The sequence below is a fragment of the Magnolia sinica genome, chromosome 18 (genome assembly GCF_029962835.1).
Source record: "Magnolia sinica isolate HGM2019 chromosome 18, MsV1, whole genome shotgun sequence".
In the NCBI taxonomy this organism is placed as follows: domain Eukaryota; kingdom Viridiplantae; phylum Streptophyta; class Magnoliopsida; order Magnoliales; family Magnoliaceae; genus Magnolia; species Magnolia sinica.
Genome location: NC_080590.1, coordinates 9639997 through 9712085, shown reverse-complemented (window position 1 = coordinate 9712085; position 72089 = coordinate 9639997). Strand labels below are relative to the sequence as shown.

At 42.4% G+C, this 72089-nt stretch overlaps 2 protein-coding genes across 10 annotated transcripts in view; one reads left to right on the top strand and one right to left on the bottom strand.

The window, feature by feature from the left end:
* LOC131232529 (COP9 signalosome complex subunit 7) overlaps window positions 1-15331 on the bottom strand; it is a 20242-nt gene extending 4911 nt beyond the window's left edge. Inside the window, exons 1-3 of one of the 3 annotated variants that reach the window (XM_058228828.1) lie at window positions 14988-15331; window positions 7998-8073; window positions 6230-6318 (exon numbers count right to left, since the gene is read on the bottom strand). In XM_058228828.1, coding sequence (XP_058084811.1) covers window positions 6230-6318; window positions 7998-8073; window positions 14988-15146 — 324 coding nt within the window. In that variant the 5' untranslated portion in view covers window positions 15147-15331. The remainder of the gene's footprint in view (window positions 1-6229; window positions 6319-7997; window positions 8074-14987) is intronic. The other 2 variants (XM_058228827.1, XM_058228826.1) reach the window with 2 other exon arrangements.
* Window positions 15332-42332: 27001 nt separating this feature from the next.
* LOC131233931 (leucine carboxyl methyltransferase 1 homolog) lies at window positions 42333-67457 on the top strand. Of its 7 annotated transcripts, none has more exons than XM_058230798.1 (13): window positions 42336-42529; window positions 52178-52266; window positions 52375-52514; window positions 53607-53654; window positions 55463-55541; window positions 60061-60163; window positions 61756-61822; window positions 62011-62058; window positions 63244-63327; window positions 64013-64077; window positions 65840-65891; window positions 66587-66625; window positions 66707-67457. In XM_058230798.1, the coding sequence occupies exons 1-13, from the start codon at window positions 42450-42452 to the stop codon at window positions 66791-66793; spliced, it is 981 nt and encodes a 326-aa protein (XP_058086781.1). In that variant the 5' UTR covers window positions 42336-42449; the 3' UTR covers window positions 66794-67457. The 7 variants fall into 7 exon arrangements, with proteins under 7 accessions (XP_058086785.1, XP_058086782.1, XP_058086781.1 ...); XM_058230797.1 differs by having other exon boundaries at window positions 42340-42529; window positions 61756-61876; XM_058230800.1 differs by having other exon boundaries at window positions 42383-42529; window positions 52194-52266; window positions 61756-61876.
* Window positions 67458-72089: the final 4632 nt, after the last annotated feature.

Below are 72089 nucleotides of genomic sequence, written 5' to 3'. Positions count from 1 at the left end.
GGTAATCTACGTTTTAGCAAATACGGAAACATCATAAAATTGTAATAAAACAAAAGCTAATCTTTCTAGTTTGTTATACGATCTCCTTTTGATTCATTGCACTCTGGTCTGATCGAAATTGGAATATTCAAGCACGAGATGTTTTGTTATATGGTCTCCTATTGATTTTGTGATATACGCAAGACGGGTGTCGAGAGACGATTTTCGTGGAGAGCATTTGGAAGACTCTAGAGATGATCGAAGTGATCATCAGAGAGACGAAGGGAGGGATCTCTCCCACGAAGGATTCAATGAGCATCAGAAGCATGTTTCTAGGGTATTGAGACAAGATGTTTCGAGTGACTTCCCTCGGGATGTCTCTAGAGGCAAAGGCTAGAGGATCAGCTCAAAATCCCTCAAGAGAACGTAGCCGAGATGGTGAGAGGGATCAAATCAGATCTGATGGACAATCATTGTGGAAGATACTCCTCCAGACGAAGATTATCCCTATCTGGGAGGGGGGTCAAAGGGGGAGATAGAAAGGCACATGTAGCTCTGTGAAGCAAGCTACGTTGGGGCTAGGCAAGTAAGGTATCTCTCCAAGGGTAAGGGAAAAGTGGTCGATGGATGGCATGACTAGCAAAAGCATCACAACCTAAGAAGATACACATGATGGGCCATCATTTGATTGAATGGGGAATCCATCAAAAAGTCAACAAATGTATTTGTTAATGGAACAAACAACGGATACCGGTTAGATTGATGGAAAGGATGAACACTAAGGTATTCAAAACATTGGTGATGGCATTAACGGTCAATTGCAGCCCTATAACGATGAAAATCTTTTTTGAAGGAAGAAAATGTATTGACCCCATAACATACTGTTACGGGCCCATATCGGCCCGTTATTGCAGGCAAATGGCATTGCAACCCTGTAGCGCATAACAGTTCCCACCGTGTTACAGTTACATAATGGCTGTAACATAACCTCTCCTTTTTTTTTGAAAAGTAACAGTCACTTTCATTAAAAACAGAAAATTACAAAAAGGAGACAGACCGCTGAGATAGCAGGAATTAGTCTCCCTCTAAGAACAGATTACAATCTGAAGGATGGAAAATAAAAGCAGCCCATTCGGTGATGTAATAATGAATTCTAGACACTATGGACCCCACCGAATTCAAAATTCCCTTGAAGACGCTCTCATTTCTTTCTTTCCACACCGCACACCAGACAGCCAGGAGGGTCATTCTCCAAAAGATAGTTTTTTGTTTACCAATGGAGACTCCGTGCCAAGCTTTTAACCTCTTTTGAATGCCATGATGGACGCATTAGTTCCATCCCAATAGCAATAAAAGTATGTAGATCAGAAGCTTGTAACGAGAGAAACGATGCAATGAAATCAAAAAACCAATCAAGCACGAGGAAAGAAGAATTGCCAATTCTGCATGTAAAGCAAGCAACTCTATGAACACAGATTTTATTGAAAAGAAATTTTTTAAAAAAAGAAAAAATAAATAAAGAGGATACAACCAAGCTGAAAACATCCAGAACATGGCCTACAATTTTATTTATTTTATTTTTTGAAGAATGAAACAGGGCCTATCAGAAACCCAAAAACTAAAAATAGAAGGCAATCTTTGCCTCTTATCAGAGACCAGTAGGGCCATAGCCCCTCGATTCACTCCTTAGCTTAGTGCATCTGCCCTGAAATTTCCCAATCAAAGGATGTGAGAGAAGGAAGCCATGAGATTGGAACTGAGCTCGACAACTTCATCTAATGCATTTTCTAACTCCAAAGGTGCATGGACTGACTTGATCCATTTGATCGAACTTCTGGAGTCACCTTCAAATTTCAATACCTGTCTGGTTGAAAATTTGAAAAACCACCGATCTTAGGCCTCGAAGCAGAAAGGCAGCCTCAGCCAGATTATTGTCCCTAACACCCAGAGGGACTGAGTATTCCACCACTGACGTCCCGTCATTATTGCCACACATGTTTCCAATTCCCGCAGGCTCTGGGTTGCCGAGAGAGCAACCATCAAAGTTAAGCTTAAAATGACCTCGCAGGGAAGGAACCCATTTTACCAACTTTTAGGAGCGAACTGCAACCCTGAATCACCTCATCACACTTTCAAAGGAATAAGAAAACAGGGAAACCCTTCAACCGATTGTCTTGCTGACCCCATTCTATCACTGCATCAAAAATCTTTGAACAAACTGCTGGAACAGCCCGCTCCTTGCCTCTAAAAATGTGTGCATTCCCCTCTAGCCAAAAGTTCCACATAGTATCCCCAACAACTAGAGACTAGATCATATGTCCTATCATTCCCCAAGCACAGCACTACCAGCAGCTAATAACTGCTCCACAGACTCCAGAATGACCCAATGAATCTGAATTTTGGAGAAGATTTCCTGCCATTAGCTGCTGCTAATCTACACTGCAGTAAGATGTGTAGCACTCTCTCCTCAGCAGTGCAGCACAATATAGATCTGTTTGCCAACATAATTCCTCTCCTTTGCAAGTGATTCACCATGAAAACCTTATATAAGCAGACAACCCCAAGTAAATGCAACTAGCAAGCAGTTCTACTATTGAAGAAGAGATGCAAATCCTCCTATAGCACATGAACTGCAAAGAAGCAAATGTGAAAGTGGCATGCTCTACCAATCCAGCCAGTGAAAAAAGTTTATGTCAGGCATGTTTGCCTCCATCAGCTCATGTCAAGGCCAGCGAAGAAGCGAGACAAAAAAGGATGCCTGTGATGGATTGATACCAGTTATCAACTTGATGATGAGTTTTTTAAAAGCAAGAGGAAAAATGCAAGAACAATCGCAAGAAACGTGCCATGAAGATGTGGGCCCCAAAAAACCGGTTTGCAGGTGCTACAGCTAACTCAGTGGGCCCCATACATGGAGTTGTGTTTATAGTTTTTTTAAAGGAGATAGAGACCCCATGTGTGGTTATCACTTGATCCTTTTGGAGTCTTTATTGCATAAAGACTTTGAAACATTCATAATAGGATCATGTGTCATTTAAGTCATTAGTAGTTTTATACATTGGAAAATTTGTATTTAAGGGAATTAATATTATCCCAAAGGGGAGGCAAATGGATCAATGGAAAAAAAAAAAAAAAAAATGGAAGAACCCAAAAACCCTCTGGCAACGTGGTAGAGATCACAACCCACTCTCTTCTACATAATGGAACCAAAGAAAACCCCATTATCTGATTTTTTTTATTCCACCGTGTCATCAGCTATTACAAGGTCTTTTATATAGACTATGACCACCACAATATACGCTTGAATCCCATCACCACCATATACGCTTCATGTAAATTAGCCATAACTCAAACAACAACGGAATTGCATGATCATGAGCTCCTTGAAAACTAACTCAATAAGGCACCCATTTCGTGAAATTCTAACATCGTTTGATGCACAAAAAATGACCCACAATTGAAGTGACAAAAATACAAATGGGATATTTGCTTAACTAGCCCTAATGCTAACAACTAACTGAAAGACTTGTAATATGGTTTAGAATGCACGTCCATCATGGGGACATCGCACGCGGGTACGCCACCTCCTACGCACGTATGTACGAAGGAGGGCCCCACCGTCGATCTGACTCAATGACGACGTCCAGGGAGGGCCTCCTGATGCAGGACAATTAACCACTTACTCTAAAAGCTCGAACTGTTAGAGTATGGCGAATTAATCCCTTTATCTCATAGCCTAAGCACCACATCTCATGAGTTAGGACCTCGTGGGCCCCAAATCACATGGGCCACCCACCCCAAGTGTGTCCCCGAATCTCACGGGCTACCCCACTCGAGCCCAGTGTGAAATGGGCATTAATCACTCCTGGTAAGGAGTCTCGAACACGAGACCTCCCTCGTGGGCCCCAAATCGCATGGGTCACCCACCCCGAGTGTGCCCCTGCATTCAACAGGCGACCCCAATTGAGCCCAGTATGAAAATGTTCCTGCATCAATCACCCCCGATGAGGAATCTCGAACACGAGACCTCTCGCTCTGATACCAATTTGATGCAGGACAATTAACCACTTGCTCTAAAAGCTCGAACTGTTAGAGTATGGCGAATTAATCCCTTTATCTCATAGCCCAGGCCCCACATCTCATGGGTTAGGACCTCGGCCGAACCCCCTTCGTGGGCCCCAAATCACATGGGTCGTCCACCTCGAGTGTGTCCTGCATCCCACGGGCTACCCCACTCGAGCCCGGTGTGAAATGCGCATTAATCACCCTGGTAAGGAGTCTCAAACACGAAATCTCCCTCGTAGGCCCCAAATCACATGGGTCACCCACCCCGAGTGTGCCCCTGCATCCAACAGGCGACCCCACTTGAGCCCAGTGTGAAAATGCTCCTGCATTACCTCCTAGTTAGAAAACAATGTTTTGATTCAAAAGAGTGGGCCCGACAATCAAGAAAAGCCCACCATGGGATCTCATGATCGCGGCCCACTAGTCGGATTGATTTCATATTTTAAGTTTTGCTTATTGTTATTATTTAGAACATCATAAACGCTTTAGATTTTTTTGTTTGGTTTTTATTTTAGTTTACTTCATCGCCAAGTAATAGGTTGCACCCATGGCGCAAGTTTTGGGGTATAGGGTTTTCCTACAAACAGGCACCCCTTGTAGTTCTTTTGATTCATTGAAGCTTAATAAAAATTCATGTTTTATTTTTCTGTTCTCTTCGTGAGTTGTGGGAGAATTCAAGTGGGTGCAAAGCCCTCCATTTTCGAAGGGCTAACTATCGTGGTGCGAAGCCACATCTATCCTCATCCATCCCTACCCTCTCTCATCCATACCTCTCATATTCTGTCATCATCATTGCTTTGAATTTTTTAACTTTTGCAGTCATTCGTCCCCCTACACTCAGTTTCCAAAATCTAGACCTGTAGGAGGGCTGAAACTTCGACGGAGCACCACATCGCGACCGTACGCCGGATCGTCGTCAAACTTGGAGGGATTAGAGGCTTCCCTTGGCCGACTAAGGCCTAAGTGTCAATTTGGGAAGGCGGGCTTCCATCACACGTGCGGCCAGCCCACCTGCACACGTGCGTCAACCTCGGGTCACCGTCTGCACCCGGAAGCTTTCTCTGGGTCAGGTTTTCCCCTTGTTTTCCTCTTTTCATTCCTATTTCATAAACCCTAACCCTAGCTAGCATTAACCCTAATTTATTTGCCCCCTTTTCTCATCTTAGGGTTCCTTGAATTGAACTTGAGGAATCCCTTGGATTAGGGGCTGATTACTATGTATGTGTGGATGATTATTTCTTATCTTTGAGTATCGTTTGGTTCATAATTTTTATTGATTCAACCCTAACATGTGTAGGCTTGGACCCGCATAGATTCCCCTTAATTGAATGGTTTGGACTTTCATGTGGGATATGGAATTTGTGTAATTGTTTCTGAACTAACGTGATCTTAAGCCTGAAATCTCGCACATCATATTTGAATTTCATGTCCTGCATCAGTCCAAACCATTGATCTTCCACCAAAACCAATCCCGGCCATCAAAGTGGTCCAGATCCTTGATTAGGACACTTAAATGGGTCTAATCTCTGATCCAGTAGGTTCCGTGTCTTGGTTGCATCAGGAATCTTAATAGGATGTTCGGTGTCATTATGCCATTAGTGTTTTACTTATTTGGGGAAGAATTTAGAATCTTTTTAGTTGTTTTTATATACCTTTTTCGATTTGAAAATCATATGTCAATCTTTAGGATATAATTTAGATATAAAAATAATAATGTCCATATCTGCAACATCTCTTTGGATCTTCTTTTTAGTCTCAGTCTATATAAGACTTCTAATGCCACATGTATGAATAGAGTTGACGAATATAAATGGGAATAAAATAGTGAGTTTGGGGAGAGAATTTTCCCATACAGAGCGAGAATTTTTGTGGTTTGTGAAAAATACATTCTTCCTCTCCCTTTTTCTTCTTCCACGTCCATCATACGTTAACATGTCAAGTGGATGCTTTGGTGCAGCCAACCTAACTAACAACCTGGCAGTTTAATGTCACCGTGATTCAGATGCAATTGCACTTATGTCATGCTCCGAAGTTGCCAACATCATTCTCATGAATTTGTGAGACAGTTCGTGGGAAATGTCAATATCTTGAAAAATAAGGGGTTTCCATAGTTGACACGCGCACGCACGCACACACACACACACACACACAAAAAGGCATCTTGAACGGGTAGATTAATTTGTACCTTGTTTGTCTCAGCCAGTGTGAGTACACTAAGTTGCTTTAACTTGCGGACTTGATCAGGTACCAGAGATGGAAAACAGCCTCCATTACCTATAAGGGAGAAATGAAGCAAATTTCAGAATTTTCTAAGAGAGACCAGAAGAGCATTCCTTAGTGCGTTTTCCATGGACAAGTTGAAATTTTGTCTATTGTAAAGGTAAAATTGTCGTAATAAAAGTTGACATGTTCCCAACAGCCCAAAAGGACAGTCCCATCAGCTAAGACTGATAAGTGAAATGACAAACAAATTTACGCATTTTGGGGGGGGGGGGGGTGGTGGTGAATGTTTCCTTCTTCTTTTTCTTATTTTATATCTGATTTCACTCCTAAAGCTTCTTTTCTAATAACATGTTTTGGTACTTTGCCTCCATCTATACCTTCTGTTGATCGTAAAATTCCAACTGTAGGTGTGTGTGGGTTGTGTGTGAAAATGAATGTTTCCTTCTTCTTTTTCTTATTTTATATCCGATTTCACTCCTAAAGCTTCTTTTCTAATAAAATGCTTTGGTACTTTGCCTCCATCTATACCTTCTGTTGATCGTAAAATTCCAACGTAGGTGAGCAATCATCATATTTGGGTTGTAAAATAAAGCCTTCTCCCTCAATATTTGCATGGAAATTACACATCCATTAAAAAATGTGGAAGTTTTTGCATCTTAAGTGGTAGGGGTTCTGATTCTATTGGTGACCTTTATGCTTTATGGTTTCAGTTATGTTTTATTTTGAGCATTTCATACGGTTCATGAGAAATCCTTGACTATAATAACATAAACATAGAAATAATGCAAGACAAGGAACAGGAAATGCGGGTAGCATGCCTTCTTAGTGCGTTTTTTTTTTTTTTTTAATTTGATTTATTTGCATATCAAATATCTGATTTCTCTAAATACAGATTATTACAGCGCAGTGATGAAAACGAAGGAAAGGGGGTTTGCAAAGAGGAAATGAATGTGCGGTGGTAAAATCCATTATCCCATACGCTTCAATTCCAATAACTATGCATGACTAATTTTTTGGTACCAAAAAATTAGTGCTCTCCAACCATTGATGCTTATTATCTAGAAGAGCCCCACGCATTGCGCAACTAAAATATTATGAGAGCAGGCCTTGTTTTGTGATGGTTCCTCATTGTTGCTTTCTCATGCATTGGCCATTTAGCTTTCTATCTTTATCTTTTTTCTTTTTTGATTAAAATAAATTAATTAATTAATTCCTCCCAGATTTTCTTTTTCGAAAATAAATTCGTTTATTTGTATATCTTCTTTTTGAAAGATAAATCGGTATATCTTTATTTGTATATCACATTTCGCCAAATACAGATTATTACAGTGCGGTGATGAAAACAGAGGAAAGGGGGTTTGCAAAGAGGAAATGAATGTGGGTTGGTGAAATTCATGATCTGTTTCAATTCCAATACCTATGCATGACTAGTTCTTTGGTGGATAAAAAGAATGATCTCCAACCATGGACACTTGTTATCAAAGAAGAGCTCAATGCCTTGCACAAATAAAATATTATGAGATACTAGATTTAGAGTACTGAAGTATATTTAACAATTGCTTCAGGATGGTGGAAGGCCCATAGAAATTAGTATTACTGTTAGTCCCTTGACAGGTGAATTAAAAAGATCAATGAACAATCATGGATCTAATATACACTAAAAAACCATCTGTTTGACAAACAACGGGAAACTTTTAACTTGTACAAGGATAAAGGTGTCCAATGCTTACTCTTGTAGTCACTCCATGTGCCATGAGCAAACAAGCGAAGCACATCAAGAAATATGGAATACTCAGTGCCTTGAAGCTGCATTTGAGAGACACAGACAATTAAAAAACAAAACAACACAAGGAGGTTTAGAGAATGCTAAACTCAGTTTCCAGTACCAATACAATAAAGCAAATAAGGCATGAGAAAAGCTAAAAGAGACAATGAAGAGGACAGGGAATCAACTTCTTCTATTAACGGAGCAGCTCAGTTTTGTTAGACCGCTTCATTGATATCACTTCCATCAGGGATCAAGTGCATCTATAAAAACAGTCTAGAGAAAGAGCTAAGCATGGTGGTACATGGGAAATCCCTTTAAGCCTCCGCAACACATCAGAGAGAGATAGAGAAGTATAAAAGATACATAAGCAGACATGAACTATAAATCTTATATGCTTCACACAACATTCAAGAACAACAACAGGTTAAAGAAAAAAAAAAAAAACGGAACAAAACAAAACTTATAAGATTATGTGATTGTGTACAGGAGACTATTTAACACTAACTCTCCACCCGAAAAATTCAACGCCATCCATTACTTCAGTGTCATGGTCGTTGTCGTCAAAGACTTGTCCCAACCACTTGGGGTCAGCTTTATTAATCCTATTTCACAAATCAATCCTGTCTAAGGCACTATCCTCGGTTAAGTGAGAAGCCTTCATATCCCTTATCACCACTTCAATCAAAGTCCTTTTGGGTCTTCCTCTCATCCGTTTTTCAGGCCCTTCAAAACCCTAATCAATATTCCCTTTAGGGTGGCAATAGGTGGGCAGCCCGGCCCTGAAGAGTTAGGGATTGGGACCCTAAACTTGGCCCGAGAGCTGGGCTCAAGCTAGGCCTGATGCCCAGACCATCTGCACCTGGGCCAATGATGAATGCCCAAATCCAGCCCAATCATCAAGGGGCATTGTTATATAAAAAAGAATTGACAGGTTAAGAACTTGTGAGCGGTTCCCATTCAACATGCACGTGTAGTTTAAAGCATTCTTGGGCATGGGGCCATGTTTCAATGATGATCCATTTAGAAGATAGGACTCATCATGGATGGAAGGGATACCCAAAAATAAAATTAAAAATTTTTAAAAAAAAAAAAAAAAAAGATTATACCATTTCAAACCTTTGATTATTTCATTGTTTTACTTATAGGGCTGGCCCTATAGAGTTAGGACCAAGGCTTAGGGTACTAGCATCAGGCTAGGGCCAACCTAGCCTGGCCCTAGCTTAGCCTATTGCCACCCTTAGTTCAACTCCTTGACTAGAGTTGTTTCTACTCATTATTGCACATGACAAGGGCATCTCAATTTTCCCTCCATCATGTTATCTCTTGTTGGGGGCTACCCCTAGGTAGCTCCAAATGACCTCATTCATAATTCTATACCTCTGTTCAAAATTATCTCAATTCTTAATTCTATCCTGCCTAGTCTTCCGACACATCCACAACATTATCCTCAACTCTACTCATGTTGATTTCTAATAGGCTAACTCTCTAGCCCACATACCATTGCCAGCTGAATAGTTTTCTTATAGAAATTTCCCTCAAGTTTCACAGGTGTGCGAGCTTGCGACAATCACAAAACATTCCAGAACATGGTGTGTCATAAAGGCCGTTACAAGGCCGTAAAAGCCGTTACATAAAGGTAACGGTGGCAACCGTTACGCGTTACAGGGTCGTAATGGTTGTAATAGCGTTATGGAAAAAAATGACCAGTAATTGCCGTTAACGGCACGTTACATCCCCTATTAAAGGTCATAACAGCCCCGTAATTGTCTATTATGGGGCAGATACAGGTTTTCCATACTTTTTAATCAACATTATGGGGCAAATATATGTTTTTCTGGATTTTTTTCAATAAAAAAAAAGAGACCATAACAGCCGTTATGACCCGTATCGTAAAGGTAACAGTGGTGGTCGTTACAGTTACCATTACCGTTACAAAATACCTTGCTCCAGAAGCACATTTTCACTTCACCCACCTAGCTCTAATCAATTGAAAACATCATCACCAATCTCCCTAGCCCTCTGAATAATGAAGCTAAGGTAATGAAAAAGAAATATTACTTCGAGAGATCTCTTGACCATCAATTTCAACAAAGGCATCATCATCTCTAGTATTTGTTCTTTAAAAAGTTGCATATACAATATAATTCTACTGATTGTTAAGCTTCTAGACTCTAAAGTCTTCTACCAAATCTCCAATTTAGCATCTGCTCTTGTCAACTAACGCAATAACACTACATCTGTAAACAACATACACAATGGACCTCGTCCAATCGCCAGCAGCTAATTCATCTATACCAAGTGCAAAAAGGTAAGTGCTTAATACCGACCCCTAAAGAAGAGCCTTTGTTTCTAAGAATTCATCATTCTCACCAAAGGTTATTCTCACTCTTGTAACAACACCATCAACCATGTCTTAATGGTGTCTACATATCCTCTTGACACCTCTTCATTAGAAGCCCAAAATTATATAATTAAGGGCAAAGAAGAACAACGGGTTTCCACAAAATGTTAGATGTTTGAAATTTCTAACATATTTTTTGGGGCTTTGATTGGATACCCCACAAATAGTAATGATTCCTATGAGGATTGGGTTAGGTTACAATATGCATGTGTGTGTAATCCTTTTGGTGAGGATTGGGTTACGCTCATGTGTGTGCGTATGGGTTTTGCTAATGTCCCCACCTTCATGGGGATGTTAGCAACGTCCCCAAACCTTTTTAATTACACAACGAGGTGACCTGTCATCAATCTAAACCATCCATTGATCATACAGCCAGTGTTCTAAATATCGGTATCGCGTTACGTATCGCACCCTTGGGATACGGATACGTATCAATTATCGCATAGGATATATCAGTTGTATCGCGTAATGTATCGTTGTTGTTGGAAACATGGGGAAACATTGGAAACTGGTCAAATTTTTCAATGAAATTTCAGTGATTGTTAAAAAAGACATCAATACACACATACAAATCAAAACATTATTAAAAACAAGTGCACATAATAGGTTTTCTTTGTATGGGGTCTTAATTTATGCATTGTCTAACTGAATTGATGCAAGTATATTCAAAGTCTATTCATATAATTTATAAATGTAAGAAGGCATGTGGAAACACAAGCAATACATTCAAAAGCAAAAGAAGAATCACTAGATTAGGTTACATGCATGTTTGATTTTGATTTTTTCAATTTTCCACAACTCGGTCCTTCTCCACTAAATCTCAAAATCGAAGCTCCCAATCCATGATTTTTCATGCAAAACATGAAAAATCATGGATTTGTAACAAATTGACACCAATTTAACTTGATTTTCAGAAAAATTGATCGAAAATATATAAAAAAATGTGCACCGGATCAAACACGTGAGATATATCCCACTACTCGTGCGTTTCGTATCTCACAGGTGAGATACAAGATATATTGTGGGATATATCGGCCGATATCGTTGATATTTAAAACATTGCATATAGCTAAGAGAAAGCCATGGTAGAGAATCATACCAATCAAATGATCCTCACCTTTTGAATGGGGCCAATTTGTTACAACCATCCACTATTTACAAGCCATAAATCACATTTTTAGAATCGTCAAATCAAAGTGTTACTCTCTTTTTTTCTTGAAAGATAACTTCTTTATTGAAAGGAAAAAAGAAACCATCCCAAAATGGAGCAGAAAGGAATACAAAGACCAAATAAAGGGGGAAATTACAACCCCAAAAGGGTGAGAAGGACACAAGGGTCCAGGACCTAATCAACAATTACAACTTTCATCCTAAGGATAACCCCATCTAACAATTCCACTCTATTTTCAAAAAAACACTTGTTTCTTTCGCCCCATAGGAGGGCCCACAACGTAGCCATTGCCGCCAACCTCCAAACCATCTTTCCTTCTTTACCCACTCATCCTTCATGCCAAGAGGCCAAAAAGGAAGAGATGGATGACAGCAACCAAACATTCAAAGTCAATAGGATGAAATCCCACACTTTTTTGCGAATTGGCAATGTGGCAGCAAACGATCCACCGTCTCTACATCTCTCATGCATAGAATGCATATGTTTGGGAGGACCAAACCTCTCTTCCTAAGATTATCCACAATCAGAGTTCTCTTTCGACTCACTAACCAAACAAACACAAACATCTTCGAAGGAGCAATGTACTTCCAAAAATGAAGATTATGAGTGGGAGAAGGAGAAGTGATGAGTAACCGATGGAAATATCTTACCAAGACTTGTCCTGAGCTATGACATTTCCAAACTTTCTTATCCTCCACAAGATGTACAATATTGACAGACTTCCAACTTGTCAAGCAAGATAATAAAGGCCTCCATCTCCTCATCCGATAGGCCTCTACAACAAGGAGGAGCCCAAACAATCCCTGCTCTAGATGCACATACGTAACGATCTACCGGAATATTCTTATCCGACGCAAGATGGCTAACAAAGGATGATTTAAGCAAGCAATCACCTAGCCATAGGTCCTCCCAAATGTGAATATGATTACCATTACCCACCTTGAAGGAGATACCCTCTTTGAAGTTAGAAGACATTGAGAGAATTGCTTTCCGAAGACCCAACACTTTATAGCAAGACGAACCTTTAATCCAGCAATCACCCGAGGCAGTACCAGACTTGCAGCCATCGCTTTCCTCCATAGCCTTTTTTTTTTTTGAAGCAAACCGCCATAACCACTTCCCAAGAGGCGCATGATTCATAAGATCCAAAACTCACAAACCTGCTCCTTGATGGGGACATCACGCGCACACGCACGCCCCCTACGCATGTACACAAGGAGGGGGAGGGCCCCACCATCGATCTGAATCGATGGCGACGTCCAGGGAGGGCCTCCTAGTTAGAGGACTGCGTTTTGGTTCGTTGGAGTGGACCCGATAGTCATGTGAATCCCACCATGGGTTCTCATGATCGTGGCCCACTATTCTAATTAATCTAATACTTTGGGTTTTGCTTATTATCGTTATTATGAATATCATGGACGGTTTAGATTGTTTTGATTAGTTGCTATTTTTTAATACTCCGTCTCCAAGTAATAGGTTGCACACATGGCGCGAGTTTTGGGGTATGGAGTTTTATTACAAATAGGCACCCCTTATAGTCTTTTTTCTAATGAAAGATTAATAAAATTTTTGTGTTTTCCTACTCCTCTTTGAATTATGAAAACCCAATTGGGTGTGAAACTCTCCCTTCTTCGAAGGGCTGACTACCGTAGTGCGAAACCACACCTATCCCAATTCGCATCCACCTTCTTCCATCCATATTTCTCTTCTCCTACAAGCATTTCATCTGCAAATCCATCAATATTTGCAGGTATTTCTCCACCCATAGCAGATTTCCAGAATCTAGCCCTGCAGGAGGGCTGAAACTTCGGCGAAGCACCACGCACAAACCATGCATCGGATCGAGCTAAGATTTGAGGGTTTTGGAGTCCATCCCTGGCCGACCAGGGCCAAGGTGGCCTTTTTCTGAATAGTGGGCCCCACACACGTGCGGCCTGAATCACACGCACTTGCGTCTGGGCCATTGTTGTCGTCCACACATGCGGTACTTTTCTGGTTCGCCTCTCTCCTCTCCTTCACCCTCTTTCACCCCAAATCCCTAACCCTAACCCTAAATTACTCAAATCCCCAATTCCATGCCCTTTCTTCAACCTTAGGGTTCCCCGTATTGAAATTTGTGAACCCCTTGGATTAGGGAATTATTTTTGTGCATATGTGGATGAATTTACCCTCCTTTGATTCTTATTTGGTCTATAATTTTGATTGATCCGGCCCTAGCATGTGTAGGCCTGGACCCGCATAAGATTCCCCTTGATTGAGTGTTTGAACTTTTGTATGAGATGTGAAATTTTGTATAATTGTTTCTGAACTAGTGTGATCTAAAGACTGAAATCTTGCACATCATACTTGAATTTCATGTCCTGCATCACTCCTCCTTCCGACAAAGGCCTACAAACATCCATTTCAAAAGATGATACTTTTTCCCCCATTCTTTGCCGCGCCAAAGGAAATCGTGTCTCATCTTCTCGAGCCTGGCCAATATCAACTTGGGACATCTAAAAAGCAACATAAAGTATGGGGGCATATTGGAGAAGGCCATTTGTATCAAAGTTAGACGCCCTCCCAAGAAAAGGTGACAACTCTTCCAAGAGTTTTAAAAAAAAAAAAAAAAACGATTATTTCGATGATCGGATCACATAGATGCTTGGCCGGCTTACCAAGACAGAGGGGGTGACCAAGGTAAGTAGAGGGGAAAGACAACCTTTTACAACCAAACACCTCTGCAAACCTCCAATTTGGATAAATGAACCCCAAGCAGCTCACTCCTAGCTAAGATCACCTTTAGGCTTGAAACCACTTCAAAGCATGTAACAACCTTCCTCAAAGTGTTACTCTAGAATCATAAGAAATACAATGTGGGATCCATCTAGTAGATGTTTCAAGATGATAATTGTACCTATTTTTTTCTCTGGTCAATCTTGGCTGCCCATTTTCATGCTATTGATCAGAAGCTTAGTATCACCCAATTAGCATGATTTTTGCACCATGTCTTGCTCCTAGTTTTATGAATGAAAGAACGGTTCGGATTGATTAAAAGGTTTGGGGACGTTGCCAACGACCCATGAAGATGGAAACATTAGCACACGCACGCGCACACACAATGAACTCAAAAGTACAATAGAAGGACACATCGTATGAGCTCAAAAGTACAATAGAAGGATACAAAGGATACATCGTATGCACTAGAATATCTATGAGTTTGATGCCTGTTCTCTTCAGTTTCATTGCAAATCACGTACCATGGTATCTCTACGTTTCACATTAAATGCTTTGAAAAAAAATCCTTTTTTATACATATTCTCTCTTCATAAATAATCAAATATTGTGGATAAAAAGATGGAAAGAGAAAATTCCAACAACAGAAGCGATGGGATTCTAACCTCAGCAACGTTGGGGACTAAGAGGATCTCCGAGAAGGCGAAGAGAGAAGGATGTGATGTCGCCTCGACGATTACATTGGAAAGAGATCCGCCTCTGAGAATCTCGGCTTGCTTGACGAAGTGCTCGATCAGCTCCGCTTGTTTTTGCTCGATGTCCATCGTTCTTAGAGAAAACAGGAGAAGATTTTCCTTTAAAAAAATATGAGATTTTTCAGGCCATGACAGAGGGCGGGGTATTCAAGAAATCCCTGGGGTTTTGAGAGATTGGATTTTGCTTCCTCTACGTCTGCGGTTTTAGCTTTCAGAGTCGACTTTATAGAGGGTTTGGGAGCTTTTGCAATTTGTACCGCCCGGTTTGTTGCTAACTTGCGCCGGCAATCGGTTGAGATTGATGTACGCCTCTACGGAGGAACGCTCGTTCCACACGCTCCTTCGAGCGCACAACAAGAATGGGTGCCGCTTCGGTGGGATCCCTGACCGTGGGGCCCACTGTGATGTATGTACTTATATCCACGCCGTCCATACTTTTTGAAAAATCATTTTAGGCCATGGTTCCAAAAATGAAGTAGATCCAAATTTCAGGTGTACCATAATACAGGTGGCCCCATGAAATTTTTAATGGTGGGGATTCAATCAAGACCTTTTCCTCTAGTATGGTCCACCTAAGATTTGTATCTGCTTCTTTTTTTGGATCATTCCCTGAAATGAGCTGTCAAAATGGATGGACGGCGTAGATATAAGGCACATACATTAAGGTGGGTCCCGCAGTTAGTGATCCACCGACCTTGGGGATCCACGCAAACCGCGATGCACCGTGGTGTGCGTCCAATTATAAAAATCCGGCTGGCCCACTATCAAGGTTAGCCAGACGCGGACATAAAATGTTGGCTGCGTGTTTTATTAACCATGTGTGGCCCACTTGAAAAATGGACCGCACGTTTTTTTTTTTTTTTTTTTTTGACAATAATTATTCTTCCACGTGTGCAACAGCTTAGGCATGTGTAGCGGGATATCCTTGGTAGCGGATTGCGGGTGAACCCGGCACAGAAATATCTCTGTGCCCAGGGCTCTGTGGGGCCTGGAGATGTACAAATCAACTCCGTCCATCTGATTTGAAAGACCACAATGGGAAAGGATTCTCAAAATCAAGGAGATCCAAAACTCATGTGATCCATACCTCACAGAAATAACGGTGATTGAACGCCTGTCAGTGACAGAAGTTTTGTATCAGGATGGTATTTGTACCTACAGTTGATCCGAGTGGTGATAATTTTATGAGCGGTTCGGATGGCATAAAAATATCATGGTCAGCTCCAGGAGAGTTTCAATGGTGGACATTACTTTCTCACTGTTTTGTTGTTGTGGTCTTTCAAAACAGATGGACGGATTAGATTTGTCACAGACATCTGTGGACCTCATACAAACTCAGGTACGGAGATGTGTTCGCTTTCCATTTCACGTAGCCCGACGTCGCCGGAGATATGTGTGCCCACTGTAATGTATTTATCATATCCATGCAGTATGTTAGTTTTTCAGCTCATTCTATGCAACTTCGCGCAGATCCTCTTAGATGAGCACACCGAAGAAAACAGTGAGGATTAAACCCTCACTGTTGGCATTTTATACCCATTATGGTATGGTATACGTAAGCTTTGGACTGCATCATTTTTGGCTCGTTTCCAAAATTGAGCTTGTTGATGAAGATATCCGGTTCGTCGTCCTAGACCTTCGTATACCTGCACAGAGAGAGAACAAAGGAGACCCCGGCTTAAGCAGGAGACCCTCCGATGCCAAAGTCAGGCCTGGATTCTGGGTCTAAGTGTGTTGAGGAATTTTTAGGGAGAATTCTTTTCGTACCTCTCAAGGTGACAGGGGTCCCTCCTTTATAGCTGCTGGGGCATTTAATCGCACGAGGATTCTCTTCCTGATATTGTGCGCGGGATCTTCTCCTGGTATCACGGGGATAGGATCGTGCCCATATCGAGCCTTCATCCGATCCCGTGAGCTTCGGGGTCGGAGATCTTATCCCAAGATATCCGGGATGAGATTTGATCTTGCGATGGTCGATCTGGTAAGGAGGTCCGCCCGCCGCATGCCCGGAATGCTGATGAGTCGTCCGAACCGACTCAACCTTTGTCTCGGTTCGACGCATGCCCGAAACGCTGATGAGTCGTCCGAACCGACTCAACCTGTCTCAGTTTAGCGAATCATGCCTCGGATTTGGCGCATCCTTTGGTGATCCGAGGCATTAAGTCCGAGTCTGCGGACTTGTACTTTTTGTCCTCAACAATAAGCCCCCCTACTCCGTGTGTTTCATATGACACTTAGGAGTAGTGAGTTTTGAGTCCGGGACAGTAGGTAGTCATTTAATGCGTTCCGTGTCGCCTTTGACGGGAAGCGGTTCGGTTCCTGACATCGCATGCGCCGTCAGCCGTCAAATCGCTCATCCCGCCAATGAGGGTTGGACACGTAGCAAGGGCATTATTGTCGTCAGTCGACGAGCGCCACGTGTCGAGCGGGGGAATCGATGCAGGCGTCGAATCATTTTCCCATTAATTACTTCCGCCGTATGGCAATCTTATAAATTGGTGGGGGTCCCGCATTTTGAACTTCTATTGCCATTCTTACTTTTCATTCCCTTTGGAGCTTTCTCAGTCTTTCATCTTCTTCCTTTCCTTTCTCTTAACCGTCAGCGCTTCCTTCCGCCATTTCCGTTTTCCTTTCTCCCTCCGGTGAGTTTCTCCTTCCTCTTTATTAGATAATAATGGCGGATAGGGGTTCTCGAAGTCCCCAGGGGGGAGCTTCCGGAGATGAAGGCGAAGCGCAACGTTTTTGGACTGTTGCAGAATCGCCTTCCTTACTGACGGAGATAGCAGTGGATGCCAACGCTGCTTTTCTATCTGAGAGAATCACTGAAGCTCCGGCGGAGCGCCCTGCTTCCGTTGCTCCTTCTCGTGGTGGGTCGTCTTTATTAACCCGCCCGGGAAGGCCTAACTTTCCTAGGGGCATGGAGGAAGATGATGAGGAAGAAGATGAAATGTTGATTACCGAGGGAACCTCTGATCCAGTTCCTGTCGATGAATCGGCGCACGCCGAGTCAGAAGGAGAAGGATCGGGGGAAGATTTAAGCGGTCCGGTTCCCTCAGTTTTAACTGAGGCGGACTTAGACAGAATCCGAATCGGGTATCACATCCCCGAGTCGGTCATCACCTATCTCCCCCGTCCGAATGACTTGCCGGATCACCTTCCTGCTGGGGCGGTCGCGATTTACCAAGTGTCAATGCAATGCGGCTTGCGTCTGCCCCTTCAGGCCATCGTCCGGGGAGTTTTGTCTCGCATTCAGATTGCCCCGGGGCAGATAGTCCCGAATGGATGGAGGAACTTATTCGGGTGTGCGGTGTTGTGGGCCGAGATGGAACAGCCACCGCTTACAGTGGACGAATTTCTCCACCTGTACCAAGTGCGAGTGAATCCGAACTACCCTGGCTTCTACGTCTTCGCTGCTTGGCGAGGCGGAGGCGGTTCCCTGATAACTGACCCTCCCACTTCCAACAAACATTGGAGAGAGCGTTGATTTTGGGCATGTGGTCGCTGAGAGACGGATGAGTCCGGGCCTTGCGAGGCTCGTGTTCCTCGGACATTTCAGAGAGCAGGTGACTTGGGTCTTCTCTCTCTCGCCCTTTTTCATTTTTTGTAATATTCTGAGTCTGACGGGCTTGTGTCTGGCAGACATTCCGACGAAGCGGCCGAAACTCGGCTCCAGTGCCTCGGCTCGGATCAAAGAGTTGAGGACGTTGGATCCGGCGGATAGGTCTTGGAAGGTGCTTTTACAGCCGGAACGCCTTCACCTTGCAGGTCTAGACTCGGAAGTCACAGGTAATTGAAAATGTATCTTTTGAATTTTCTGAATTTTCCCTGACTTCGTTTTTTTTTTTTTATATAGATCTGCCCAAGGCCCGTCCCAATCTCAGGATTGTTCACGAGCCGGCTCCCTCAGAAATGACTGGAGCTCGTCCTCCCCTTAGGGCAGTCACGAAGTTGAAGGCTCCGCCGCGGTCAGTTCTTCTGTCGGAGCCTCGGCCGCCAAAGAGGCAAAGGGTAGTGCGGAAGGAGAAAGAGCCAGCGAGTTCTTCTGCCCCTTCCGTCGTCGTAATTCCCGACCCGAAAGAAAGGGCGGAGGAGACGACGGTCGCTGCCTCGGAACCTCAGGCGGCACCCTACTCGGTACACGTTGAGACGGATGTTCCGAGACAGGAGGAAGAAACCAGGGCCGCGTCTTCTAGAGGGGAAGGTGAGACAAGGACAGCATCCTCCAGAGGGGAGGAGACGAACCAGGAAGGGCCGTCTGTCCTGCAGCAAGTGGTATCGGGGATGGTTCCCTGGGCCTTAGCCCACGGGGGCGAAAGAGAGTTCGTGAGGCTCTACAACGCTCCGTCATCGCAAACCGTCAGCCATGCAGCAAGGGTGCTTTTTGAACTCGCTCCCTGCTTGATTAAGGCCAGCAAGGAGCTATCCTCGACTCATCGGCTGCAGACTCTTCTGTCGGAAGCCGAAGGGCGACGCGAGGAGGCCGAAATCCAGGTCGGCGTCCTAACAGGCGAGGCGTCCCTTGCACGGAAGGTTGCCGAAGATGCTAGAGCAGAGGCGGCTTCCTCCAGAAGAGCCTTGGATGAAGCGCAAGCAGAGGTTGCTCGGATACTGGCTCTTCTCTCCGAAGCTGAAGAAGAGAACCGGCGAGTTCTCGCAGTTCATGCTTCGTGCGCAGATGACTTAGCTCAGGCTAAGCTTGAGGCGGCGGAGCATATTCAGCAGGCCGACGAGAAGACTCGGGAGGCTGAGAAGGCCAGGGACCAAGCCGTCCAAGCTTTCCTTGAGTCGGCGGAGTTCGAGGACGAGAGGGACCGCTTGTTCCAAAGCGGATATCTGGAATGCGTCAAGGATATAAAGAAATCTTTTCCTGACCTTGACCTTTCAGAAATCGAGGGTGGAGCAGCCTCGGAATCCGAGAACCCGGACGCCGCTGCTGAAGACACTGCGGCTGGGGACGAGGCCGGTGCATGAGGACAGTTACCAGGGCCCTTCGATTTTTTTTATTTTTTATTTTTTTGCTTTAATGTATTCACACGTTGATTTGCATGTGTTTTGATAAATGAAAGAAAAAATGCTTAGCTTTATTCATTTGACTTGGCTTTAATCCTTCTTAGTTCAGAATCTTTAAACATTGAGTGCCGAGCTAAGGATAGTAGACCTTGAGGTGTTCAGCGTTCCAAGGGTGAGGCAATGGTTGTCCGTTTAGGTCTTCTAGCCGATACATTCCTGGTCGGATGGTGCCCGAGACGATATAGGGTCCTTCCCAATTGGGTCCCAGCGTACCCGACCCAAATTCCTTGGTGTTGGAAAATACTTTCCGGAGAACCATATCTCCCATTCGAAACCTTCTATTCTTGACTCGGGTATTGTAGAACCGAGCCACTTGTCGTTGCCGAGCCTCCATGCGCAGCCGCGCCACTTCCTTTTGTTCGTCCAGAAGGTCGAGTCCGAGTGCAAGGAGTTCTTCATTCTCTTCTGCATTGAACGAGGTGATTCGAGCCGAAGGTAATCCGATTTCAACGGGAGTGACGGCTTCCGAGCCATAAGCTAGTGAAAACGGAGTCTCTCCTGTGGCTGTTCGAGCTGTAGTTCGGTAAGCCCAAAGAATTTTCGGGAGCTCTTCGGCCCATGCTCCTTTGGCCCGGCCGAGCTTGGTCCGAAGATGTTGCTTGATAATCTTGTTAACCGCCTCAACTTGTCCGTTGGTTTGAGGATGATAAGGTGAAGAATAAACGTTTCTGATTCCGAGGTTGTCGCACATCTCGCGAAAGCTCCTATTATCAAATTGCCTTCCATTGTCTGTAACAATGGTACGGGGTACTCCGAATCGGCAGATAATGTTTTTCCATACAAACTCGGTGATCTTCTGCTTGGTTATTTTAGCTAATGGTTCTGCCTCGGCCCACTTCGTGAAATAGTCCACTGCTACCACAGCAAACTTGGTCTGACCTTTTCCCATAGGGAGCGGTCCTATGATGTCGACGCCCCACTGTGCGAAAGGCCAAGGACCAGTCATCGGTGTCAGTGCCTCGGGTGCTTGCCTCGGAATTGCCGCGAACCGTTGACATTTGTCGCATTTTTGAACGAGCTTGCGAGCGTCATGTTGGATAGTGGGCCAGTAGTATCCCTGTCGTAGGACCTTGTAGGCGAGAGATCGCCCTCCAGAGTGGTTTCCGCAGATTCCTTCATGGATTTCACGTAATACATAGTTCGCCTCACTGGGTTTGAGGCACCGCAGCAACGGAGCGTAGTAGCCTTTCTTATAAAGGGTTCCGTCGTGTATGGTGTAACGAGAGGCTCGGATCTTAACTCATCGAGCCTCGGTACGATCTTTAGGCAGCTCTCCCTTGTCAAGGTAGTGGCGGATTGGATCGATCCAGGATGGTCCTGAGTCGATTGTGTTGACGGCCTCGCCAATTGGTTCATTTACGCTCGGCTTGTCGACGTATTCCATAGGGACGGACCTGGGTATATCATCTTCATCGGCGGAGGCGAGCTTTACTAATAAATCGGTTTTGCCGTTTTCTGTACGAGGGATCCGAGTGACACGACAGAGCTGAAATCCATTGACAAGTTCTTTCGCTTTCTCCATGTATGCTCTTAATTGGTCTTTCCGTGTTTGATATACACCGGTAACTTGATTAACAACCAACTGAGAGTCGCTGAAGACGCTTAGGTGCGTAACTCCCATACTAGCGGCGAGTCGGAGGCCGAGTAACAATGCTTCGTATTCTGCCGTATTGTTCGACGCTCGGAATCCAAGTCGTAAGGCATACTGTATATAGGTATTATCGGGAGTTTCCAGCACAACCCCAGCCCCACTGGCCTTCGAGTTGGAAGAACCGTCGACATACAGTTTCCATGGAATAGGGCAAGGGGGAGCGGTCGATATCGGAGCTGCACCGTCCTTCGGCGTATCGTTTACTGAGAGTTCGGTTGGAAGCGTCCCTTCGGCGATAAAATCAGCTACGGCTTGCCCTTTGATTGCTGCCTTTGGTCTGTATTGAATATCAAACTCGCTCAGCTCGATAGCCCATTTAGTGAGTCGGCCGGAAGCCTCTGGCTTCTGCAATACCTGGCGAAGCGGAAGATCGGTCATCACGATGATGGTATGGGCATGGAAATACGGCCTGAGTCGGCGAGAGGAAGTTATTAAAGCCAAGGCGACTTTTTCCAAACTTGGGTATCTCGTTTCTACTGGCAGTAACGCTTTGCTGACGTAATAGACCGGCAGTTGCTTTCCTTCAGATTCTCGTATCAAAGCCGAGCTAACCGCTGCCTCGGATACTGCTAGGTAAAGGAGCAGGGACTCCCCTGATTCGGGTTTTGATAAGAGAGGCGGAGAACCGAGATATGACTTTAATTGTTGGAATGCCGCTTCACATTCTTCCGTCCAACTCATTGTTTGCCTTCCTTTCAACTGCTTGAAGAAAGGGAGACATTTATCCGTGGCTCTGGACAGGAAACGATTAAGTGTCGCGACTCGTCCAGTCAACCTCTGGACATCCTTAATGGTCTTAGGGGATTCCATATCAACCAAAGCCTTTATCTTCTCAGGGTTTGCCTCTATCCCTCGCTGACTAACCAAGAAACCGAGGAACTTTCCAGAGCCCAACCCAAAAGCACATTTACTCGGGTTCAACTTCATCCGGAACTTTCGTAGGATGAGAAACATTTCCTCCAAATCATTCACATGATCTGTCGCGTGTATACTTTTTACGAGCATGTCGTCAATGTATACTTCCATGGTTCGGCCTATAAGCCGAGCAAAGATTTTGTTAACTAATCTTTGATAAGTTACGTCGGCATTCTTCAGACCAAATGGCATCACTCGGTAGCAATAAAGGCCCTTGTCGGTGACAAAGGTAGTCTTTGATTTATCGGTTTGATGCATTACAATTTGATTATACCCTGAATAAGCATCCATGAAGCTAAGGAGCTCATGTCCGGCGGTACTGTCTACCAGCTGGTCTATCCTTGGAAGCGGAAAGCTATCCTTCGGGCAGGCTTTATTTAAGTCAGTGTAGTCAATACAGACTCGCCACTTCCCGTTGGATTTCTTTACAAGCACGACATTCACGACCCACTCTGGGTAGTGTATTTCCTCTATGAAATTAGCCTGGAGGAGTTTGTTGACTTCTTTTTCGATGATGGCGTATCTTTCAGGGCCGAGCGGTCGTCGCTTCTGTCGGATCGGTCGATACGACGGATCAACGTTGAGTCGGTGAGTTACCACAGAGGGGTCGATCCCGGGCATATCTTCATGACTCTAGGCAAATACGTCGGCGTACCTACGGAGTAGGGCTATTAGCTTTTCTTTCAAAGGGGACTGCAGAGACGAGCCAATTCGTACCGTCTTAGATCCATCTGTCTCGACCAAGGGGACCGAGACAAGATCTTCGACCGGTTGTCCTCGTTCATAATTCTCGCCCCGAGGGTCCAATGATTCGATCGTTAATATGTTGGTCGGACTTTTGTCGGCGGCTCCTTTTACAGCTATCATGTAACATCGCCTCGCATCTTGCTGGTCTCCTTTGACAATTTCGACTCCCGACTCGGTCGGGAATTTTATTGAAAGATGGTATGTGGATACCACGGCCTGGAGGAGACTCAATGAAGGTCGGCCGAGTATTGCGTTGTATACTGAGGGTTGATCGACGACCAGGAAGTCAACCATCATCGTCGTCTGATGTGGGGCACTACCAGCAGTGAGTGGTAACGAGACAATCCCTTCGGGCAGCACCTGTCCTCCGGAAAAACCGATCAACGGGGTCCGAACTGGGCGTATCATGGACCGTTCGATCCCCATTTTGTCGAACGCCTGAGTAAATAACACGTCTGCAGATGACCCCGTATCGACGAGTATCCGGAATACTTTTCGGTTAGCGATAGTCAGGGTGACAATCAATGCGTCATCGTAGGGGTGATGGATACCTCGGGCATCTTCCTCTGTGAACGAGATGCAATATCTTTCCCTTTTCTTCTCCTTCGGTAACCGATCTATGATCATAACCTCGGACTTAGGCTGACTGAGCTTCCTCGCGTGATTCTTTCGAGCATTGTTTGAGTCGCCCCCACCTTGTGGACCGCCGATAATCGTCCGGATTTCTTCCATTGGCTGACTCTCGGTCGGGCGGGCCTCAGCTGCCCCAGCTCTTACCATATGTTCTCTGAGTCGGCCGTCTTTTATGAGTCGTTCGATCTCTTCCTTTAGGTGACGGCAATCACTTGTGTTATGCCCGTGATCACGGTGATAATGGCAGTATTTATCCTTGTCCCGCCGATTAGGATTACTCCTGAGCTTACTGGGCCAGTTAACAAAGCCTTCATTTTTTATTTCCATCAATACCTCTTCCTGAGTCTTGTTCAGGGGAGTATATGTGGAAAATCTTCGATCCGGCCGTTTGCCTGACCTTCGCTCATCACGCGCTTGGTCATCATTGCGTTTCCTTCCTCCGGCCGAGTCGGCTTCCTTTTTGGCCGACTCTTTGGCCAAAGTTTTAGTTTCGCGCAGGATTCGTGCTTCCTCGGCGTTCGCATACTTATCCGACCGTGCCATAAATTCTGCCAGAATATCGGGCGGAGTTTTGTCTAGAGATACCAAGAATGGCTTATCTCTAACTCCTTGCATGAGCGCATTGAGAGCCGTTTCTTCTGAATGTTTTCGAACCTGAAGGGATTCGAAATTAAAACGCTTGATATAATCTTTCAGTAGCTCTCCCTGCTTTTGAACTATGTTGTTCAGATGTGCAGGGGGCTTCAATTTCTTTTTTCCGCCGATAAAGTTTGTGAGGAAGACGTCACTCAGCTCAACGAATGAGCTGATAGACTTTGGTTTCAACTGTTTGAACCATAGCCGAGTTACATCGGTCAATGTAAGAGAAAAGGCCCGACACATCACTGCATCCGAGGCATCGTGGAGCTCCATATAGGTTCTGAAGCATTCGATGTGCTCCGTCGGGTCGGTCTTGCCGGTGAAAGGAGTGATTTGAGGTAATCGAAACCTCTCGGGCAACCGGGCCTTCAGTACCGAGTCCACAAAGGGGGACGCCTTCGCTTCGGCCCCGGTTGAATATACATTCCGGCCGTGCTTCATGTCCGCCATCTCTTTCGCCATCTCTTCCCGCACTTCTCTTTTAAAATTTTGAATATCGGCTTTCCAAGGTTCACTGTTCTCTGTCGTGCCTTCCATGGATGGGCGATTGCGCCTTCTTCGCTCTATCTCGTGTCGAAGATCAGTCGGGGGTAGGGAAGCGTTGGCTGACTGCTCTGGAGATGGTTCTGATCCGCCTTGGGGTTGGCTCGGCCGGAAAGACTGCGGCGCGGAGCGTTGAGGATCAACCGCCGTAGTTGGTACGTGCGCTGTCTCCCCTTGAGGATGCGGGAGCGGCTGCATCTGTTGCTGATACATTCGTTCCAGCATCTGCTTCATCATATTCATATCAGACCGGATTTCTTGAACCTCCTTGTCCAACCGTCCATCGTCGCGACCCCGCTGATTGTTGCTTGTCCTGGTCGCTCCTCGTTGGCGGTTGTTAGGTGGGTTCTGGGCTGCGGGGACCGCGACTGGACCCACCGGCCCTTCAATCTCATTCAAATCTTCCTCTGGGACCGTCCTTCTAGTCATTACCATTGAAATCAATATAGAGATATGAGATGGCTTTTTTGTACGGTTCCCACAGACGGCGCCAAGCTGTTGATGAAGATATCCGGTTCGTCGTCCTAGACCTTCGTATACCTGCACAGAGAGAGAACAAAGGAGACCCCGGCTTAAGCAGGGGACCCTCCGATGCCAAAGTCAGGCCTGGATTCTGGGTCTAAGTGTGTTGAGGAATTTTTAGGGAGAATTCTTTTCGTACCTCTCAAGGTGACAGGGGTCCCTCCTTTATAGCTGCTGGGGCATTTAATCGCACGAGGATTCTCTTCCTGATATTGTGCGCGGGATCTTCTCCTGGTATCACGGGGATAGGATCGTGCCCATATCGAGCCTTCATCCGATCCCGTGAGCTTCGGGGTCGGAGATCTTATCCCAAGATATCCGGGATGAGATTTGATCTTGCGATGGTCGATCTGGTAAGGAGGTCCGCCCGCCGCATGCCCGGAATGCTGATGAGTCGTCCGAACCGACTCAACCTTTGTCTCGGTTCGACGCATGCCCGAAACGCTGATGAGTCGTCCGAACCGACTCAACCATTGTCTCAGTTTAGCGAATCATGCCTCGGATTTAGCGCATCCTTTGGTGATCCGAGGCATTAAGTCCGAGTCTGCGGACTTGTACTTTTTGTCCCCAACAGAGCTGATGAACGTCATGCATAAAATGCATACTCGTGATGGATCAACTGAGCCTGGGCCACGTCATGAGACAATGGTTCTTCTTTTTTTTTTAAGGCAAGAAAATCTTGCATGTGTGGAGCCGTGTAGCGCTGTTTCGGCGCTTACTGACGGGACCCATGGAGTCAGTGTTCGTCGAGGAGACTGTCTAGAGGCAATGGAATGAACTTTAAAATTGATCGACGCGCGTTAGTCAGTAGCCAAATCGCCGCCGTAGTTACGTCACCAAGCTCTGTGGGTCCCACCATGATGCATGTGTTGTATCCATACCGTCCAACCATTTGTAGAGATTGTTTTATAGAAATAGAAAAAGAATGAGATAAATCTAAAGTTCAAGTGGACCCACCACAGAATAACGTGGGAGCAGTCACACCCACTGTTGAAACATTTATAGACCCACCATAATGTATTTTTGAGATCCAACCTATTCATAAGTTAACATAGAGATAGATGAAGTGAAAACAAAAATATCAGCTTGATTAGAAACTACCACAGCTCCTAAGAAGTTTTGAACGGATGTCATTGTGCCTACTTTTTTCTATGGTGGGGTCCACTTGAACTTTATATCCATCTCATTCCTTTTCTCATGCCATAAAACGATGTCTCCAAATGGATGGATGGTATGGATACAACACATGCATCATGGTGGGGTCCACGGAGCTTGCGACATCACTTACCTTGCCAGTATCTAATTTGCATCCAAACTTGATAGGCTCACCTGTAAACTGACCTCAATCAGGTTAATGATCTTTTGCTCCCATTAGGTTTTAATAATTGTTACGGGGCCCCATGTCACTGATGTTTTATTTAAACCAACATGATTTAAATGATTTTTAAACTCGCAAGTATACGAATCAGATGTAGATACGGTACGTATTACGAGATCGTTCCCACGAGGACTGGTCGTCACAATTCAAATCTATGATTCTCCTTAACTAATCCAACAAATAATGGAATGAATTACTAAGCACAATTTTATGAAAAAAACAATTAATTAAGAACAGGGAAGAAAATTCAATCAGAGAGAGAGCACTAGGACTTTCGAATCCACCCCTAATTATCCTAACCCTTGTTTTGTCTGTTGATTCACCTTGATCTATATTGATACCACATATATAGAGAAAGCACAATCTGTGTCCTTAATCGGGCATACAGACTGTCTAATTCCTTTAAGCAATGCCATGAATGACATATCCCATGTCCTTGGTCGAGTACATGGAATGTACATTCATTAAAGCACCCTGTTTCTTCCTCTATGGGAAACTTGTTCTTGATCAGACACAAGCACCTATAATAAGCATCCAAACAACATCCATATATATACTTTAATCAAGTTCATAGATGGAGAAGTATAGAATTTAAACCCATAATGCCCACTTAGAGAAAGAGACAAATTAATTAATATTCAAAGTAAATCAACCAATACAAGAGCTAATCAAATTAGGGGCTTCATCTCAGCCCTAACTGAGAGATTAGTGACCCATAAAATCCATAAAAAATATTAAATAAAACTCATAAAAAAATGTCAAACCAAACAATCTCTCTCTCTTCTTTCTTCTCTTTCTTCTCTTTCTTCTCTCCCTTGCTTCAGATCTGGAATCCCCTGGTTCTGAATGCCTTTCCCACGTCCAAAACTCCCCTTTTATAGCTGCTGGATGGCTGGGGTCGGTGGCAGAGTCGTAGAAGGACTCGGAGTACAAATTTTCGCAGCCGTGATCGGTGGGCCCCACAGAGGTATTTTCTGGAAAATCCACCCCGTCCATTGGATTCAGAACGAAATTTCAGTCAAGAATGGGTGGATTCGAAGGTCCATTAGCGCGGCCCACAGAAGAAATCTCAAAAAACTCAGTTTTGAACGTCCCGGGGCAGTCTACTTTTGGCCTCTGTACCGCACACGTGTGTACGCATGGGCGAGGAATATCAACATGGTTTTGAAGCTCTCGAAGCCCTCTACACGATGGACGGATCAGATCTTCCGGAAGGTTGACGAGTGGGGCCCACTAATTTCCGCAAAAACTGGCAGCGTCCGTGCGTTTCGCGGATGCCAAACCGACGCTGCGATGATGGTTGGGTCCATTATTGGACTTTTCACAGGAATCCACGCCGTTCATTGGATGCAGGACGGAATTTTGACCGCAAATGGGTGGTTTTGAACTTGCGTGGACGCGGCCCATTGTAGCAATCGTGCTGTTTTCATTCTGGACGTTATGGGGCAGCTTGTTTGTGTCCTCTGTACCGAACACATGTGCACGTATGGGTACAAAATGTAAATGTGGTTTTGTAGTTGTCAAAACCCTCTACACGATGAACGGCTCAGATCAGACGTACATGTTACCGGTGGGGCCCACAGCGGTCCGTAAAAACGGATCTTCCGTCCGTTACGCACGGCACTGAAACGGAAATTTCCGTTTTTGAAAAGGAGTCGGGTCAGCGCTGCTGACCGACTTCGGTGCGTTCGGTGCTCCGATAGTGCACATGTGCACTATGTACATACATTATACATATGGGTCCACTGTGGTGATTTCGAGAAATCCAATCCGTCCATCCTATTGCTCATCTTCTTTAAACCGTCATGACCAAAATTTATGTATATCCAGATATCCAGCGGGCCCCACTTAATGAATTAAGGGGCTGATCTGGTCGTTAGACCACTTCCCGAGATCGTCAATGGCTGAAATTTAATATGTACGGTTAATTTATGGTCCCCATCACGTGTATGAAGTTTCGAGTTGATCGGATGGCGGGAAACATGTGATCTTGCATTCTGGACCCTTTTCAAGCCCCTTTGCCTTGCTTTCCTCAATCCCAAGCGTGTAAAATCTTCACTATTGGTTTTCTGGAGTCCATCCCGTGCTCTGGTAATTTTGGAGCGCCAAATCCATGTTCTTAACATCATCTTTCAGTACACACTCCTGATTTCATCCTGTAATAAAAACACGATTAAAATATGGCATTAAACCTTATCATGTACGTAAAATCAGGCAATTACTGGGGTATGAGATGCAACATTCGACACTCATCAGTCACGCATCGTGTTTGAGCCACATATGGGTCGAAAATTTTAAAAAGACTACGTTAACAACTAGCAGCACTCATGTTGATTTTCCCAACAAGAGCACGTGGCTTGAGACCGAGGAACCTAAGCCTTGCTAGGGTGTTGAGGTAGGGCTTGAAATCTATTGCTTGTGCCCGGGCCAGTGATGAATGACCTGTCTGATTAGCGAGTGGGCTACTATTGTAAAATAAGGGAACTAATCAAAGACATTTTTGTTGTTAGCAGATATCTTAAATCTAAAAAGTTTTGGAAATCCTCGACTGGTCGAAGAAAGTTCAACTCGAAGTTAAGCAACAATGTACTTGGAATTTCTGAGATACTCGACCAGTTGAAGGGGTCTTTCAACTAATTGAAGCTCTGGCTCAACTAGTCGAATGTTACGCAGACTGTGCGCGGACTGCGTAAATTTGAAGCGATTTCCGAACTATTCCAAAGTCGGTACGTAAGTGGGGTTTCATAAACTATAAATAAGAGTTTCTAGGGTTATTCTAAAGTATTATAAGGCTTTCTAGTGATATTATAAGGGTTTCTATAATAGGTTATAGGATTGCAAAGGGTGCAGCAAGGGTGAGATTCGAGGTTGTTCAGATCAGGTAAGTCTTCTCTCTTTATAATTTCTATTTTCATAGTGAAGATCTGTCGCTTTGTATCATGGTTTTTTTCAGAAAATGATTTTTTGCGTTAAATCTTTGTGTTTCTCGTGATTGCTTAGCGCCATTGGATTGTTATCCTATGGAGCAGCACAAATTTATATGATTAGAAATAATGGTATGATTCTGTAGCACAAATCTTAACAAGTGGTATCAAAGCAATCGTCAGGGCACATATTTGAATCTATATGATTAGAAATAATGGAAAGCATTAAGTATGATGTTGAAAAATACTCAGGGAAAAATAACTTCGAGTTATAGAAGATCAACATGATCAGTTCCTTAATCAAGTAAAGTGAAGATAGTGCTCTTGATGAGCGAAAGTCTACTATGACTGATAATGATTGGGATACCCTTAATAAGAATGTCATATTCTTGATTCGTTTATGTCTCACAGATGAGGTTCTCTATAATGTTATGAGAGAAAAAACTGTGGTTAAGCTATGAGCGAAGTTAGAGGATATTTATGCGAAAAAATTATCTGAAAATTACCTACACTTGAAGCATTAGTGGTATAATTTCAAGATGGCAAAGGGTGGAGAAATGAAGGCTCACATCAGCAATTTTAATAAATTATTTTGCAAATTGCTAGATATGGATGAAGTGATGAAAAATGAGGAACAAGCATATATGTTGTTAAATTCTCTTCTGGCATCGTATGAGTCATTCAAGGATACAATGTATACCATGAATAAAATTTTAAATGTCGACACCGTTATCTTAGCCCTTCAAGGGAAGGCCATGAGAAAGCTAAACGGCGAGATGGGGACATTTTTCAATGCACTGTTTACGAGGGATATGAATTTTGAACAAGGTACAGGATCTTCAAGTTCTATATCAAAATCCAAGGCCAAAGGCAAAAATAAGATAAAGTGCTAGAACTGTGGGATGGAAGGACACATGAATAAGGACTGTACACATCTTAAATATAAGATAGAAAATCTAAGGCTTCATACAGGAATGTCAATGCTGTCACGTCAGATGAATCGAGTGGATGTGATGGTGATGTCTTGTCCGTGTCTATGATCAGACGCACATACATGATCGTAGGGGCGAGTGGATTATAGACACGGGCCTTTCACATGACTCATCATCGAAGTTGGTTCACCGGCTATAAGGAGTGCGATGGTGGACAGGTGTTTATGGGTAATGGCATTGCCTGTAATGTTGTAATTGTTAGTATGATGTGCATCAAGATGTTTGATGAGATGGAGCGTACCTTGACTGATGTCGGGCATGTTTTCAATTTTAAGAAGAATCTTATTTCTCTCAGTGTCCTTGAGGTAAATGGATGTAAGTTCACGGGTATTGATGGTCCCCTTAAAGTATCCAAGGGGGCATGGATAATCATGAAAGTGCAATGACTCGGTAATCTTTACAGGTTGATAGGGAGCACTTAACAGGTGAAGCTGCAATGGTTGTAGCGGATTTTACCTCTACACATGTGTAGCATGCTGGCATGGCCACATGAGCGGGCAGGGCAAGAGGGTCGAGACGCGCGGACAGAGATACAGATCAGGTGAAGCAGCCACCTGTGAGAATAATTGTGAGACCCGACCCGAGTTCGCTTGTGTGCATGTGTGTGTGTGAGTATGCATTTTGTTCTTTTTGGTCCCGCGGTCTTACCGGTCAAATTTCGGCAACCCGCGACCTTTGGATCTCGTTTGCGGTCATCCTTGAGTCTGGTCACTTTGACCCGACTCGGAGCGGCCCGAGACCTATGCTATCTCGTTCGTATCGTCGTTGCGATTCTAACGACGCATCTTGTGCATTCATCCGACTTATAGATCAAAAGTTGTGAGCATTTCATCATGTGGCCCACTTTTTGTACAAAAGCATATAGACCACTCTCAGGCACAAGTTCTCATGCACACCACCCACACACACTACAATTCCCATGGAATAAACACTACCCATCCTAAACACTACCCACGCCTAACCTACCCTAGCAAGCATTGTTTGTATCACCATAGGTCATGATTTCTTTCTCTAACCAAGGAGGGAGAGCAATGATGACTCTCCTACAACCTTCACTTCCTCTCTCTCCTCCTTCATTCTCTCATTTTCCTCTTCCATGGTAGAATTTTCAGCCCTCCCTCTCCCAATTTCCAGCAACTTCCCCTTCCTTTCTTCCTCCATCTAGCCACCACAAACTCATCTTGACTATTGAACCTTTAAGCTTGGAGCTTGGAGTACCTAGTGTTGGTGGTAGCTTGAAGATTCAAGGTGGGTGATTATAATTGTTGATTTTCTTTTCTACCCTTTGATCTTATTTTTCTTTCTAGATGGATCATATGTGACCCACCAATCCATGGTGGGGATCCCATTTGATCCCATGGATGTGGTCCTTTGGCCCATCCTACATGCATGTCATGATCCATGATGGGGCCATTCTCCATGGACCCCATCATGATGTATTTAATCATCCACGCCATCTTAAGGTCATCTAGACCCTAAGGATCGTGTTGGGATGGCATCCCAACCATCCATAGCAATTATATATCATGCATGTAGTGATTTTATGTTGCATGTATAATCAATGTAGTTGTATGGGTATGATTCACTCTTGGGAGGGCCCACTAGTGGCGGGGCCCTACCCCCATGGCCAGATTACTCTCTTTCCTTCTTCTCTTTTCTCTGATGTATGGATGATAGTGTGTGTGTGGCCTATTTATAGTAGGCCTTGGATGTCCAAAATAAATAAAAATAAAAATCCAGCAAGGTGGGATGCTCTTATCACCTAACTCCATGATCATCGGACACCTTAATCAATGCATGCAAGTGTCTCAGTTCTAGTATGTGATCTGGACTTATGTGGGGCCCACTGAGGAAGGCCACACACCCTTTTTATGGCTGAGATTATTGATATATAGGCTGATGTGTCCAGCCATGTATTGCTGTCCAAAAACCTAGACTGTTGCATGGATTGTCATGTTTAATCTTTGGCATGGATTTTTGGATCATGATGGTCATTATTTTCTTTATAAGTATGGGGTGTAATGAGAAGGTGCGAACCCCACCATGAGGCGTGATGGGTCATACCTCAGATGGTCCATGATATGGTACCCAAAAAGGAGGCCCATAGGGGTGGGCGGTCCACCTTGTTGGGCTGTCCAACCCACATGTATGGAGGGAAAACATACACTTCAGCTTGGTTTCTCTGAAGGATGGGTCACTTTTATGGATCCCACCTTACTTTATTTTATGAAGAAAATACTAAACCTCCATTTTCCCCCTCTTGGATGAAGGTTGGGCCCACCTTATTGGGTAAACAATGCATGGACAGCAACATCTCTTCCTGGACAGATTGAAATTCCTAATTTAATTAAAATATTTATGAGTATCCAAAAATCATAAAATTTTGCAGAGAGGTGGTTCACTTATGGTAGGACCCACATACAAAATTTTGGGGCCAATAGACACCTGTACACACCATGGTGGTGGCTGGACTGGCCCATTACAATACGGTGCCCAGATCAGTCCGATTTTTAGGACAGATTGATTTCTTTAAATAAATTAAAATATTTATATATGTCTAAAAATTTTAAAATTTTGTGGAGATATGTTCCACCCATTATAGGACCCACTTACCAAATTTCAGGGTCAATGGACCTCTGTGTACACCGTGGCAAGGGCCGGACTGGCCCACCACGTTGGGACTTCCAGGTCAGTCCGATTTTTCGGACAATCTATTTTATTTAAATAAATTAAAATATTTCTAAGTGTCCGAAAACCTTGAAATTTTGTAGGGGTGCAGGTCACCTATGGAAGTATCACTCTGTAAAATTTCAGACCCAAAATACATTTGAGTTGCCCGTGGTATGGCTGGAAGTGGTCTGCTAGGCAGGGACGCCCAGGCTGGGGCATCTAGCCTGCTTCGTGGGCCCACCTTGATGTGTTGAATGTCCCACCACCCATCCATGTAGGGTCCTTAGGGGATCGATCATAATTGCCCCCTTTTTATTTAATTAGAACACATTAGGTGGATTTTTGGGCCAGATACCCCAGGCCCATAGGGCTGCCTACACATGGGACATCCCTGCCTTAGGCTACTGCTGGGCTTGCATTCTAACAGTCTGGCTCATTTCATATATGTATTGTATACCCTCTCTCATCTGGTGGGGCCCATAGGGATGTGTGTGAGCCATCCAGAATTAATTATACTAAGAAATACTTCTAATGCTGAATTCCAACCAACCCAGAAATTTGGGTGGGCTGGAATTTGGCATTGAGCCCAATAACTGTTGCCTATAGATGTTCTTTGGGGCAATATGGCCCACTAGATTTGAGGAGGATTTATGTCAGTATCTTATCATCTTAATTTTATTTTTTTTGGGCTTAATTAGTGTATGGTTAAAGGCCCATCCCTAATAGGATTCTTCTTGGGCTAGTCTCTTAATTAAGTATGGGCCTTATAGCCTTAGTTGTGCTGAAACTTTTGATAGGCCCATTGAACCCTTGGGTCCTATATTTACCATGTCATTGTGATGGGCCTTATGGGCCAAATACTCAAGTAGTTGGGCCCTTGTTTGCCCACTATAATAAATCCATACTTGGGCCGAGATGTGAGGCCCAACTTACATGTGTTAAAAATTTAAGAATTTTTCATATGTTGGGATAATGGGCTGCCCATTAGGCCCACCACAATGAATGAACCTATGACCCTTATGGTTGGGCCCTAACCTTGCTTAAGGGGCCACCAGGTTGCCTTTGTTTTTGGGCTTAGTGTATGACCCACTAGGCCATGGGTTGATTGTGCCTTGGACCTTTCTTTGCATATGTAGTAGGCTACCTTTTGGGACCCAGTTGAGGTTGGATGTCCTCCTTGGTGGCCCTAAGGTAGGCCCATAGAGGCCCTTATAGGTGGTTAAAGGCCCACCTTAGGCCTGGCTAGGACTGTTCCTCCTTAGGATTTTGACTCTCTTAGTTTGTGGGTCATCCCAAAGTACTGGGCTCCCACTAGAGGACCTCTCTTCTTCTTAGAATATCTGTCGATGTGCCTAGATCTTGACCCTCCTTGGGACAGACGATTTCATATTCCTCAGGTAGCACACTTACATCGTTGCAACCCATATGCATCATCTGTATGAATTGATTGCATTGTATAGTGGTCATTCAGGGATGGAGTTTCTCCCCTTTTGCACATTGAGTGCCTGAAACTTGTGCATGATCTGTGTGTGCGACTCATGCATTGGCATCGCATTTCATGAGGATACCGCCCTTCCTTCATCAGGGCCTTGCCTCCACAGGGACATTTGTGGATGACCGCATGTGTGGACACCGGAAATATTAATTGAGCATACTAGGTGCGTAGGATGCCCATGGGTGAGATTCTCAAAACTTCCATGGTACCAACGATCTGCTCCAACGCTGTGACCGGGTGAAATACATGAGCGCACGAGGGCCTTATACCGTTAGGCCGCGACTCCCACTGTCGTGTAGTCGGTTGGATAGGGGTGTGGCCTTATCTGCCTGGTGTGAGGAGGCATTGCTAGGCTGAGTCTGACCAGCTCGTAAATGGGTCCGTTACCTTCAGGCCTTGTTGGTGATTGGTTGTCCACAGGCGGGTAGTGAGGTCTCTTACGCTCGTTTGACTGTGCGGGGTCTGCAGAGCGGCAGTCATTCAGCAGTGTAATGGACCCCGGTGATTTCCTTATGATTGAAAATGTACTTGACTTATGGTTTGGATATGAGCACTGACATTACTTACATCGCATTAGTATTGGCTGTACAAGCCCCCCTTTCATACATTGCCTTGGTATGACACCCATTACTTGTTGCATCGCATTCATGATAAGCCTTGGTAAGACTAGTGATATGTTCATTGATTATGTTTCTCTCCTTATACCTCATACTATTCTTCTGTGCACCATTGTCACACACTTACACCACCCTCTAAGCTTCTATAAGCTTATGCACGATTGATACGTGCAGGAGACTCTAGGCAGGCGTCGTAGCAGCAGAGCGTGGAATAGAGTTGAGCAGTGAGGACTCCAGTGTTGCTGATTGCTCTCTCTTTTCCTTTTATTCTCATGTATGTCCTTTTGGACCTTTTGGATGATTGTAAAAGTTTAAATTTTTAGTGGATTTTGTGATGTGTGCCTTTGTTATTCTCAGATATACTTGCTATGATCTTGGGTATGCTCGCATTGGAAGTGATTATATTGTTATGAAAATCCTCCTTGTACGATCCCAGGATCGAAACCTACCTCAGGAGCCGAGAATGAGATACTACGGAGGCTGTTGCAGCCAGAACCGGCCATCGGGTTCCTTGTAAGTCCGGTTACCGAGTCTGGGGCGTGACAATAATCATGCAGCGTAATCGCAGGATCGACGATGTACATGGTCGACTCATATATCATATATGCTCTTGTTACACACGAGAGAGATCCATCTACTATTCAGATTGCTCTAGGTGAGCATGGTGTTTAAAAATGGAAGGTGACTATGGGTGATGTAATTGACTTATTGTACCAGATTGACACATGGGAGCTGGTGGAGTTTTCAGTGGGCCGAGAAGTGGTTGGATGCGTATGGATCTTCAAGAAGATACAACATAAATACAGAGCGAGGCTGGTAGCGAATGGTTGTGCTTAGAGAGAATGGATCGACTTATCAGAAATATTCGCACCGACGGTATAACATGTATCTATCAGATTCGTGTTAGTGCTAATTGCCTAACACGATCTCGAACTGAAATGATGGATGGGGAGATCGCGCTTCTGCACGGAAAATTGGAAAAACGGTTCTTCATGAAACAACTAGAGCAGTTCGAAGTTAAAGGAGTTGAGAAAAAGTTTGCAAGAGGTCATGATACGACTTGTTGCCTAGGCGGTGGTATAAAGTTTGATTCCTTCATGGTGACTCAGGAATTGTATGTTGATGACATGTAGATCGCCAATCATGTTATGCGTGAAATTAATGTACTAAAGACTTTGTTAATTGGAACATTCGAGATAAAAGGATCAGGGACTGTAAAAGATGGTTCTTGGCATTGATATTCATGAAAACTGGAAGAGGAGCATGCTTTGGTAATCACAGGTAGAATACTTTGAGTACGTATGCGACGGATCAGGCAAAGCTGGTGAGCATTCCCTACGCGACTCACTTCATGTTTTCCTCAGGACATGTCGCAAAACAGATAAGGAAAAACATGATATATCTCATAAGCCTTATTCGAGTGCGGTTGGTAGTACATGCCATGGTCTGTATTAGATCGGTTATTTCACAGGCAGTTAGTGTTGTAAGCAAATACCCAAGCTAGCAACATTGGATGGCGGCGAGATGATTACTTCGATACATACAAGATACAGAAGAATACATCTTACTTTTCTATAAGACAGGAACAAAGGTGGTCGGGCATGTGAGTTTAGATTCGACAGACATGCTCACGAAGATCGTTCATTCAAAAAAGTTCTGGTTATGTGTAACTTCTCTGGGCCTGGCGATGGCGTAAAAGAAGGACGAAGTGTGCACGAGAAGCGTTAATTGAAAGTTATGATGAAATACATAGATAAGAGAATGGGTCAATAAGCTACACGATTAAAGATTGAAGACATGGTGGAGATTGTTGTTAATAGATGTCTTAAATTTGAAAAGTTTTGAAAATCCTCGACTGGTCAAAAAAAGTTCAACTCGAAGTCCAGCAACGATGTACTTGAGATTTCCAGGATGTTCAACCAGTTGAAAGGGTCCTTCGACTAGTCGAAGCTCTGGCTCAACTAGTTAAAAGTTACGCAGATTGTGCATGAACTGCATAAATTTGAGGCGGTTTTCGGACTATTTCAAAGTCGGTACGTAAGTGGGGTTTCATAAACTATAAATAGGAATCCATAGGACTATTATAAAGTATTCAAAGGCTTTCTAAAAATATTCTAAGAGTTTATGGAAGGGGTTTTAGGGTTGCAAAGGGTGTAGCAAGGGTGAGATTCCAGGTTGTTCGAATCAGGTAAGTCCTCTCTCTTTGTAATTTTTATTTTCATAGTGAAAATATGGTGTTTTGTGTGTGGTTTTTTCCCAAAAGGGTTTTCCACGTTAAATCTTCGTGTTTCTTGTGATTGCTTAGCACCATTGGATTGCTATCATAAATCCAAATCTGTGTGATTCCGCAGCACAAATCCCAACAATTTTTTGGCCAGGGCATGACATTGAGGTTGGCCCAAGTGTCGCAGCCAATGAAGATTGCTCCAGTTAGTCAAGTGGACCACCGTTATAATAAAAGAACAATAATCTTACAAAAACCACTTGCTTAATATAAAATTTATACTTTGATACCTTTTTCAGGATTGTTTTAAAAAAGCCACCTCATTAATAAATGCATGGGCTTCTTTGGTGGGCCTTATAGTAATGTTCATGTAAAATCTACCCTGGTTATCAAGTGTGTCATCTCATATTTGGCCAAGGCTCAAAAATCACACCTTATACAGATTCGAATAGACCACATGATTGGAAATAGTGTGCAGGGCAACTATTGCCCTCCAAATTATTTTCCTTGTCATGGCTCATCTGAATCACAAATGGGCCTAACATTTGGTGTGTCATCTAATGGTTGGAGTGAATTTCACATAACCATCACCACAAAGCTCATATAAATCAAGAGTGGACTTCTCTCTATCAAATTGTTTCTCTTGGCGTGGCTCATTAGAATCACATGTCAATATGATATCTTGGCCCTGGACCTAAACTTAAATTACACATCTAATGATCAAAGTGGATTTCACATATAAATCATGGAGTACCCTATAAAAAATAAGTTCCAAAGTCCCTCTCCAAATCATTAAAAGCGTACAAAGGGGGTATTTAAGAAAATTAAATTATATGGGCTCTTGATTTTAACGGGGGACCACTGTGATGTTTCCGGAAGATCCCTCCAAGTGTTATATATTCAGTCCCATATTAGGCCCAGAGACAAACAATTAGGTTGATCCGTGATTTTGGTGGGCCACATCAAATAAAATAGTCGGGACTTGATTATTACAGGGCCCACCATGATAATTATATGAAATCTACACCAACCATACGGCTCCACACAAAAATTTAGGTGCAGGTTCCAAAAATTATACCCATCAATATTTCATGGGCCACACTAATGGAAAATTTTAACAGGGGAGAGTTACCATGTACATTGTTTCCAATCATGTGGTCCACATGAATCGAGAATGGGGCCGATGTTTGGCCCCTTGACCTGAAATGGAGTGATGCACCTGGTGGTCAGGGGCACATGGTGGGTTCCACCCAATTCACCCAATTTATTTTGCCGGCAAGGCAAATGTGACAAAAGGCATGGAATTATAATAAAACAGTTTTGAAAAAGATACTGAACAATAATTCTATATTAATTGGCTTTTGTTTTGTTTTGTTTTTTTTTTAGTTTTTCATAATTCCTTAAAGAACCAACCAATTAAAGATGCCTTTTAGTGCTTCCCATTCAATATAACTGCTAGTTTGAATAGAGTCATTAGATTTTAAGATGCGTTTTATTGATCCAAGCCAGTTATATGATTGCATCGATGAATTATATCAAAAATTCTTAGATCTGAATATTTCGATCCTCCAATCACATGGCTCTTTTACTCACGGCCCTAGCTCGGATGACCAAGGCTTCTAAGGGACAGGTGCTGGAGGACCAATGGTGGCCAGGCCCATTTCTACCTCTAACTCCCAGCACACTTGCAAGCAGGGGAGTTTTGATGGTTTGTGTCATCATATTTGTGCTTGGTCATGTTAAGGAGTTAATCCTGAAAAAGACGAGGAATCTTTATTTTTTAAATAAGCTCATCAATATGCATTACATATATTATCTGTTATATAAAAGATTGACTAGCCCTGCTAGTACCTAGGGCTGTACAAGAACTGAGTTAGATCGGTTAGCTCACTTGACTCGGCTTGAAAAAGCTTGATTTGACTCGGTTTGAAACTGATTTCGAGCCGAGTTGAGCTGATTTCGTAAGCTCAAAAAAATTTCGAACCGAGTTCGAGCTTACCCAAGCTTGACTCAACTCAGATCAAACCTCAACTTGAATCTAACTTGGATCAAGCCAGTTCGGTGACTTAGTTACTTTGATATCGATGTTGCACACCAAGTGTTTGATGAAATAACGAGCAAAGTATTAGCTGGTGGCAAGGAAGGTATGTATATGAAATAAATATAATTTTTTTCTTGATTTTAATATTGCTTACAAGGTGTTTTATGAAATACATGTAAACAGCTGCTGCTGTTTTATGTATAGTAATAAATTGAAAGTGCAATTCACGTGTTTTGAAAATGCCGTATAGGCTTGATCTTGGCTCGATCTCAACTCGAACTAGCCTGAGCTGTTGACCAAACCGAGTTGAGCTGCCAATCAGGCTCAAGGACCGAGCCGAACCGAATTTAAGCTGGGGCCGACTAGTCCTAGATCCGACTTGACCTGGCTTTAACCAGGTGCATGCATCACATGGCCTTGATCCGATCCAACTGGATCTGGTGTTTTAACCGGGTCTAAAATGAGACCTACGCCCAACTCGATTCTCAATGGGTCCAAAAGATGAGACCAAAGCTCGTTAAAACCGGGCTGTTCCACCAGGTACCTGATGGTCTGGGCACCCATTGACAGCCCTATTCAGTGTGGCCCCACATTTGAATGAGCTCCATCTTTTGCATGCGTTCCAGATTTTCTAGTATAATTTCAAGAAGAAAGATTGAAGGTGGGATCCATACATGCCAGCCTAGTATGAAATTTGGGCCATTCTAATAGGGTTCCATCGGGATCATGCCCTGATTCAAACCTGGGCACACCTCCTCGTTATGCAGGCCAAGCATGCACGAGACACTCGCACCCCTCGATTTTTGTGTTGGGTCATGTCCGCGGTGAGCCATGCCAACTTAGAACCAAGTGGCACATGGGTGCCTCGTTGACATGCCTTTGTAGCAAATGACGAACATCAGTGGGCCGCACGTGTAGACTAAAGCTGCACATTCAGCATACGTGGCCCACCTATTCAACGAACCGTTAGGATTTGGGCCACGGCATACTTGGGCGGTGGGGCTCGAATTTCCTGCTGCAAATTTTTTTTTTTTTGTTTTTTTTTTTGCGTGACATCTACTCCATCACTGTGTGACAGCTCATTTTAAGGATGTGAGCGTAAAAAACAGCCGAATTCAAAACTGAGGTGGGCCACACCACAAGTAGCGGTGGGGATAGGAACGCGCACTAGAAAACCTTCCCACGGCCCACCAAAATCTTGGATGAGCAGATATATGGTTTTTCCTTCATCCTGGCAGGACAGTAGGACTCACTTTTCGGTCGTGCAGGAAGGTTTCTTTGGTGGGCGTTCCCATTCCTACAGTTCCTGTGGTGCGTGCCGGGAGTTTTAGATTAGCCTTATCTTTGAACTCACATCCTAACTCGAGCTGCCTGCAGATGCTGCGCGGAGTGAATGTCACACACGCATCATGTTGGCCCCGACACGGCGAGCTCTTTGTGGCTACTGTACGATGAAATTCGTGCCACACCAAATAGACCGTCACACCTAATGGACCATAAGATCTTCCACACACGTGCCCACACCAAATAAACCGTCACACCTAATGGACCATAAGATCTTCCACACACGTGCCACAGTAGTACGTCCTCCGTGGACTTAGATTCAGTAGCGACACCTCAAGTACATAGGTCTCAATATTGGTTAGTCCTATGGGCTCCAACATGATGCATGTATTTTATCCTGCTATCTAATTTTAATACATGAGAGCAAAAATTGAGGCAGTTTCAAAAATCAAGTGCACGACAAGAAAACAATAGTAATTGTAATTGAACAGACATGATTAGGGTCCTTACTCTTACTCCGGTGGTAGACTGTGAGGAGTTTCAACACCTGGTTGAGGGTTCGAGTACCCATAGGTGGTGGAATTCCACCACGGTATTAAAAACTATTCAAAGCTTACAATGTTTATTTGTCATTGTAGAGTAGGTCACACGGGACGGAAGGAAACACAAATATCAGCTTGATCTAAAACTTTTGTGGCCGTAGAAGTTTTTAATAGTGAGTGTTAAATGACCCTGCTTCCATCTAAGATTTGGATTCGCCTCATTTTTTGGCATGATACACTAAAATGAGCTTGGAAAAATGGATGGACGGCATGGATTAAACACAAACATAACGGTGGTGGGCCCACGGCACCGACCGGTACTGGAGCGGTCACAACTGAATCCGAGTCCGTCTGCCACGAAGTGCCTATTTCGCGCGAATATTTCCCCTTTTCCGCCGGCAGGAGAGGCGGTTCCCCCCTCTCTCCACGGCCCATTGAAAGTAGGCATTCGGTCTTCTTTCTCAGAGCTCGAACGAGTCGAAGCCATGTCAAAACTGGCATCCGATTCCCACAGCAGCACAGCAGCCGTTCAGGCTACCAACGATGACGCATCTGCCAGCAAGCTGTTAGTATTCTCAATCCCATCTCCGCATGAAAAAAAATGATCAGATACACCGGCTGTATCACAAGCTACGATACAGTTACTCTTTACCCGCCATCGTGTAACAGATTTACAGTATCCTATCCGTACAAACGTCGGGAGACACCGTGTTAATCATCTGGCAGGAAAATCAGGCCGATCCATTTGTCGAGTGGGCCACGACAGACACTAAGTCATACCATCTGCCGAACCATTGATACTGACTTTCCGTCGCTCTGTGAGCGGAAGATCCTGATTTCCGTACCGCGTGATCATCTTAGCGTGTCCAACAATTTGTACGGATAGGATATCCGCACATGTGATTCGCCGGCTAGAAAGGGATGGCTGTATCATAACTTATCGTCCAGCCCCTGTATATGATCAGTTATTTTCCCATACTACTTCTTCCATTCACTTCTTTCAATTGGATGCTCTTGATTTCAATGTCCGTTCGCGGGATCCTCTTTCATGGTCAAGATCTTTTTATTTCCCAATCTTATTACTACGATTGTTTGTAATCTATCCAGTTCATCTCAATTTATATATTGAAATTGTAACTTCTGGCTTTGTTGATTGAAATTTCATCAATTCATGATCTACCAATTTCGATATACGCAGAGCTTTGGTGTAAATGCTTGTTTCCAGGCTTATGCAATGAACATAGGCATCCTTTTGAGTTTGTTCTTTCATTCATTTTTCAGATGATGGTTGCAACTTGCAAGCAAATTTTTTAATTTTTATTTCTTTTGTGAATATGGGCTTGTAGCAGCCAAACACCACCGCCCTCAATTGGTCGCTGATTCAAGCAAACCAACTGTATCTTGTGTGCAAAACCACCAACTCTGCTAAGAACCGCATGCAACAAAATGGAGGAAAATAAATGGGAGAATTAGATGCACTTATACACAACTACAAACCACAAGATGCAAGATTTACTTGGTTCACCACACCAGGTTACATCCACGGGCGAAGTGGCAAGCAAATGAATGTACTACGTAAATTACAAGTTGGTGTAGAGAAAATAGACACTCACCAATCTGATGAAATACACACTGAATCACCTCCCTGTCCACCTCTATTGCCAACGTAAATGTCAACCATACAATCCCCTCTCATGTGGTTGCTGTTGCCGTTGGAAATCACCCGATTCAACACTGATAAAAATACTTTGGCTTCTATAATTTGAAAGAATGGAAGAGAAAGCTTTGGAGAAATCTCCAACTTGAGAAATCTCACTCTAAAGAAAACCCTTTTTTTTTTGGCTCATTCTACACCTCTTCTTTTCTCTCTTTCCTCATATGAGAAAACCTCTCACTCAAATTCGTTTTTCCTCCTTCAGCCCTATATAACTCGGCCTGTATGACAACAACACATGAGTGAAGTGTCTTAAATCCACTCCCAAAGATGCACACGTGCATAGACTTTTTTACTCCATGACCATATTACTAGTTATAGCACACTAAAAGAAGAGTAAACATGTATCATGATTTGGTACCAGACACTAACATTGCTCATTTCATTTTTCTGGTGCTTTCTTGGATGATTTCTGGGACATGAGATCATATGACTACATGTAGTTTTGCTCAACGAATGCAACAAGCGTAAAATCTTACAAGTTGAAGGAACAATCATAAGCAGGTGGCAATGGACTTTTCAACACTCCTGATAATTGATAAAATAACCAAAGCGGTGGAGGGAGGCTGGTGAGAAATATGTGATCAAGAATAGATGGAGGAATCCCGTAAAGTGGTCAAGGGCAATGGGTTGGGGGCCTTGGGGCATAGAGCTATGACAATGGTGATGTATGTGTGCATACATACATATACATACCTACATACCTACACGCATGTATACATTCATCATCATCATCATATCATTGCCCCATCCATTTGGGGTTGGCTTAGGACTCTTGCTTTACCAATCATTCCCGTATAAGTCCCAAATTTGAGTAACTGAACAAGCTTCGAAATCATATCTACATATATACAAATATTTACAAAAAAAAAGAGATTACATATACACATAAATCCATGTAGGGGAGATTTTTGAAGATGGAACTACTGGGTGCTGTGAAGATATTTGGGTGGGTGAGAAGCATCTCACATCAATGTTTCCTAGGTTATATATGCAGTTGACTCAAAAGGGAAGAATTTTTGTGGTGTGCTTCAAGGTTGTAGGGGAGCAGTTGGCTTAGAAAATTATGTTTACTAGAAACTTGAGGGAGGAAATAGTCCTGTGAGTCACTAATGGGGGTGCTTCAAGAAGCCTATGTATGTATAAATTCTTGAGAAAGGAGTGTGGAAATAGACGTCTTCAAATGCTTTCTTTCATGGAAAAATCATCATCATCATCATCATTATTATTTTCTTATCATTGATTTCTAATGAAAAAGAGGACTTGCTGTCCGCTCTTATAAAGGGTGGAGGCATCTTGTTGGATGGCAATGGCTGGTTAAATTTGTTATCTCAAATCAAGAGGACCTATACTGAATGTTTGCTTCATGTCTAAAGAATGTGGAAGAGAACACACTATCTTTTCTTTTGTTGTGAAGCGACATGGAAACTATGGGCATTCTTTCTCAACTTATTTGGTATTTCTTGGGTGTTTCCTGAGAAGCTAGCTCAGATCATCAAGAAATTCAAGAGGGCCCTTTCAAGAAAGTGATAAGATATTGTGGTGGGTTCTTCCATTTGTGGTGTTATGGAGTATTTGGAAAGGGGGCAACTTGATGGCAATGATGGCAATGATGGCATCTATTTGGAAAAGCAGGTGAGGGTCATTTTTTATTTATTTATTGACAATGGGAAATTTTACTCTAAAGAAAAAAAGAGAGGTACACGAAAACATCCAGCAGCTAGCGAATGGCCAATAGAATAGAAGTAAATGATCTGAAATCAAACTCGTGAAGGGCCATCCCCCTTATAATTAAGAGTCTGCCACTGATTTTTCATCACAGCTCAAATTAGAAAATGTGAAATGGAACTCCATAACCCAAACTCGAACCTCCATGGTATCCACACAACTCCATGGTGCATGCTTGAGAAAGCCCATCTAATGTTATTGGCTGAATCCCATTCCACAACGATAGGATCAGAAGAAAACTGCTGGAATGTGAGTAGTATAGGAAGTAGGGCCTTTGCTTCCACCAGATTGGAGTCCCATATTCCCAGCAGACATACGTGATCATATTTTAACACATCCCCGAATATCACTGAATTAAACCTCTTACACCTTCTGGTCTCAGGTTATCCATCTAACAACCATCAAAGTTTAATTTTGTTGAGACCACTGGTGGAGCTTCCTCCTTCAAAAACAGAAATATTCCATGACTCACTTTGAATTACAACATTCAGTTTCTTCTTGTCATATCTTTGGAGAAACGTTGGAGACTTTTATCCAATAATAAAAAATCCCAATTAAGTATGTTGATCGTGTGCCAAGAGGAAATCTTGGTCCATCTCGAGTGGGGGAGAGTTCCAAAAAAGGCAATATCAAAATGACATTCTCAGGTTATGTGGTTCAGGGTGATTCATTTGAGTTGGTGGCTAAGGCTTTGAGAGGGGTTGAGAGTTTCTCAGCAATGTGTTTTGGAAATCCTATGGTTGAAGGTAATACAAGAAACATGATAGCATACAACACTCATATCCAATTGTGGAGGTTTTTTTTTTTTTTTTGTGAAGGTTAATAGGTGAACTTTATTAAAGGAACTGTTAAGACAAAACATCAAAACAGTTAAGAATACAACACTCAAAGAAAAGCAAAATACATCCCAAGCTTACATCCCAAACAAGAGAGATTTCACTGAAACATACATCCTTAGCCCTAGACACCCACCCTAATACATCCCTTTTGGTTGCCACATCTTCCCACGATCCCTGCTTGTTGAGGAAGCATCTTCGATTACAATCCTGCCAAATGTTCCATAATATGGCTAGAATGGCAAGGCGCCATGGGACTTGTCAACCTTTAGCAGCGGGGCTACCATGCCAAGCCCGAAACAGGTCCACAATCGATCCACCCAACTCAGAAAGACACTAGGAAGGTGGACCACACGTGACACATGAAAGGGAGATAGAAAGATTGTTTTTCATATTTCATGAAATATGGGATATAGCTTCACAGACAAACATTTCATTTGCCCATGTTGAGGGAAGGGTAAATATAATCACCAACATCCCTGCTGAAGGGGGGTAGAAAGATCATCTCTTTGTTTCATGAATCCTTTCCCTTTAGTTTGATACTTTTATATCGCTCTTTTGATTTTGTATCACGCCTCGGGATATCTCCTTATATTACTATTGACTTTTATTATTTCTTAATTCCTATTAAATCTTATCCTGATTCATAAAAACAAGTTTAAAATAATTAATGTTATGTGGTCTCTCTATTGGAAGAACACATTGCCTCTTCTCCGGGAACTCTTTTCATCAGATACTGGAGTTCTACATCAATACTCATGGTCTTGTACACCTCATGAGAATGTTGTGTTGAAAGGAAAAATCAAAGTCGCATGTCTCTCTCTCTCTCTCTCTCTCTCTCTGAACAAATTTCCAAAGAAGGTATAAGATGACTGCTTAACTCATGATTGTTTTCCTTAACTAATCGCTGTGGCCCTCTTATGATGTATCAAAGAGAGAATTGAGCTTAAATTGAGGGGAAAAAGTATCCTTACCAATTGTAGACTCACCACTCCCTCTTAATGACCACAAACAGAGAAGAAAATATCCCTTGGACTGCTGCTGATTAGTCTATAGACTGAAGAGGTACTACGGGATAATCCCAAACAGCTGATTAGTCTAAACTAGCAGCCTCTCTTTATCATTCGCAAAATCCAACGAAACTTCATTTGGTAATCAAGTAATCATAGTAGAGTCTATAGATCTTGTAGGCCTTTATATATGTTTCAACATAAACAACAACAAACTTCAAGAATAACAAGGCTTTAGAATATTTTTTTCCTAGGCACTAGAACGAAACCTATACTTTCCAAAATTTTTATAAGATGGTTGTGATCTGTCATTAGTCATTACGTGCCACTGTCTCAACTATACAAAAAAAGGAAGGAAAGATCAAATCTGCTAGTATGTATTAGAAGTAAAATGGCTTTCCATGCATGCATTGTCTAAAGCAATGATTTTTATCTGTTTTAGCAAAGAAAGAGACTCATAGAAGAGGAAACATAAGGAAATAGGGGCAGGGCCATATACAATATTTTATGACAAAATCTTATTGGCAAATACAAGTTGTCTAATTTAATGAAATGCTCTCATATTGGCAATAAATTAGAAGTGAAATAAACCTGGTAAAGAAGAAAAAGAGAAGAAGAATGTGAGAAAAGAGAGTCGTTTTCTCCCCCTCCTTAATGTTGTATTAATAGAAAAGATTACAGCAAAAGAAGATGATTTACAATAGGAGACTTAAAGGTAAAAACGAATTAGAGGATCTAATCCTAATCACATACACATGGCTGTGTACACCGCAAGTGCACACTAATCTATTGTATACACTACATGTGTACACTAATCTGCGTACACCAACACCCCCCTCAAGCTGGTGCATGGATATCATTCATGCCGAGCTTGATATTGATGGTCTTGAGGTGCACTGTTGATGTGGCTTTGGTAAAGACACCTGTTAACTTATCTTCTAAAGGAACGTAAGGTGTATGTAGAAGCTTGGCAACTAATTTCTCCTGAGTGAAAGGTCGTTGCATAAACTGGCTTACAATTCCAACCGTATAAAAGGTGTCAGGACGAGTAAAGCTGAGATAAATTAGTCGAACCACTAGTCGACAATATATGCTTGGATTATTAATTTCGTTCGGTTGTCTCTCATAAAACTTATGATTTACTTCAATAGGTACGTCAACAAGACAAGCACTAAGTAAATAAGCCTTAAAGAGAAGATCCAACAAATACTTACGTTGGGATAAAAAGATTCCTCGTTTTGAGCGAGACACTTCAATTCTAAGGAAGTACTTCAACAACCTTATATCCTTCATTTCGAATGACAAGGACAAGAATTTATTAACATTGTTTATCTCAGTTGTGCGTCATCAACATATTCCACACAAATTTTCATATTACCATTCATATGTTTTACAAATACAGAATTTTCAAAGACACTTTTTTAAAATCCAATGTTGGAAATTGTATTGCCAAGCTTTTCAAACCAGGCCTGATGTGACTGTTTGAGGTAGTACAAAGCTTTTCGAAGACGACAAACTTTATCAGTCTTCTCCTTAGGCCGAAAACTAGGAGGAAGAGCCATATATATTTTAAAGATCACCATGTAGAAACACTATTTTGACATCCAATTGATGCGGGGGCCAATTACGATTTGTGGTGATAGACCAGAGGTTGCAGACTAGTTTAATTTTGCCACCATAGCAGAAGTTTCATTGTAATCTTCTCCATACTTTTGAGTGAAGCCCTTGGCAACTTGTGTGCTTTATATCTGTCTATTGATCCGTCAGCCATGTATTTAATGGTGAACAACCATTTGCATCCGGCGATATGTTTGCTTGGTGGAAGAGTGACTAACTCCCAAGTATTATGTTTTTCAAGTGTAGATATTTCTTTTACCATGGCTGCTTTCCATTTAGTGTTATCTGGGGCATCAACAATCTTAGTTGGGATAGATACAAATGATATAGATGAAAGGTATGACTGATAAGAAGGAGAGAGATTTATATGAGACAGTTACAAATGGGATAATGTGTACAGGATCGAGTTCCTTTGGGAAGGGCAATTGGGAGATCCACTTGTTCTGGTTATAACATTGAAGAATGGTGGTGTTCAGGAAGAGTAGGAATTTTCTTCCTTTGAGAGTAGACCTTAAGTTCGTTGGTTGGAGTAGGGCTTGGTGCTCTTCAATATGGGACTCATCTATGGCAAGAAGTGAAAGGTTGCAAGAGTTCGTGTATTGTCTTGTGAATTGAAATAAGGCACGTTTTTTAAAAAAACGTGACATCCTTAGAATCGTATCTTCTTCGATTTACAATACAATAACATTTATACCCTTTATGAGAGTTTGAGTACCCTAAGAATACACATTTTATTAATTGTGGTCTTAGCTTGGTGTGAGATGGTCCAAGAGTGTGGACAAAGCAGGTGCACCTAAACACTTTTGGAGGTATGTTAAATAGATATGCATGAGGTTGTAAGACTTATAATGGGCACTTGCTGCTGAGAAGATTGGAGTCCGATTGACTATATAGGTCAAAAGGAGAATGGATTCTTCCCAATACGTTTTTGGTACTAACATGCCTATTAGTAGAGGATGAGTGACTTCTAGTAAGTGCCGATTTTTTTGTTCAACCACTCCGTTTTATTGTGGCATATAAGGTACAAGGATCGAAATTCTATACTATGATCAAAATCGTATTGTAAATATTCTCGGGCATTATTAGATCAAAATGCTTTAATCTTGGTATTGTATGTGTATAAACCATTTGATGAAACATCTTTACAATCGGTAGAACTTTATTGCGGCTTTTTAAAAGACAAATCCATGTATATCGTGAGAAACCTTCGATAAATTATAGGCAAACTTTTCCTGATCATCAACAACACCAGAATATCAATGTCAATGATTATGAATGTCTACAACAATGCCGTTTCCACTGTTTAACTGAAGTCTGGACAATTACCATTGAGGGTTGCATTGTCCCCTTGATAGAGGACGTTTGCCGTACAGGTGGTACCAAGAACGGAAAGACAACCTCTGGAGCCACCGACACCTCTGCCTACCACATCAACAGTCAGCTAGCTACAAATAAAGCTGATTGCCACAACCACAAGTCCAAGAGAAGTTTTGGTTTTAGCAACCACTAGCTCCAACACTCAAAAGGCACGTGATTTCAGATAATTGATTGGATCTATTACAATTATGTAATAGCTGATGCCGATATTCATACGTGCTGTGGCACACTTAGAATGGTAGTGCATGGTTAAGTCTATTTTTGATTTTGCAGTGTCATTCCTTTTGTTACTCTAATGAGGACATCACGTCACGTACACCCTTACATATGTTTTAGAGGAGGAAGTGGGCTGCCACGCCGAATTCCCTGTGGCTAGGCGAGTACCCGTGATCGTGTTGAAGACTCTATGTGCATGTGCGAGCATTTGAAAGACCTCACACTGGAAGATGCACATGTGCTACTTTATGGAGTGATCCAGACCGTTGGATCGGAGGGACGCGACGATCGGGCCATTGAATCGCATGGATCACATGATCGGGCCATTGATCGTTGATCGTCCACATCAGTTTTAAACTTTATCATATTTTAGGATTTAGTATTTGATTATTTTATATTTGGACACATTATGGGTGTTTTAGTTGATTTTATTTAGACTAGGGCTATTTTCGTTAAAGTTCACAAAACAGGGGAATTTTTATAAATTTTGAAACTTCTTGTATCTATAAAAAGAGGAGGGCGTGTGATCTCTCCCTCATTGAATTTCGTGATTAAAAAAAGAAGAGAAAAACTCTTGCTTTTTTCCCCCATCTTCATGCAATTTGAAGATACTTCCATGCGATTTGGAAGGAAGATTGGTGCGAGGCTAATCTTCATCAACGGGGGTGTGAGGTCTCCATCTATCTCCACACCATATTCTCTTTTCTTCCCCATCCGGGTATTTTCTTTAGATTCTTAATTCTCTCATCTCAACTCTTCGTCTTCTCCCAAACCCAACTTTCCCATACCCATCCACAATCCAAACCCTAGCCGACTTAAACCCATTCTCTCACGTCGCATGTGTGACTGTATGGCCACACGTGTGAATCCCACCTACCCCTTTTGGTTTCCCACCATTATTATCAAAATTCCTTTCTTTCATCCCCGAAACCCTAACCCTAAACCTAAATTTCCAATTTTCCTACTTTTCCAAATTACCCGATCCCTATTTTGAACTAGACTATATCCTATGCTAACTGGATGTCCTTACATCCATTAGATCTTAATTTCTTTTTATTTAATGATCTTGAGTTACGATGTTGGTAGCTTAGGCTAGGATTATGCATGGTTTTCTTTTGATTTTCATGATATTTGTAATGATTATAGCGATGTTTGTGTGTTTTTTTTTTTTAAAATATCTTAATTCGGCTATTTGATCTCACATGTTACTTAGTTCATGCATCGGTCTTGCATCATACTCGCTTTTTCATTTAGTTTTATTGTAATACATCACAGTTTTTTGTTTTACTGTGATTGTTCAATTTTGATCAATTAAGCACATTTGTAGTTGGATGGCTATGGCATTACACCCCCCCCCCCCCCCCCAATTTGTTTTACTGAGATCGTTCATTTAGTTTTATTGTAATGCATCACAGTTTTTGTTTTACTGTGATTGTTCAATTTTGATCAAGCACATTTGTAGTTGGATGGCTATGGCATATTACCCAATACTGCCCACCCACCCACCCACCCACCCACCCCCATTTATGTTGTAATATCACTTCTGTTGCAGAAGTAATTTTTCTATTGCTTCTAGCAGTAGCTGTTGCATATGCAGTTTGTCTAGTTTAATTTATTTCATGATCTGCTTTCTCAAATAATGTATGTCAGACAAAAAATTCTAGTTCTACTGTTTACAATTGATAGACTAATGATATTGTTGTTTGACTCAAAAGATCCTGTGTTAACAAGGGATACATGAAGGATAGTTACATACACTTTTTTGTGAGAAGACCTGTAAAGAGATCTCCAATTATCAATCGCGGTATGGATTGACTGCTGCAAGGCATTTCAACTGACAGATCTTTTTTCTATTATGTCATGAATTTGAATGAAATTTATTGCTTGTGTTCCTGCGAATGTCATGGCAAAGGATACTATGCTCGTTGGGCTGCTCTTCGAAAGCTTCTCCTTCAGTTTCTCAAGTCTGAAAGACATGGTGAGGACAGAAACATAAAGAAACAGATATTATCTCTTGGAGCTGGCTTTGATACAACCTATTTTCAGTTGCAGGTGTGTGAATTTCCTTGTGTAAAAGGGCATGGAGCAACTTAAGACAGCTCCATATTGCTTGATGTTGCGCCTCTGTTCCCTAGTGTCATTCTGGCCTTTTCGGTAAAAGGAGCTTTGCTAAGCCCACACGCGTGTGCAATAAGACTCATGTGCATGCCACACATATGCCACCATGGCATGATAGGTCTGAGATCCAATCCATCAATCAGAACACTATATTGATGCCTAGCCCAAGAATCAGATTTATCCACTGGTCAGGAGGCCGCAATTTGCCAGAAAAAGAAGAAGAAGAAAACGTTGGCTCTGAAAAACTTGGCTGAAGTTTTCTAACCCATCCAGCTGTTTCCAATATTGAGGCCCACATGCTGTTGGACCAGATTTTATTCTTGGGAAAACACGTACAAGGTCACACCAACCCGATGGATGGATTAGATCTTGCACGTTTGGTGTGTACACCAGCTTTATTGCACGCGTAGGCGATAGAAAAACTCCTATGAAAGATCCAGAAATCTAACTGCAGCCTTTCATATAGCTGTGGAAGTTAACATGATTGCTGTAATTTGTCTGCAGTCATTCCACTAATTTAATGCACACTTAATTTGTCAGTGTAGCCTTGTAAGGGCAACACTACAGTGCATTTGCCACCATATCTTAAAATGGTGGTGACTCATCCCGTACATGTGGAATACATGTATGCCCACTGGGAGAGTCCAAATAATGGTCCCCATTAAGGATGGAGCATAGCTTAAATTTTTATGACATTTGGTTGGGCTACCTTAACCATCTTGTATCCGCCACTCAATTTGGACTGACAACCATTTTTTTAAATCTCCATTTTATGGCCGTGATTGGATGCTTAGGATTGTTCAAGCAGTGTATTTTCAGGATTTGCTCCATCCATGTTGGGACCCATGATGGACAGTCTGAATTGATTACATATATGCTCAATGTATGTGGGTCAATTTGCCACCATTTAAGAAATGGTGGTAATCACACAGCATAGTCTAACAAATCTTTTCAATGTGTACATGGTGCACATATATGTGTTTGATTTTAATGATTTTACTTAATTTATTTTTTTCTATTTTACAGGAAGAAGGGATTGCACCACATCTATATGTGGAACTGGACTTTAAGGAGGTGCTGGATTTGAAATATCCATTTACTGTCTTGTGGATTTATTTGGGAACACATTAGTTTAAGTTTTGGCGACACGAGAAATGTTGTTTACTAAGTTTGTTGAAGACTGTCAATCATGTGGAAAGAATTGTTATCACCCATGCTTGGCAGATAAAGTACACTGCTTTGTTCAACCTCATCCATATTTTCACTGTCATCTTAATGCACAAAGTTGATTTTTGTTTGCATTTCATTTTCTGCGGATGGATGTTTCTTATTTTTTATGTTTCTTCCGAATATGTAGAAATGTGTTTACATGGAAATGCAAACACATTTCTACATGGAACTTCGGCTAAGTTCAATCTGTGCTAACCATCATTAGCCAGTGTGGGACTATCTGCGCTTATATCAGTGTAAGCACAGGTATAGTTCGCAAACTGACTAAGGTCAATGCAAGACCATCTATGGCACTCTGCCCCAACGGTTAAGGCTACCGTGGGACCATTATTTCCTTTCCGCTGTTACTGTCTACGGACAACACCCTGAACCTTCATCATGCTCCACACTAACAGTCATGCCAGTGCAGGTTCTCCATCATCCAGTCCGCACCCACTATCTAAAGATAGTGTGGGATGGCTGTGGATAACTTTCAAGGAACTAGAATCCAATCTATGCTCACTGTGTAAAGGCAGCGCGGAACCCAGGTTTGTCGCTCCATGGCAACTATTTGTGTGTAGCACGGTACTAGTTTCCCCCATCAGGAGTCTGCTCCGCACTAATGGCCAAGGTCAGCGCGAGACGACATTCCATATCTAGCGTGTGCCAATAGAAAGTACCCTGGGTCATCCAATGTCAGGGCGACATGTGTCCATAACCGCCTAACAATTTTTTAAGCAGAAAGTAACCGTTTAACCACCCTATGGGTGAGAAATAACCGTCTCCTTCCACTATGAATACCTCTTTGGGCTTTCATTTCAGTAATTCATGTTTTCTTGGCTTATGAGATTGCCTAGGAGCTCTCCGGATCTTTCTCAGTGCTCTCTCTTCCTTCTCCTTGCACCAAGGCACAGACAAGGTGAGAATGAGGGTCTAAGGGCTTTCCATCATGAAACATGGCTTTGCAACACCTTTGGACCTTCAACAGTGGCTGCACGCCAACTGTCTATGTACTAACAGGGGCTCCGCGCCAACTGTCTGGATGCCTGAGTAGTGGCCCAAGTCTGATTGTTCGGGACTTTAATGGTGGCTCTGTGTTAACCATCCAGTGCCCCAAGCAGTGACTTTGCGCTGACCATTTGGACTGTTGAACAGAAACCCTAGGTGGTCCTGCTAACTGTCAAAGTAGTCCCTGGCTCCCCGCTTGGTGTTCTCTAGCAGAATGGCCAAGTGCTATTTCTGTCTGTGGTCTCTTGAATGCCTTAGGGCAAGGCAGATACGCTGCTGGAACTTGTTGGGCTATACAGGACAAATGTTAAGGCTATTTGAGTCCTGAAAGCACTGGAATGCTTTGCCTGATCATTGATCTGGACACTCTGAATACAAAGGACCATAGATTAGGGTTACATGCATCATTTGCATCTAAATAGTCTGTACTACATAACAGATTGTTTCTCTCTGGCTTTTTAACTTTTAATCGAGGATTTTTCCCTAGGGAATGTAATTAAGGGCCTGTGCCAGACCACTGCCTGGAATGTATTTGTTTCCCTGATCAATAAATGCCCCTCGACAGGGCATATTAGGGTTCATTTAATGGAGTTAATAAACCTTAAAAAAAAATTAGACATTCTTGTAAGCAAAATGTTTATTGTTTGTTCACTTCTGTTTATTAGGTGACCAGTAAGAAGGCAGCTCTCATAGACTCCAGTCAGTTGAAGGATAAGGTTGGACAAGCCGCATCCATTTCTCGAGGTAATTACCTCTCAATAGCAATTCACTACAACTGGCAGTTGGTTTCTTGTACATGCTTTGAAGCATGGCATCCATTTTGAAATATTCTGTTAGTTGTGTGTTCTTTTTCTCCTCAAATATTTGGAATTGATTCAGTGTGTTTCTGCCAGGGTGCTGGTTTGAACAGATCATTAACTGCAATTGCTTAGTTTATTCACATCAGTACCAACACACATACCCTAGATAACCTGATAGCTGATATGTATTCATAGTTCTATTATAAAAATATGATATATTTATGTCTGTATCAGTTTGTGAAAACACACACACACACATCCCTAGATAACCTGATAGCTGATATGTATTCATAGTTCTATTATAAAAATATGACATATTTATGTCTGTATCAGTTTGTGAAAACATATATATATATATATATCTTAGATAGAAAGAAATACATTAATAACCCATATCAGTTTGTGAAAACATAAATATAAAAACAAATCTTAGATAGAAAGAAATACATTAATAACATGTTGAGGGTTTCTCCTAGCAGCTGTGTTTGATGTGCATCAACACCTCGGGAAAGTTTTAAAAAGTTGTGTCCTCGTTACATATTTCTCATGTATCTGTATCCTGACTATGCACATTAATGAGGTGGTGATTTTTGTGAACTGGCACAATTATTTATTTATTTTGAAAGATGATGAGATTTATTTATAAAACAAGGCCAACGACGCCAGCAATACACAGTAATGTATAGCAACTATACACAGTGAAGTAAAAGAAGAAAAACACAATGTACGACCTACAATCGAGGCCTCAAACGTTTACAAGAAGAAACAGAAATTATTGATCATTCCGAGACGAACAGGCAAGGGAGCAATCCTTCATCGCTTGCATGGAGGCTGCCCACTCAATAACATGGTGTTTTGCCTTAGAGAAGATCCCCAAAGCTGTTCCAGATTAATTGTTAAAACACCTGTTATTCCTTTCCTGCCATATTGCCCAGAAAACCGCCAAGCACGCTTGCCGCTCTTACCACCTCCACCTCCATGCCATGCCTACAGTAGGCCGGGTAGGGATTTTGGCATTACCTAGGGAAATCCAAACAACAATGCAGAAATGTGATTAACCGATTCGTTGTCCTTCAAACATAGGGCAAACATTGACTAGGAAGAGTCCTCGCTTCTGGAAGTTATCGATAATGAGGACCTTGTTCCAACTAGCCAACCATACAAATGCCGCAACGTTCTTAGCAGCACCATATGACCAAATAAAAGAAGAATGCACCAGTTCGGATCCCGGATAGGAGCCAGATAACATCGAGTAAAAAGATTTGATTGAGAAAGAACCCGACTAATCTAGAGTCCAACACATTGAATCCTTTTCCAAGCTAAGTTCGATTCCTGAGAGTCACTCCAATAGCGTCAGAAGCTCGGCTTCTTCTTCCTTTGAGTTACTTATGCAAGGTGGAGTCCATACTCCAACCTGGCCTAATCAAGCGAAGCAACTTGCCACTGAGATATCCTGATATGTTGAAACCGAGGCTAAGGCAAGGAATAATTCCTTTAAAGGCCGATTCCCCAACCAGATATCTTTCCAAAATTTGACAAGCTGCCCATCCCTCATGGAGAAAGATACCCTTGCCCTAAAACTTCCTTCCAACTTGACTGTTGCCTTCCACAACTCCGTGGCCCTATACAAGGTTGATTTTTTAGGCCACCATCCCATCTCCTTAGACCCATACTTTCTCATGATAACATCTTTCCAAAGACTTGTTTTCCTTTCCAAACCTCTAAAGCCACTTGCCCAATAGTGTGTTATTAATGACAGTCAACTTATTAATCTCTGCCTCCCCACTCTCCTTTGGATGACGCACACCATCCCAATTCCTCAAGTGAAATTTCTTCTTTTCCTCAGCGCCTTTCCGCAGAAAATCCCTCCTGAGCTTTTCCAGCTTTTTTTCTAAATTTTTTAAATTTTTTTATTTTTTTTATCACACCCAAAGAGCATTTAAAAAGGGAGAAGAAATAAAGTGGCAAGTTTGATAGGGCTGCATTAATCAAAATTAGCCTTCCACCTAGGGACAAATGCTGCCACTTTCAAGAAGATAGCTACTTCTCGAACCTTTCGATTACCTGATCCCACAAGTGTCTTGAAGGTTTTCCAACACAAGGTGGGAGCCTAAGATACGTGGAAGGAAAAAAGCCTGGCTTGCACCCACACACAACCGTCTCCAACGGGATGCCAATACCCAACATTTCACACTTTAACTGATTGACCTTCAAGCCTGATACCGCTTGAAAGCAGCAGATAGTCTTCTGCAGGTTATCGACATGGGATTCATTCGCGTCACACATCAAAGTGTATCATTAGCAAATTGGAGATGCGAGACTCGGAGATCATCATTGTCCACCCCAAAACTGCTTATCACCCCCAAGGAGACGTCCCTTTCCGGCATTCTACATGAGGCTTCTGCCACCACCACGAAAAGAAATGGTGACAACAGGTCACCCTGCCACAAACCTCACGCAAATTTAAAGAAACCCTTCGGCGAACAATTAATTAGAATTGATAACTTGCCTGAACCAACACATGTGGATATCTAGTTTTGCCACTTACCCCGAAATCAAGATTCCCAACCATATAGTCCAGAAACTTCCAATCCACGTGGTCATATGCCTTTTCCAAATCAAGTTTACATAGTAAGTGACCACCCCCTTCCTTGAACCTTGCATCTAGGCACTCATGAGCTATCAAGGAACTATCCAATATTTGGTTACCTTCCACGGAAGCACCTTGAAACTTTGAGATGATCTTCTCAAGAACTTGCTTGAGCCTGTATGATAATATTTCGGCTAGAATCAGCTGAAGGCAGACGACATATTTTGGAGTCTGGACAAATCATCCACCTTCACAGTTAAATCGTGCTATAACCTGTTCCATTCAATCCACAGGCCTTCAGAAGTTTCCCCCTTCCATCATTTCTGGAAATACTCAGCCCCTCCTAAGATAGCAGCTTTTGGGTGGCTGGTAGGCAAAAAGAAAATCCTGACAATCGACAACCTGAGGAAAAGAGGTTTGGTCTTAACTAACATCTGTTTATGTTGTATGAGGAGTGAAGAGTCGGTTGATCACCTTCCGGTCCATTGTCCGTTTATTGTAAGCATCTGGGCTGATTTTACTTCTCATATCAGCATTTTTTGGTGTCTTTTGGAATCAGCGGATCTCTTTCTGAAAGCCTGGCATGGTATTAGGATAGGAAAATCAAAGACCCAAATCTGGTGTATGGCGATCCTTGCAATCTGGTGGTCTGTCTGGGAAGAGAGGAATTGTAGATGTTTCAGGAACGAGTCTAACCCCGCAGATGTGGTTGCCTCCATGGACAAACGTTTGCTGATAGAGTGGGCCGCTCAAGTGGATGTTTTAAAAGATTTCGATTTTCTGTTTTTAGGAGTCTAGTTTTGTTTCCGCCACCTCGGCGGTTTTTTGTTCCTTTTCTTTTTCCTGTATTGTACTGTTTTTTCTCCCTCTTTTTATATATATCATGTTATCTTTCAAAAAAATAAAAAAAATAAAAAAAATGGCTAGAATCTTGTAAGGGGCCCCAGTCAAGCGAGTTGGCCTGAAACCATTCAAACTGTCAGCTCCCTCTTTCTTAGGGATCAAAGCTATTAATGAAGCGCCAAAGTCCTTCTCAAGTGAACTGTCACAATTGGTCCAGTATTCTGTATAACTTCAGCTCCACACACTGCCAGTTTTAGGTCCTCTGTTCTTGTTCTTCCTAGGCCCATAATTCATTGTGCTTGGCATGGGTTTAGCATGGAAAAAAGTTTTGAAATCTCATTAGTTGTAATTGCCTTTTCCAATGTTATGTACTTAAATGTACTGTGCACTAGAAGTGATGGTTGCTGTGGAGTGGGCGGAGTGGCCCTGGCAGTCCAGTAATCTTGATTATTGCATAATATCAGCTTGATGCTGGCAAGCTGCAACACTTGAGATTCTTCATTATGAGTTTTTCTAGGCCCATGCCATGCTTCATATGGGCTCAAAACAGGAGCTATTTTGAATATCTCACTTTTATAATTGCTTTCCTCATTCTCATATCTTTGAAAATGGTGCACATTAATGAAGTCATGATTGTTATGGACTGGAACAGCCTGGTAGCCCTGCAGCATATCAGCTCCATGCAATGCAATTTGAGATTGGTTCTGGTTTTTTGGTTGTCCACTATTCTGCTTTATATGGGTTTTTGCATAGGACTATCTGTATGAAATACTTTTCCCTAGATTTCAGGGAAGTGTATCCCACTCAGTATCCATATCCGTATCTGGGTAGCATAGCCTTCTGGTCTATGATGTTCCCAGGACGGTGCTAACTCTTACCTGATTTCAACCTCTTTCTAAATAAGAATTGTGTAAATGTTCATAGAATTGTAATTCGGTCTCTTGTTACCTGTTTACTTTGTGCTTCATCAGACGTTTCTTTGTTCTTCCTACTGCACTAATTACAACTTACGAGGGCTTTGATTTTGCAGAAAGAGGGGAAGTACTGAGTGATCATTACAAACTACTTCCTGTCGATCTTCGTGAGATTCAAAAATTAGATAATGTTATAGCTCTGGCAGAGTTGGATCCCTGGTAAGTGATTCCAAGTTGTCAACTCCAAATCAATTTACATCAAGGTGCAGAAACTTTTTGGTAGCCATTCCATCCATTTAAATTGCAGAGCATTTGATGCATCTGAAATAGTTCTGTGAGGCCTAAGTTGCATTTGGCTGTACGGTGCAGTAGTGGTTGGCAGGGCTTGGTGCTTGGGATGAGGGGTGTAGGTGGGGGGACAGGCTAGTTCTCTCTGCCCCAATTGTATGGCACAAGGCCATATTGTCAGCGTTGAGAACCACAAACACCGAGTGTACCATAATATATATATATATATATATATATATATATATATATATATATATATATAAGGAAATGGTTCTATGGGGTCGACCTCATGGGAGCTTCCCATGAGGTTGAGCTCTGTGGACCCCACCGTGATCTATGCTGGACATCCACACCATGCATTTGGTGGGTCCCCTCTAGGTTACTGGATATCCCAAAAATCAGCTGTACCGAGAACTCAAGTAGGCCATACCATCTAAAACAGTGTGAAATCATGTCTAAAACATCTAAAAACACTTGGTGTGCCCACCTGAGTTTTGGATACGGCTGAATCTTGGAATGACCTCTCATCCAAGTGGACATACAATGGATGGGCTGGATCTGTGAACCGCATCTCAGTGGGCCCTATAAATGATCATGAAGGTTTCAATGAGTGAATATTCACTCTCAACCGTTTCTGTGGTGTGGCCCACCTAAGTCATGGATTGACCTAATTTTTAGGCCTGTGGCCCACCACGGAAGGATGCATATGACTGATGGAGTGGATGTCTGACATAGATCACGGTGGGGCCTACAGAGCTCGACCTCATAGTGCCTTTTCACACACAAACACACACACATTCTTTCTTTCTTTCTCGGAACATTCAAACTTTCAAGGAGCCTACAAGTTTTTTTTTTTTTTGTAAAGATACCTATAAGCTTGATTTCAATGGCAACTTGAACAAGCTCATAGGTGTCAATTGGACTGGGCCTAGGCTGCATCAGTGTCAGCCTGAGCCCCCGGACATTTATGCAATTTCTGTGTTGTAATTATGTGTAACAAAGATATGTGATTAGCACACATCAATGTCCTGGCCAAGGTTCTGCCCTGCCTGATCCGATCTGACCTGACCCTATGGTCCAATCATGATGATCTGAGTCGTGCCTGATTATTAAATGGCCTGAAGTTAGACTTGCCCTGACTCAGTGGGTCTATGAGTCTAGGCCCAAGCACAGCCTGTGACATGCCAGGCCCGAATAATTGATAGACTGGCTAAAACGTTGAAACCCTTGGCTCCGACAGTGGCTCACCTACAGTTGATCTCAAGATTTTACATATTCTAGAGATCTGTTACCTTCAAGACTACAACCAATCTTTCAACCTGTATTGCATTATCTTCAAAGCGGTACATCACCATTTGAGATGGAATCATACACTATAATAGAGGAAGTTTTTATTTATTTATTTATTATTATACCAAGTACTTCTATCTCTTTTGGCTTTACTTCATCCTTTTGTAGACTAGGATGCTCGGCATCCTCACTGAGTGAATGATTAAACTGCTTCATTTTGATGTTGTCATCAGCTTGCCAACATTTATAATTGCAGAATGCGTTCTAATATACTTGGATCCAGATTCAAGTCGTGCTATAGTTGAGTGGGCTTCAAGAACATTCTCTACTGCAGTATTTTTCTTATATGAGCAGGTCCTTTTGTTGTTACTGTCAAACAATGTTTTGTTTCATTGTTACCTGCGTTTTTTTTCTTTGGATGTTCTGTAGTTGCTCATCTCATGGCATCAGGTTCTTTTTCATCTAAATTTGTTTTTCCCCTTCAACAGATCCATCCAGATGATGCTTTTGGTGAGCAGATGATCAGAAATTTAGAGGTAATAGAATTTGTCCTTAATTGTCTGGCTTTATATTCTGAAACTTCTCCCCACATACTGAAACTTCTGGTTTGTCTCTTATTATCGCCGGCTAGGGGTTTAGTTGCTCACCTTGTGCCTCACGTTCCCCATGCTGTATCTTCCCCTTTCTTCTTCTTCATCTGTTTAGTGCAATCCACTATATGTGACAGAATATTTATAATTCGGTATTATTCAATAAAATCGAATCAATGATCCTTAAAAAAAAAGTTTTACAAGTGTCAATACATAAAATGGGCAAGGTTAATATGGCTTTTGTCAATGGGAGCCACTGTTCACTCCCTGATTTTTTGATACATACACCTTTATCTTTTCTACCCTTGGTAATTCTATAGAGCTTTGCTAAGCCAACACGTGTGTGAGTCTGCTAATGCACATGCTAGCACATGTCACAGGATGGCACAATTGAAATCTCAAAGCCATCCATCATGTGGACCTCACCGTGTAGATGCTATTCCCAAATGATAAAGGTAGTCCACTTGGTGGGTTTGCCATGATATTACAAATAAGTGATGAATTAGAAACTTTGGCTGATTTTTTTTTTCACAACTGTACATTTGTTTGGTTAATTGTGGCCTACCTGACCATGGACCGGCTTGATTCTTGGGATAGAGAATTACATAGTGATACCCTTTTGATGGATGGCTTTGATATTGCACTTGTCTCCGGCTCGTTAGATGAGTCGGTAGGGACAGTGTAGCGTGTGTGAGTAATTCAGGGTTCAATCCCTAGTATCGTTACCTTTCAAAAAATAAAAATAAAAATTGCACCCGTCTCCCACACTGGCATATCTAGTGGTGTGTGCATTAGCTGACTTGCACACACATGTGGACTTAGCAATGCATAATTCTATAATACCAGTTGTAATTTTATTACCAATGGTATAAAAGGAAAGGGTGTACCTATGAAAGACGGTGGGTGTAAATATCAATGCCCTTTTCAGTATCTATGCTTCATGTCAATCCGAGTGGATTGCGATTGAAGTTGCCGTAGGATGAAGAGTCAAATTCTTGTATCCATCATTTAAAAGTACTCCAGGAATCAGGTTTGATGTTATTGGATTGCACTAAAATTCTAAACCACTCTGGAGGAAGCAGCAAGTTATTGTACAACTCTGAAGTTCTTTTGTGTGTGATTTTCTTGCAGAGTCGAGGCTGCCCTCTCTTAAGCATACATGCTACACCAACTTTACAAGCTAAGGAAAGACTATTTCTTGACCAGGGTTGGCAGGTATATCTTTTCTTTGATATGAGCTTGTTCGGATTAATGTAAAATGTGGATGGTCTGTTCAATCTGCTATGCAGAATGTCATCATCATCATCTTCTAAGCCTTATCCCGACTAACTGGGGTCTACTACATGAATCGTTTTACCCCATTCCACTATCAAGGGACATAACTTCAGTTAAACCATAGGTCACCGTCTTTTCTTACTACCTCAACCCACATCTTTTCAGACCTTCCCCTTGCCCTTATAGACCCTTCAACTTGTACTGACTCTTAACCAGTGCAGTTCTTGATATCCGTTGCATGCCATGCAGAATGTTGATGTGTTAAAAATAGGCTTGAGCTGCTTTAAATCCGTCCAAATTTTGGGTCCTGTGGACAGGAGAACTTACTGCATCCTGCCATCTGCATTCACCGAACATGACAATATCTCTTGCTCTCCAAGATACAGATGTGCGGATGCAAGTAAACCACCGTTTGGATTATGGGATATATTCAAATTGTCTACAAGTGCTTTCCTCAATTTGCAATCCTTCTAACTTTTGAAGGAAATTGACCCCTTGAATTGATGAGACAGGCTAAGTTTAGGGTTTCTTACAGAATAGGGAGTTTCTGTATTTATATATTCCATTTTTTCTAGGATGTTCCTCTGATGTTTTCTCGCTGTTACTTTCTTGTGTTGTGTTTCAGAAAGCTGTTGCTTGGGATATGCTTCAAATTTACAATAATTCCATTGATACTCGAGAAAAACGCAGGTAAACATGCCAATGTCTTCTCCAGAAAAGAGGGGGGGTGGGGTAGACAATTAAGAAGCTGCAACAGAAATAGTACTCCCCATTCATATATCCTCAGAAGCTTATACAAGCATGGGAATTTCATAAGATGGAGCCCACCTTTACATCCTTGGTACAAAGATTAGGCTCGGTTTGGTCATCAGGTGGGCCCAAGGTGTGCCGTAATGGTAACGGTGGTCATAACGGCCACCACTGTTACTATTATGATACGGGGCGTAATGGCAGTTACGGTCTCTCTCTCTCAAAACAAAAACTGAAGAAAAAAACCTATATCGGCCCCGCAATACTGTTGTGGCCATTACGGGGCAGATGTGGGCCATTTTTTCCATAACGGCTGTTACAACCTCGTAATGTGTAACGGTTAGTACCATTACCATTATGGCACACCATGGGTAGGTCACACAGGTGCATTGAATGTTGACATTGGTCAATTTATTTCACCAAAACGGTTACGTAGTGTTAACGGGCATAACTGTTACGCGTTATAGGGCCGAAATGGCTGTTATAGAAAAAAAAAATGCCCCATAACGGTCTCGAAACGTTTTTTTTTTTTTTTTTTTTTTTTAAATTTTCCCTAAAAAAAAGAGAGGCCGTAGCGGCTGTAATGTCTTAACAGTAACGGTGGTGGCCGTTATGGCCACAATTACTGTTATGGAACAGCTTGGGGCTAGAGCATGTCCATGTCATGGCATGACTGATTAACAGCCGCAATCTTGCACAAGTGTTCCATGCTCATGTGTTGTAAAGAGGATTCTCAGATCCTCTTTGCTCTGATACCTGTAGTTAGGCAAGGTATTGAAAAACAGTTACATAGCAGTAACGGTTCCCACTGTTATGTGTCATGGGGCCTGAATGGCTTTTTAAGGGCCTGATTATTATTATTTTAATTGGTCATAATTGTAAAGGTAATTACAGTGGCTGTTACAGCCATTGTTCCCATTATTGAATACCTTTGTAGCAGGGCTCTTTCCAGCGAGGATATCCTTTGCAGGTCCTTTTTCCAGCTTTTGGGGGCAGAATCGAATTCGTTTATAATCTGCATGTTTCCCATTTGTGAAATGCACTGCCCTTCACCTATAGACACTCCCCAACTATTTCCAAACTGTCCAAAGGACCTTTCTTCTCATTGGAAAAGATGGGACCCAAATCTAATCCATGTAGCATGTTGAGTTCCTTTCATTACATCATCTTATTCCCATTCGTTATCCTTGTGCAAATCATCTTAGCCTCAAATCATTGTATAACGTTCCCGTCATTAGTTTGGCATGAAGTAAAATGGCAGTGTTGTACGGTGCATGTGCCGGACTCCTGGTCCGTACAGAGACAACCAAACCTACTGTGGAATTTGAAATAGTGTTTTGTAATTCCTGTTTTTTGGTTCCAATTTTCTGGGAAATGGGGTGGATTTTATCCTTTCTCTAAAAATAGAGTGAATTAGTTAGAAAATATTTTCCAACTACAAGTGGAAACCTTATCTTGCAGTTGGCCTTTTTTTTTTTCCCTTCCTGTTGATATCTGGGAAATCAGGGCTGTTGGATCATATCTGTTATTCTGCCCATTGGTTCCTGTTGCTCTGTGATTTGACCCTCATGATGAGGGCCCCATGAATCTATTGGGTTGGATCGATCACCCAGACTCAGCCCAGTTAAGCATGATCCAGTTCTTTTTTATTCTCCCGCATCTGATACCTTTATGTGAACTCACGAGTGATTTTGTCTATCAGGGTTGAACGGTTGGAATTGTTCGACGAATTTGAAGAGTGGCACATGATGCAGGCAAGTTCGTAAATTCTACACTAATTCTGCATGGAATGATTGAATGTGCTGATGCTCTTGGCATTTGAAGGGTCAAAATCATCGTACTCTCATTGAGCACCAGAGCGCACTATTTCATGTTATTAGAAAGAAAAAAAGAAAAAGAAAACACCTTTTTAACTTTATAGATATACTGTGTCTGTGTGCCTAGAAGCGAATCAAATCAAAAGATTGAAAAAAAGAGGCCAAGTTATATGATATACTCAGGCAGGACATAATGCTTGATGTACAGGCTCTCAGCAATTTTACACCTACATTAACACAATTTAAACTGACTGGTCTGTGGAAATCACCGTTCTCAAGACACCGTCCCAAAATTAGATTGGTTGAACAATCGTAACCTCTGATTCCCGGCCACTTGTTTATTGAAAAAGGACCATCAGATTATTTACACTTGTCACTGTCTGATAACATCAACCAAGCTGATTATAGTTAATCAAATAGTGTAAATTTTGGTTCATGATACATCTAAACAGGAAACCATAAATCATACAGTTTAATTTTACTAATTTGTATGCCACATATGCAATTTCTAATTAATTTCTTAGTGCCTGAGTATCATACACTTCCAGAGTATCAAGCTTTTCTTAAAAAAAGAGCATATATGCCTTTTCCATTACATTTCTCATCCGTTTTGCCAAAACCTATGTTTTCAGGAACACTACTGCGTGGCCTATGCAATAAACGACGCAATGGTAAGAGTCCCACGTACCCAAATACCCCCCCTCTCACTCTCTCTCTCTCTCTCTCAGTCTGGTTTACTTTATATCGTGCAGGGATTGTTCCAGTATATTGGATTCTCCAACGACCAGCACGTGCTCGTTCCATCTCCACAGCTTCCTCAGGAAAGTGAGGCCTGCTGAGGCCTCTCCTTTATAAATCCAATTCTAGTTAGTTTAACCAGCTAAGTAATTGTCATTCGTAACAATTATAACGAGTTCTTTTCTATTCCTGGATGAATTTGTATACTGTACACACACGTCCGTTCTAATGAACCGTGTGGATTATCAGAACCGTGCAACAGGTGTGGCCCACAGATCTAGCGGGCTGCATGGAGAAAAAAAAATAGACAGCTAAGAAAAGCTGTGGCGATGGTTGATCTACTGGTGGGCACATTTGGGCGGGTGTGGTATTCACATTGAACAGACCTTACTATCTTGTTTGGTGTACTAAATTGGGGAAAAAAAATAATCCAAAGAGAAGATGATGGACACGTGTCGGTACATGTGGGCATCAAGGAAAGGTTGATGGCTGGGTTCCAAAAGCCAGCGGAGAGAGAGAGAGAGAGAGAGAGAGAGAGAGAGAGAGAGCCTTTTGAATGGAAATGCTAGCTGGTTAGCAAAATAACTGGGTGGGGCCCAGGAAGGAAAAATTCTCTTTCCTTCGTTGCTTTTTATCATCTCCTTTTGATGTGGGATAGACGTGTTATTGACTTGAAGACTCCATTGCTTGTACGTTTGTTGTTGATGAGAATGGCGAATTAGACAGAAAGGCCCTTGCTAAATATTATTTTTATTAATGAGTCCACTTTGGTACTCGTGTTTGTAGTTTGTTCAGGTGTGACCCGTCGTTCCATGATCTGGACCATTGATTTATTGGTGCCCACCGTAGATGGATCCTGCCTCAGAAAAAAAAAAAAAAAACTTAGGAGGGACACAGCTGACATTTCAGTTAGTAGCCTGCGGCTGGTTGGTTAAGAAGAGAAATCCAGCAAGGATCTAGTATTTTCCAATCCGGGGATTTTTGGGGAATGATCCATCAACAACCATCCCATCGGACCAATGGTCTAGATGTGAAAATCATGGGTTTCCTCGTGTTAGAAGGGCAAACCATTGTGATTTGGGCATGAGAAAAACTTTGATACTACGTCAGGTTGTGGTAGCTGATACACAGGCGCTATGCAATTACATAGGTGGCATACAATTATACCGATCCTAACATTGGTGGTTTGATCAAACCCAAAAACTACAGTGACATGAATTCCTAACCGAACGATTACTTGAATCTAATGGACGGCTCTAATGGAAGTACTCAGCCAATCAGTCAAATCTACATTTTCGGACACGACGTACCCATGGTGGGCCTCTCAATGTGGACGGTACATTTGGATTTAATATCCTTCACATGTACAAATTCTGAGTGCCAGCGTATCGATCAAGGCAGTACGTTGCAGATGTATAAATTGCATATACGGTCGCAGTAAAAAGACCAACTGCCCGCAGGACGAGGAAAATATATGTGATGCGTCGTTTCCTCCGTATATAGCAATCATGGGCATTTTCGTCTTTTGTGGAAGAAGGGGAAGCCAGTCATAGTCATGTCGAGTATGGTGTCGTCATACGGCTTATTATAAATATGGTTAGGGGTACTTTTGTCATTTGGAGGAGGCGGTGGTGGGGACTAACGTTGACGGAAGGGGCGTGGGGGTTGGAAAAGGGCCTTTGCCGTTATTCTTTCTGTGTAGTTTAACGGAGAAGAAGGGAAAAGGGGCACGTGGGTGGTTGGCCCAGCTTGTAGTGAAAGGCGGAACCTTTCACCCGTTTCGAATAGGCTTTCACCCGCCTTTCATCTCTGCTTTTACCGAAAGCATGGGATTATCACATCCTCCCAAACGCCTAAATATTGCCTTTGTGTTTTCTTTTCATGCATGATTTAAAAAAAAGAAAGAAAGAAAAGAAAATGAAAATGAAAATGAAAATGACCGTACCTACTATCTCTCTCTCTCTCTGCCTCTTTTTTTGTTTTTCGCTTGAAATGATCACATGTTTTTAAATACATTTGAGGTGTATGGGCCATCTTGAAGTTTGAGTGCCCGTAGAACCATCCATTGGATTTGCCCCAATGAGAGCCCTAGATCCCAAAATCAAGCCTCATCCATAAGTCAGGTGGGCCACACCAAGGGGAATAATGGGGGACATTAGGGAGAGAAACACCCACCATAGAAACACGTACATGAATGTGGGGTCCACCATGCTGTGTATATGTAAAGAATGGCATATACAAAATCTACTGGCCCAATTTTAGTGATTTCAGACACTTTCAACTTTTTAATGGTTAGAGTTATTCGATCACTTGTAAGAGGCAGTTGTCCTTCACAAATGAATGGTTCAGATTGTATCAACATGGCCCATGTATAGGATGTAGAGCTCAAAAGGTCAATTCCCAACTGTTTGGAACACCGGATTAGATGGTACTGCAGTGAATTATATTGTATTATGGTAATGATTATATGATATAATAGCTCTTTTATATGAAGTATTCTAATTAAAAAAATCCAACGTTTGGACAACCTTAATAATAATAATAATAATATGATAACAGTGTATTCTCACTCTAGTACTGTAGTAGTTATAGTGTAGGATCACTATAACCCACTCAAATACTACTATAATACAACGATTGCTTCTATAGTTTATAATACTAGCAAATACTGCAATCCAAACGCACTTTGTATGGTCTACTCATTTCCCTGACAAAACTAGGCTGTTGATTCTTGTGATAGTAAGACAGCTAGTGGCCTACGGTTGATTACGGAACCTTCCGACTATACTCGTTGCGTTTGCATCACAAGCTATTGCATATGTATGATTTGCATTATTTCCGAGGAGAAATTATCATATACAGCTGTTGTATCATAAGGTATTATATAGCTATTCCTTTGCTCCAACGTGTTAGATATGCAGATCATCCAATCCGTTCAAAAAGGTTAGACGCAATATGTTGATCCCCCAATCTGAAATTTCAGGCCGGTCCACACCGAGTGGGACACAACATCAAAATCAGTAGACAGCCAATGGTGTCGATTCAGTGTATTCGTGTTGTCCCACCCAATAGTGGATCCATCTGATTTTCGTATCAGACAATCATCATTGTGCTGCTTGCCGTTTGCCTGGATTGGATATTCATGTAACTTGAAACAATGGCCGTAAAATAAGTGTGATACGGCCGCTGTACCTGTATCTCATCGTTTCTCCTTTCTTAGAGCCTATGCTATGTAGTTTAATAGGGATGATGCAGTTGGGCATGCAGAGCCATCTCTCGACAGCACACTGGGCAGGATGAAATATAAATCCGGACCGTCCATATAGTTTTCTATATGGTGGATAGCAATGGGTTCAAAATAAATATCCATCGGATGGTCCTGGTCAATCGATCAGTGGTTGTCAAAGAGAATGACAGTAAACAAAAATAGTTACGGCTAGCTTTTATTTTGAATCTGGGGAAAATTGATGGATATAATGTACACTATGTAGGATTTAATGATGGACGGTTAAGATTGATGCATAAACTAGCAAAGTGTAATGCAAGTAGAGACAGCTCTATCATTTCCAGGTTTTTCCAATTCTACCATATCAGATTCTTCCACTAACCAAAACAGGTTGTGGGGTCCACAGCAAGAGATTGTCCCTTCTCTTTTTTTGTCCTCTTTCGTTGGGTGTCTGATAAATTAGACAGATCATCCATGCATCAGAGGTAAATCGCGTGGAAGGATATAGCCGGCAGTTTCGACGAACCTAAAATAATGAGAATATTACGTGCAAGTAGCTGTACCAAGATATGGTCCAACGAGCGCTAAATTGCCATCATTTGGTGTTTCTATGACATCTAATCCGTCAAAACTGTTGAATCTACCATAAAGATCTTCTATTGCAACAATCAGGGAGATCCATTAATCAAGTGGGCCACACCTGCACTGCGGATCAGATCCATGGATGTTCATTGTTTTCTGGAATTGTGTGCTCGGCAAGTGAATCAACCCGATTTTTGCATCAGCTGATATCATCTTGCTGTTTGTTGTGATTCAAGGAGCGAGAGCAAAACACGTGTTAGAGATCCCTGCTGGCCAAACATATGTTAAAGATCAACGGCATTCATCATTTAGGCGCATTGTGACCGTGCCCTTGAGTAAAAATTAATGGACATGATTTGCCTGTGCCCCGGCCACAGGAAGTTCATGTGGTTGGACGCTATATGGAGTCCACAGAGATACCCGTGAGAAATCCACTCAGTGCATCGGTTTATCAAGCTTACAATAAGACAGAAGTAAAAAAAAATCAGGCAGATTGAAAACTCAAGTGGGTAGTAGGAATTGAATGCCTACCATTGGAAACTTTGTGGGGACCACAGAAGTTTTAGATGAGGAATTTATTTGTGATTACAGTTGTTCCAAGTGTTAATAACCTTTTGAACGGTTTGGATGGCATATGAGCCTTATGGTCCGGTCCAGGGCTGTTTATGTGTGTTGCCTACTAGAGTTTTGCATCTACCTGATTTTTAAATTTCTTAATTTCATTCACCACTTGTTACAGTAGTTTGGTCCACCAGAGATTTGGATATACTTAATTTTTGGGATACTGTTATAAAATGAGCTGTAAAAACGGATGGGCGGTTTGGATATGCAATATATTCATAAAGGTGAGCCCTAACACCTCATCGGCTCCCCTGGCTAGCTAACTGGCATTGGTACACTTACGGCGTAACTTTCGTTCTCTGGATTTGGGGTTTCATCTCAAAGATCCAGACCGTTTGTATGGTGACATCTACATTAGATAAACATGTGAAAGATAAAGCGCTTAGATGGGAATGCTTCAGCCCTTTGATCAATTTACTGATTTCATTTAAATATGGACGGTCTCCTTAACTTTTAAATTATCAAAGGATTGAAATATTTTAATTCAAGATTCCCTTTTGGGATGCCCTTAAGGGCCTGTTTGGCCGGACGGATCCCATGGGATTAAGAGGGATGGGATGGATTTTAAGGCAACGATTGTGGTGTCAGTGGATTGGTTTAAGGTCCATTACACCCTGATCCATAGCTCAAGTGGTAGACTGAGTGAAAGATATCTCGTTTCAATGAAACTGAGGTCATGGCAATGATTCCCTAGTTGGGGTGGCTAATAGTGAAGCGTGAACTGACCATGGGGTGTACTAACAAGCTAACAAAAAAGGAAAAAAAAAAAAAGAAAAAAAAAAAGGTTCATGGGATTGCTATATCACGGGACAAGTTCACCTAGTTTGTTTAGCATGCCTGGCGTATCCTAGGATTTTACCTTCCAATCCCTTTCAATCTGTCCAACCAAACACATCATGGACACAATGGAACAGGATTAGGAGAGATGGGATCAATTTTAACGTAATGATGGTGATGTCAGTTGATTG

Excerpts from the sequence above, each read along its gene's own strand:
- LOC131233931 (XM_058230797.1), top strand. The coding sequence starts at position 42,450 with ATGTCAAAACTGGCATCCGATTCCCACAGCAGCACAGCAGCCGTTCAG. Across the intron at positions 64,078-65,839 it reads GATACTCGAGAAAAACGCAG|GGTTGAACGGTTGGAATTGT; the intron begins GTAAACATGCCA and ends TTTGTCTATCAG. Across the intron at positions 66,626-66,706 it reads ATGCAATAAACGACGCAATG|GGATTGTTCCAGTATATTGG; the intron begins GTAAGAGTCCCA and ends TATATCGTGCAG.